The sequence below is a fragment of the Strongylocentrotus purpuratus genome, unplaced genomic scaffold, assembly GCF_000002235.5.
Source record: "Strongylocentrotus purpuratus isolate Spur 01 unplaced genomic scaffold, Spur_5.0 spur5_scaffold_17, whole genome shotgun sequence".
NCBI lineage: Eukaryota > Metazoa > Echinodermata > Echinoidea > Camarodonta > Strongylocentrotidae > Strongylocentrotus > Strongylocentrotus purpuratus.
The window spans coordinates 3,976,444-4,046,622 of NW_022145602.1; the positions used below are offsets into that span (position 1 = coordinate 3,976,444).

Genomic DNA, 70,179 nt, shown 5'->3' on the forward strand with positions numbered 1-70,179 from the left:
CATGGGCATTTGTTACATCAATAACCCACTTTTTTGTAAACTGATTGAATCTTTGCGCAGGATAAAATGTACGACCATTCGGTACAATGGTCTGAAAATCAGACTATTACTTACTGGCTCTATAGCTCTTAAGTCACTTCGACAACTAATAGTCGTTATTTTCAAACCCCCCCCCCTTTTTTTTTTGTTAGGGAAGTTCTAAATTAGTATTATCTTTCAAATGCCGTTGGAATTTAACCTTTTCATTTTTTTGGCCTGCAATTGGGACATACCTTTAAGGCCCAAGTATCAACATTTGGGAGGGTTAACCAACGGTTAAAAAATAGAAATGCACATTGTTTCTGTTAAATGAAGTAAATTTAAGGCCGGTCAATGGGCCTATACAGAATTGACTTTCGCCCCCCTTCCCCCATCAGCCCCAATTCGCCCCTGTCTTATCCTATCTCATTGAACCCGACTCGGCTATATAGTCACAGCATTGCTGTCACCCCACCCCCTCCCCCCCCCCTCCTCCTTCTCTACTCAAGGCAAATCTTGGTTAGTAATAAAAACACGAACACGCTTACTGATGATTTCTTGAGGTGTATTTTATTTAACGATTTACAATCACCTTGCCTTATTTTGCATTTTTATATATGTATTTCAAATATTTTCACAATAAAGCAAAACAAAAGAAAATAAAAGGATAGAGTTTATTTCATTTTCATTGAAATCCCCCAAATAGTGATTTTACCACCAAAAAAAATGATGATACCTTACTATTTTATAAGCCAGACTAAGTATATTGTTTTTCCAAGTTGTTCTCTTTATAGAGTGTCATCACATGACGAGCTACGAATATTGAATAAAGAGCATAGAACAGCATAAGCTTAGGAACCCTGGGCTTATGGGGGGGGGGGGGGGGGTAAATCCAAGAGCCCCCCCCAATAATTAGAAGAGAAAAGAAGATACCCCCTATATCGCGCCTCACTGAGGCCTACAACCGTGCCCCCCCCCCCCCGCCCAATCCTTAAAATCTGCCTCAAGCCTATGTATACCGTAGGTTATTCTTGTAATGGTTCGCGGCTTTGCAACATTTATTAAAACCCGCTTATAGACTGTATGCTATAACTTAAGCCTACATCTTATTCCTATTTGGTTATTGGAGATAGTAAAGGGAATTCAAATATAGTTCCAAGTTCTACTTTTTCCAAAAAGATGACAGTAGACAGTGTGCAAGCTCATATACTTTGTCCTATGAAAATCATCCACCTATATAGCGATATACTCTAATTATTATTTCTCCTCTAAACCTCATGATACAAACTATTCCCTGTTTAATTGATCGGAAAATTGAACTGGAAGAAAACATTGTAACATTACCACTAACAAACAAAATTGTAAAGCTTTTGTTATCTGGGGGGGGGGGGGGGGGGAGGTTGTAAGGGACCATTTTGCCGAAATTGAGTGGTTGATTTAAATTTTTGATCTAGACGGGGTTTGCCGGTTGGGTGTTCACTACAGTCGGTACTACAGTTCCATCAGCGTGTTGGTAGTATACAGCTGTGCTCATCGCAGCGGGGGTCGTCGTCGAGTTCCCGTCACCGCTGTGACAGCAACATCCCCGACAACATACCAGCCCTCTGCAACAATACACCGAGGCAACGATAGCGACGACGCTCTCGATGAAGAGAAGGGCAGCGCAGACGGAGTGGAGGATGACGGCGACGTCGAAAGAGTCCCAGTAGCAGAAGTAACTGAAGCAGACCAACTTGTAGGAGAACAAGCCGGCGACTAAACCCTCGTTGACTACGCCGATGAAACCGATGATGTTGGCGAAGATGGACATCACGAGATAGGCGATGATCAGGCAGGAGCGTCGGGATTGGGTCGTGATGCCGATGATTCCAGAGGGGATAACGAAGAGGATGGCGATACCGATGGGTGATCCTTGGTTGGGATATCCCGTATGACCGTAAACGAAGGAAAGGACGTTGACGAAGGTGATGGTGAAGCCGAGGAGAAGCTGGACGATGCCGGTAGCACGACCTTAGTTGAAATGGAATCCAAATCGAGAACGTGACTGTAATAACCGATTAAACTTGCTGAGGGAAACAATATTTGTGGCTGGGATTGTCATGACGTTTAGAATGATTTAAACTATAGTTGCCAAGCGCTTATTACTTTTGTATGGTGTTGTTGTTGTTGTTTTCGGTGATTTTTTGTTGTCTTCATTAGGAGGTGCCCCAATTCTACATTGTCCCAGTTAACCCTAACTCCCTCCCTAATATTTTTGACTGTGGGTTTGCTAACGTTTCATAAATGAATTAAAGACAATTGAAAGCAAATCAGTACAAGCTACGAATTGTACAAACAATCACGTATTATGTGTGGTCTTTAAAAGTAAATAAACGATTTTTAGAACTCCATCATCAGATAATCTCACCTGCTTTGATGTTATAATGTTCAGAATATCCACTACAACATCCCTGTTGCTGATGTGGTTGAGGTTGGACATATACATATTGCTGCGTTGCTTCTTGTGGTTGCCCATAATATGGTTTTGGTGGTATTTGTTGCGGTGGATATTGCTGCATTTCCATTTTTGGATGATTTTTAGTTTTTACGTAGAAAGAAAAGAAAAAAAAAGAAATATAAAGTTATTTGTTTCTAAAAACGTCCAGCTACCGGGTCAGCCTTTCAGTCGACATTCCTCTTTTTTCTTCCTTATCGTAGATTACTCATTTCAATCTTACTCTATCTTATGTACGGTATATGTTTTGTTTGAAACTTGTTATAAACCAGCAACGTCAAACTGCATTTCAGTAACGTGACGTCACAATGAATTCAGGGTCATCAAAGCGCGCTATACAATTTTTTTCGCGATTGCAAACTTTGGTGCGCAACACGTCACAATAGGCCAATTATGTGAAAAGTCTGTCCCGATAGTGCACACCATCAAACCATCTAAAACACTTTAAAACATTCGTAACGGAAGTTATTGACTTTGAAATACCCCTGCCCCCCCCCCCCCTTAAAAAAAAGGATACCAAAATTGAGTCGATTTTATCTCTGTCTGGCCCATCTGTAGGGAAGGGGCTGCCAGTGGCATCAGGATTTGATACAGAAGGAAATTGAGAAAGACAATCAAGTTACAAACATTGCAAATTCGGTATTCTTTTGCAAATTCGGTATCATTTTGCAACTTTACACACTTACATGTAATTGATGATGACAAACATATTTTCTGGTAGATAGCCTTTTAAAAATCTTTAAAAAAATAAAACATTTGACGAAATATATGTAGATATATATTTATAAAGTTATGAATGTCCAGCGACGCCCAGGTAAGCATAAATTATGTTCATCAACAACAACAACAACAAAATCATACCTGGCTATATCAGGCACCTTTTCCCGTTTTAATCTACTTTTCAAATCCACGTCTTAAATGTATTGCGGTATTGGCCTCTCTTATCTGCCGCGGATCGAGGGGTTAGCCATAATGACTGCTCCATCCATATTTCCAAACAACAACAACAACAACAACAACACAACAACTGCAATGGTGGGAAAGGCCCAAAGCCAAGGGTCATAGGAAGTTCACATTTCTTTTTTCTTTCTTTTCTTTTTCCTTCCAGGCAACAGTTCAGGACGTGCAGCGAGGGAAGCTGAATCATTCGTTCTTATTTTATATATTATGCTGTCTCCATTGTTTTGTATCTTTTGAATGCCGAATAAATAATTAATAACAGTATTAATGACAGGGGGCCTAATAATAATATTAATAATTATAATGACAGCGATGGGGGGGGGGGGTCAGAAAATAATCGGAAATAGGAAATTTGAAATGGAAGAGGAAGAGGAGAAAATAGAGCAAAAGAAAGAAAGTGAGAAAAAGGGAAATGAGGAGAAATTGGAAAGGGAGAGCTAGAGAGTCACAAGATAGAGAGAGAGAGAGAGAGAGAGAGAGAGAGAGAGAGAGAGAGAGAGAGAGAGGAGAGGGGGCAAGAACGGGAAGTAAAGGGAGAGGAAGGGAGAAGAGAGAGGGAGAGAGAGAGAGAGCTAACCCTTCTGCATGTTTGTTCTGTATTCAGCATATTCAATTTATTTTCGACAATGCTGTCATGAGGGGGGGGGGGGGGGGGGGGGGGGTAAGTGAAGAATACAAATGCAAATTGTCATCCAAGTACGATATCAATGTGTTTCGCGAACCACTGTCACTTTGCTAATAGTAATTGATTTTTATTCGACAAGCTTCCAACATACAACAATATACAATAATAACAGATAAAAAATAAGTCAGCTTGAACAGGATAACCCACGAAAGCTCGAGAGCTTTGAATGGACAGAAAAGGATTCCAAGGGCACTTCGTTCGTTTGAACAATCTTTCAAGATTATAATTATAGCAGCGGTGTTTATGTCGACTTTGATTCTTCACGGGATGGCGTTGTTCATTTTAATCGTTGAGCATATAAGTTTTGGCCCGATTGAACAGGGTAGGAAAATGCACGCACTTTTTTGTTTAGTTTAATTTTGGTTGATTTGTTTGTTTTGTTCTTGTTTTTGATATCCCTGGGGATTTATCCCGTGTACTTATCCGAATTATAGTTTCTTCTGTTCAGCTTTAATCATTAGGAGATGCTGTTCCCATTTACCCCCCCCCCCTTCTTCAATTTTTTCAAAGTTTGAATCCATCACCTCTATGACTAGAGGCGAACGGGCCATACACATGCGACTTATATATATATATATATATATATGCGGGTTATTAGGCCTTTAAAATAAAGATGTTGTGTTGCCCTTTGCGAAAGAGGCAAAATCAGCCCAAAGAGGGACTTTAAAATGTATAAAAAGTATAAAAAAAAGAAGAAAAATTAACGACCGACCGATGCATGTTTTGGCACCTAAAGGGCAATACAACATCTTTTTTTTGGGTATAGGCCTTATTATGTCTTTCCATAGGTCTATGGTCTTACGAACCAGGGATATTCCAACTCCCTGATGGAACCATATCCCTGACTGATAGGAAATTAATATTTTTCAAACTAATGACAGTTTTGATAATTATACCAATTAGTACGAGAAATGCGCTCTTGCCCCCTTTAGCGGTCGATATTTACGAAATGTCAAGGCGTGGCCATGAAAGTGAGTTGAAAATACCATTTACTCGCTCCACACCTCAACCCCACCCCCTTGAACGACATTCACCTGTCGCTGTGTCTAAACATACACGTGCTTATATGTACGTCTGGCGTTGCCACTTTGGTTACCAAGTGACAACAAGACTCGTTCATTTTAAAGTAGGGTAAACAATAAACTAATACGGAACTTTATGGCCTGTATCACCATAAGAGTATTGAAATTTTAAGTTAAAGGACATTTAGTGTAAAATTATAATTATTTTGATGATAAATCTTAATATTATTGAGAATTTATTGAAGGGGTTTTGTAAATTAGATATATTTCTATACTTGATTTCCCTTCAATGAATGGAAGAGTCCACGCTTCTTCGCGATTTTCTTTGTGGAGGAGGCCGAGCCGCTAAGCTTCGTTTATTGAACGTGCAAGCCCTATGTAAGCGGATTTATGTGTTTTACAGTAAATATTTACCACAGCGGTGAGATATATCGTTAACTTCCAATTATACACACCTCTTATCGTAGATATTTGTAATGAACGTGGAAGACAAGAATATTTGACAAATAAGGGATAGATCGGGAGATATCGTCAAATAAGAAGGCGAAGGAGAGTATAATCTCATTTTAGCGTGATTAGATGTAAAATGTTGTTTTTGTGATACGAATACCTCGGCGCGTCGGGTGTGTGGAGCGAAGGAATATCGCTTGTTTTGATTTGCAAATTTCACGGATATAGACTACTGAAGTAAATAAATATTGAGGAAATGGCGACAGGAATAGTGAGCAACCAACGGAATGCCTCTGGTTTCAAGAAACAAAATCTTCCCAACATCGAGCACCCCATGTCTCGACTTGGGGACCGAAAATCAATGAATGTTACTGGATCCAATCGTCCAGATTCCGTGATGAGCCCTCGGCCCCGTCAGAACTCCAGCGGGAGAGAGGCGAGGACTCCGCCTCTAGCTCAGGCAGGTCGAGCATCTGTCGTCGGTCTACATGCATGGGATGAGCCAGACCATAATCTACCTCCTTTGCAGAAGGATGGAGGGAAGGAAAATAAACGATCTAAGAAGCAAAAACATTCAAGAATGATGACATGGCCTCCAGGTAATGGTTATGGTAGTAGATCTACATTATTTTAAAAAAGATATTGCATGCTAATCGCTATGAATTTCTTAACCAACAAATTTTCAATTCCCTGAGCTGAGAGATTTTAACGTGAAATGAAAGTTAACATTCAAGCTGGAATGGAATATATATAGGCATAATAATGGCACATTGGCAATTCTAATTTTGTGGGGGGAGGGGGGTACAAAAGGCTAGGCCTTATATTTTGTAAATATATTACTAGTATTTTTTTAGAGCGCTAGATACAAGAGGAGAGCTGATGAATATAATAAGATTTGTTTGATTTTAGTATAGAACAAAGTGATGATATAAACAAATAAATTATACCTACCCCTTTAAATAATTCTATATTAATATATTTATAATTTATATGACATAATAATTTCATGAATATTCAGATCTCATTCTCTTATAATATTCATGTATATATATTTGCTATTATTTGAAAACCATGCTTCAAATAAATAACCTCATGTTATTCAAACTGCATTAAAAAGTAACCACCACAAAATATTCAATTTAGGCCAGTTGTCGTCCTTTCAAACACAAGGCAGAAAGGTTTATGTGAAAGAAAAAGGGATATGGGTATACCGCCCTTCCGGCTCTGATATATATGTATGTATAATGTAGAGAGAGAGAGATTGACAGAGAGAGAGAGAGAGAGATAGATAGAGGGAGAGAAAAAAGTACAAAGCATTATCATCAAAACGTTACATAAAAGTGAACAATTTTACTTATTGAACCGAAAAAATTGACTGATTACTTTTCCTTTTTTTACAGTACAAGCATCGTCAAGAAAATCAGAAATGTAATTATCAAAACGGTTAAAATATTAAGTAGTTTTGTTTTGTTTTGTTTCTGTAGCACACGAGCAGGGGCCGGGAGAAAGACGAGCTAAGTCAGCCAAGGTACCGAGCAGTGCTGAATTTCTCACGAAATACTCAAGAGATCCAGATGAGGTTAGTACCCGAAGAACACCAGAGGGGGAGGAGGAGGGGAAGGGGAGTGGGCAGGGGGAGGGGGAGGGGGACAGTCAAATATATTGCTGCATACATGCCTAACCAAAGTAAAGTGAGAACAATTTTGCTGGTTAAGGCGGTTGATGCATCTAGGGTGTTAAATAGGCTATTAAACAACAAGGAAAATGTTTAGTTTATTAACACAGGTTTAGGGTACCGTACCCTTTTTTTCCTATCCTAAGCCTGGACTTTGTGCAGCCCCTTATTGTGGTAGACCTTGTTATGTTTAGGGGGTAAATGTTTTGAGAAAAAATAAGTGCGAAAAAAGTAAGTTTGAACCGGTTGTGATTTTGAACAATACAGGTAGGTATTTTTTTTCCTTGTGGGGGGGGGGGGGGGAGGACCTCTGGTCAAGAATGTGTACATTGATAATTATGTTCTGACTACCCTGATGAGGAAAAATGATTAAGTTACAACATCTGAAGTTACAACATCTGCTTTAAATAGGGCAGTGCTGCCGTTTGTCTGAGATCATTGAAATGATCCCATGTGTTCATTTTTTTTACGTTAGTGGGGTCATGGGGTGTCACTGAATTGTCCTTTAATATGCATGACAGTTTCATTTGACTCTTCCCAAGAGCCGTTGACAATAAAATTATGTACATTGCACTTTGCTCGACCAGAACACTTGAAAACTCTCTTTAATAGCTAGTGGCTTGATATTACAAGCAGGGATAAATATTAGTTAATTGCAGTGCTTGAAAACTGCATAAACACAAAAAATTATATTTGTAGTGGGCCTAATCAAAGGAAATTAATATATTTGATACCATTGCTAAACATGCATGAGTGAGGTCAAAACTAGAGCCACAATTATCATCCAGAACATGCTATGATTGTCTGCTGAGTGAATGTAATTACATTATGCCCTTGAGCAAGAAGGGACCATCCAAGGCTACAGTATTGCAATAAAACCATGATAGAAAATCAATAAATGAATTAAAATTCCACATAAATGCAAGAAGTGATATAAAATTGTATGAATTTGCAAGATGTGACAATACAATCCATTTTACGTTTTATGTAAATCTACTGCAAGATATGAAGCAAATAAGATAGATTTTGTCTTACAATTTTGAAAGTTCTAGACATTAATTTAATCAACAGAGAGTTGCATTAAACAAAGAGTAATGAAACAATCATCTCTGATACAGTTGTAGCCACAGTAGCCAAGTGGCAAACAAAATCAAATGCCATTTTATTTTTGAGTATATGCCACCCACTGGTCAAGGAGAGACAAAAATCAATAAATGCCAAACAATTAATTGGGTCGTGCTATTCTATTCATGCGACAGAACGGTCAATAAAAGCTTTCTTCCCACTTTGAAAAGGGTGGTCATCAAATGCTTTGTGAGTCTTCTGCGCTGTCTGAACGAGAATGAATGGTATTTATACCGGTTACAAGAACAGTAGCGCGGACAATTCGGAAGAGGTGCATGCAAATACCTCCAGCAACATTGCTATGGGAATGCTCACCATGTTTTCAAGTCTCTTTTTCAACTTTAAAATTTTCCAGTCATCTAAAGTGTTGGGAGCCCCAAAAGTTTGATGGCAAATTTTCACTTAACTTGTATCACAACATGAAAGAGGGTGTCATTTGAGACACATTTCTTCAAGGATTTTAAAATGTATGTGTTTGAAGTTGAATATTGATGAAAGAATACAAAATATAGGGTTTCTGCGTAAGACAGAAAACCCAAATTGTGTATTCAATATTTGTTTTCCAACACTTTTTTTTTGGGGGGGGGGGGGGATCTTTGCAGAAGTGTGTCTTAAATGACATCCTCTTTCACACCGTGATAACATTTAAATGAAATTTTGCCATCGAATTTTTGGCATATTTGGGGCTCTCAACACTTTAGAGGGGCTTTGAATAATTCAAGTGTTAACAGGCATGTAAAAAGAAGAAACAAAAGGAAGATTAAAAAACTGAATTACGCAAGATATTTAAACGTAATATGTATCCAATGCTTTTTTAAGATGGTCCCAATGTTAATTTAAAAAAAAACTATTGCAAAACTGGTGATTGTGCAAGTATGTGTACAATACAGCAATGTAGGACTGAACTTCACACATTTTTTAGAAGCTCGATTGTTAAAAGCTGTTCAAATTGTTCAAATTTTCACCAGCCTTCTTCTCTGATCTCTCTGCTTTCTTTTAGAGTTGTTTGTTTTTATGGTTGAATTTCCCTTTAATGATGCAATATACCTCTTTGATTTCATTTGTCACAGCTGATTCAGGTTCTACGGGTCAAACTTGTCTCAGGTTTCCATGGCCTTCGTCAGATGTTCAAAGGTCACGACCCTCAGGGCAAAGGTCGCGTGTCAAAGAGTGCAATGGGTCAGATTCTCTACCCTCTTATTGGTTACATCACTCATGAAGACGTAGCACGGCTTTTGCACAGGTAAGACTTTAAAGATAAAGACCAGTTCTGGTCATGCGATTGCATTGTGAAAGAAACCTTGTGGAATCGATCAGAAAATGTTGATCATCTAGCATATAAGTATTGGTGTGTAGGTACTGCAAGGTTCTGGAATCATCAAAATGATAAGAAATTTGGCCCAGTCTTGGTAAAGTTACAAGCACTGTACACAGAAAGATGTATATGGGACTACGCGACATGTGCACGATTCGTGCATGATATCTATCAGTTCCAAATAGATAGTCAAAACATATTCTTTCACATGATTGGTAATGAGAGCTTTCATTTCATTTTTTAAGAGGGGGGCGTTTCCAAAACTGATCTTTACCTTTAAAAGAATTGATTCAATGACTAAACATGGCAGCTCATAGGCTGAATTGCATTCAGTTTCCAATAAAAATGAATTATGGTGCATAGTAATATTAGAATAAATATTACATATCAAGCCGCAGTTGCAAAACTGTACAATATCAAGGCTATTAAGTTTGTTTAAATCTTGAAAATTTGCTTGTATAATTGGGTCTATGTTTTATACAGTTTCTAAAATAAAAGTTATTTTTAGGTTATGGGTTGTGGACTTGTGGTAAATTAGAATGTATATTTGGTATGATGTACCTGCAGCGAATTGAACCCTTATATGGCTATATGCCATGCTCTGCGAGGTATTAAGACAATACAATTTGTACTGTACATTCCACCTTTCTGATGAACAAATATATAATCAAATACTTCTTTATTTACACAGACTTGGGCTGGAGAAAGATGACACTCTTACGTTTGATGATTTTATTGCCTGCTTTAGAGATACAGAGGTAAGTTTATTTTTATTTTGTTGATATTAATTGAATTAAAGAACACTAAAGATTTTTTTTATACATGTAATATGGGATACAGTTTTTGGCAGGACTTACACACACATGTAAACATGGTGTCCTAACAGTCTGATACAGTCTCAACCGAATTCTCGAAAGTGATTTTGTCTATTTGGAGCCAGAAGGGTATTAACTCTGTGTTAAAGTACAGTGTATTTGGAAAAAAATGAATTAAATAAAATATATAAAAAATATGAGTTATATGTAGCATTGACAAAAACTTCTGCAATTGTGTTTGATATTAGGTCGTTCAGCGGGAGTGGTTGAGTCCCGTTGCGAAAAAGAGAGTGGCGGCCGAGAGGCGTAAGTTACATCCCGAGGAGCACCTCAGAGATAAAGACAGGGCTCTTCCTCATCAGAAATGTACTGCAGTATACGGGAATGCATTGCTGAAAGAGAAATGCAAGCACAGGTAATAATTTGTTTAATTTAACCATTTAAAATCAAAATCAGTGTACAAATCATGCATGTATGAAAATTATTGATACATTGTAAATGGTCAGGGTGCCCCTAAAAGTCAAGGCTTGATTAATGGGGCACCCAATAGAATAAACATGAGATACAAAACAAACTTAGTTATAAAAATCATTAAAACATCAAGCACTAAACATAAAGGTAAAGGGAAATAGGAAAAGGTGAAATAAGAAAACGTTGGGAGGAGAGATGAAATAACATGTTTATTTGGCATAGGTAGTTATTATTGAACGTTCGAGTTTGACATGAAATAGATTTGGGCTGCATCATCTCTGAGCCCCATGGAGTGCATTGACAAGTCAATCACATTGTTTTTTTAGTAGTCTTTACAGGTATTCCTTTTGTCCTTGGAAAGAGTAGCAGTAATGCACTAAACACATCACCTTAGTTTTCATTTACCAGTAATTGTATTGAAGTATCAGCTTCATGTGCTATATATATATTCAAATATTTTTATTTGTCATTGGAATTTCGTTAAAACTCTTATGCTTTATTCATCTTGAATCACACTTGGTTCTTGAAGTATGGTGTTAAGGACATGTGCCAAAAAATGAATGCATTTGTACCACATCTTGATATCTTTGAATGTACATTTTACATCTGTGCATTGTAAATATAGTTGTGTGTAATATTCCCGACTTCTTGTATTCTCTTTTATTTGTCCAGTCATGGTAGCACTGTGGCAAAAGATTTAAATCATTTTTACCACATCTTGATATCTTTGAATGTACTTTTTATATTTATGCATTGTAAATATAGTTGTGTGTATTATTCCTGAGCTCTTGTAATCTCTTTTATTTTCCAGTGATTTTGACATTAGGAAGTACCTTGCACCAGCCTGCTTTGAACCAGGAGGAACAGTTCTCGGTCTTCAGCTCCAAGAATGTTTGGCTCTCTTAGGAGGGCATCTTGATGAGGAGGAGATGACAAAATTATGGTCTAGGTAGATATTCTTCTTGACATTACACTCTACTCTGTGTCATGCAACCCTCATGTGGTTTGCTATGGTATTCAGTCGCTGTCAGTTTAACTCCAAATCTTCTTTGCCATCACCTTTTTGAGTCAGTAACGCATTGAAGCCTATCTGCACTAGTTTAGCCAGGAGGGATTAGACCTCCCTGCCTGGTCACTGGCAGGTGGTTATCTCATCAAATCAGCTCTCAATTAACATAAGGAAAAGGGGACCATTGGGAATTAACGGGTACCTTTTAGGCAATGTTGGCTGTATAGAGGGCGCAAATAGCTACAAGTAGTGCAGTCCCGCTTTAAATGGACAGCTATCAATTTTGTTGGACAGATTGTCACCCCTCAATTTGTTCAGTGATGTGGGTTAGAAACCCTGAAGGGGATTAATGTTTTGGTGGCAGCAGTGGGATATGAACCCACACTTTCAGGAAAAGACTCCTGGATCCAGACGTGGATCCAGGATTTCTTAGGGGGGGGCCCCAAATTTGAAATCAATTTGAAATTTAGTGTGCTGAAATTTGAAAATCGTGCCGGCCAATATTTCGCTATATAGACCTTCTAAAACATCTAATTTGATGGCTCATCAATAATTAACCCTTTATGCATTTCATTTTAGAGGGTCTTCTCTTCATTTTCATTTGTTATATGTTTTTGTGTTTCATGTATATGGTAGTTCCCAACTGAGCCTTTAAATAGATATTCATATATTTCTTTTCTTTTTTACTATTTACTAGTTTTCTCTTCTTTTTTAGGGAGGGATGCTTTATTTCCATTCACTTAATCATTCTTTTAAATAATACTAATTATAATGATTTGAATATTGTCTCTTTTTCTTAGGTATGACATTGAGAATACAGGAGCCTTAGATAGTGCATGGTTCTTCATACAACTTGGATTAGATGGCAATGGTCGCTATAACCCACGAGCTAGAACAGCGCCCCCATCAAGACGGCAGAAGTACTCTCAGTTGCCTTTAACGGTGAGTTTAATTTGTAACAATTTAAGATGAAGTTGAGTACTGGTCATGCGATTGCATTGTGAAAGAAAAGGTGTGGAATGGATCAGAAAAAGTTGATCATGTAGCATGTACATGTAAGTATTGGTGTGTACTGCAAAGTTCTGGAGTCATCAAAATCATAATAAATTTGGTCCAGTCTTGGTAAAGTAACAAGCACTGTACACAAAAAGATGTGCATGGGACTACACAAATGGTGTCGGGGCTAGTACTACCTTATTTTCTTATCTTTCTATGCTCATTACTCAGCCAGTATACATTTTCTTCCAAAATTGTTTGGCACATGACATTTACTTGTAATCTTGAAAATTCAGTGTAACTTTCGTTTGATTCTGTGAGAATTCATTTTCTCTTTTTTTACCAGAACTCAAGTTTATCTTTAAACCTCTCATTTACATCAACTCTTTATTCTTTTCTTCCTCTGCAGCCAAGGATCCAAGAGGAAGAAGAGTTGGACTTTCCTGAATCACCAAGGATCCCAACACCGCCCTCTAATGGCAGACAGTCGAACAGTCGCATGGGTCCTGCAAGAGCACTGTCAGCTGATGTCGTCAGTTTCATCATAAGAAAAGTAGGTTGATTTTGCATTTTCAATTCCAGCATTAATTTTGTCTTTGGTTTTGAAATGTCAGTAGTAACTAGACCACAACATCAGGATTTTCCATACTTTTATAGGAATTGTGGAGTGGATTTTATTGTGCAAAGTTATTGATTCTCCCCTACACGGGGATTCCATTTAAAGTTCTGTCTGAGAAACTGAGTGTTTTCTACTGCAACAAAGCCTGCATTTAGAAATGGGAGGGGCACGTTTACACACCGTGCCGGCTTCAGTCATTTTCTTCCCATGGTTTCGGACCCACCGTTTTTGGTTCAACAAAGCAGACACCTTATGGAGTGAGACAACTTGCCTCCTCAGACACTCTCTTTTATGAACCAATCATTCAGTACACCTGTCAATGTATTATTGATTGACAATAATTCATCATATATCAATCATTAATAAAATCTTTTTCATCTGTATCTTTTCAGCTGGAGCAACCCTTCGACAAACTAATGTCTTCATTCCAGATGGCGGATAACACAGGGAATGGTCTCCTTGGTATAGAACAGTTTAAGAAGGTTCTGTGTGACTATGGCATCAAGATGCAGTACGTAGATGCAGAGATGATGATGGAAAGGTATGATACGTTCTAGATTGTAGTAATACATTGGAGTAGTGCTAGTAGAGTCAAACCTGCTTTAGTGACCACCTGTCTACAAAGACCACATTTTGTGTTTCCCTTGAAAATGGTTTCTCATTGAAACCTGTACTAAAGAAAACTGTACATTAAGACCACCTGCCTATGAAGACCACTTTTCTTGTTTCCCTTGGGTGGTCTTTATAGACAGGTTTGGTAGTGCAGTAGTATAGGAGTATAGTAGTGGGGATGGTGGTGATGGTAATGGCAGGGTTGATAACATTAGCCATTTTAATGTGGTTGGTGAGAGCAGAGGTAGCATTATTTAAAAATGCAATACAAATGAACTTGTGTTAAGCAGTCATTAAGTCAATATAAATTATAATATAAGTAATATATAATGTGAAAACTTCAATATTTGGCCTTGAGGTTCACTTTGAGAGGACATCAACAAACAACAAGTGCCAGAAAATTATATTGGTTGAGTAGTAGCATAGATATGAGGCACAGGTTGTTTAGTGGATGAGAAAGTAAAGCTGTATCATTACAAAGTGGTTACCTTCGCATGCATATCTGTATATACCCAATAAATATGTATTCTTGATAATTGCAAAGATTTCTTATTTTATGTGTAGATGTGGCTTGAGGAGAAAAGATGGTCGAGTGATGTACAGGGACTTTCTTCTCAAGTATATGATGAGATCAGCTAATGGTATTGCTCATAGAATCATTATGGACTCGAAGCACAAGTGAGTATACATTATTAAAAACAGAATTTGAGATAGAAATGGGCAAGACCAAGAGGTATTTGCAGAGTCAACCCCATCTTGGCTTTGGCTGTCACATGGTGATGATGATGAGTACTAATTGAACGAGAATGTCATTTTCCGTCTCTTTATTTGTCCTTTGAAATCAGTGATTGTGTATCATTTGTAATAAATCTAGCTGTTTTGTTAAGTGGATTTGACTTGGGACCCCAATAATGCTTTTTGACAGCATCTGTCATTCTTAATCAATGTTTATTACTGTGTAACTGGCTTCCTGGTAGGGTTGCTCCTTGAAATGCACTTTGAATTAATTTAAATTTGCTGGAGCTAAAGTTGTTATAATTTCGAAAGATTTTTATAAAGTGCAAATAAAATGGATATTTGGTTGTAATGTTATATATTAATTGTACAAAAAATGCCTATTTAGTTGTTATTTTAAATTTTATTCTTGCCACTATATAACTTCCAGGTTCAATACTCGACTGAACACCCCTCAGGGTTATCTCTGTGTGGATGAAGCAGAAGCCAAGCTGGTAGAACTCATCCATAAAGACTTCCTCAGTCTACTAGGAATGTTCAAGTAAGTATCCGTCCCTCAGATAGGATGTTAAATGGAGGCCCCATGTAGTGGAGAGTCACCACCTTTGCACGTTACGAACGCACTGCACTATTTGTATAGGGGAAACCCTGGTGTAGTGGTCCACCTGCACACCCCGGTATAGTACAACAATACTCTGTAAGAGGGATGTACTCCAATGGAAGAAGAAATACTTATCAATCGTTCTTTCAATCCTCATCCAGCTGAATAAACCTCTTTATATGTTTAACAATTACTATGGATTTTGCTCCAGATTCCCTATTCAACTTTGATTGTTCCCTTCAAATGTTGGCCTGTTTATTTTTTCAGAATCTAAAAATAGGTACTTGCACTTGAACTTGCAGGAGAACTATTTTCATGAATGATGTATTATGTAAGACTGGATAAATCAAGGAATTTTATTTCAGTATGATAATGTTATGATAATGGTAAAGGTGTTGTTATTTTATCTGACTGCAAAGAAAGAAAGTACAAGCAATCATTTGACTTCAGACTTATGTCATATTTGAGGGACTTTTTTAGTGAGGATGATTGCTGTATCCAAGGGCAATAGCCCAATAGCCCTTGGATCAACTGGATTTGTTTTTTAACTTGGACCTCTCCATTATGCGACTACTGCTTTACAATCGAGCCATCACACATTGTTCTCGCTTTTCTAGATCCCTTGATGTTTACAATCTAGGACTTCTCACCCAGCGAGATTTCAAAGACACCGTAGAGAAGGTGTTCAACATTCGCATGAGCAAAGACCAGTTCAATGAGATCCTCTATGAGTATGGCCAGGAAGATGGACTGGTTCTGTACTCACAATTTCTTACTGTCTTCAACAGGAGGAGGTATGTGAAAACTTTTGTCGTCAGATACTAAATCAACTGTTAACAAAACTCAACATTTCTTTTTTGAGTTTTGCTAAAAGATCATTTTGAGTAATATACATTAATAATTAAGCCATTCTGGGCATGAGCAGAATCAGCAGATTATGTTAATTTGTGAAGAATTATTTTGAAATCCACCCATTCAAATGCCAGCCCAGTATTGGATACATGTCATGAAAGTTCTGTAAATTTTTATTCAAAAAAGCCATGAATTGTGGTTATAGAGGAAGAAGGGCAGTACCTCACATCATTTTACGCAGAGTTAAACCCCTTCTGGATACTGATGACTGTTCCTGGCATCACCTGAGCTATGGTTGATTGTGATTTTATGTCATCAGAGATTAACTACCTTATTTACCGTTCTGTGTACCTTCCCTTGCCATCCTCTCTCTATGCTGGGGTCGATGTCAGAGGTTGGTGCAGTGGACAGTAGAAGAGGAGTTGCGCATTTTCACCCAAACTCACATTTTGACTCATGTGGAGTTGAATTCTATGTGAGAGTTGGTTTTGCATGTGTATACATTTGAAGAAAAAAACACCCCAAAAAAACACACCCTTCTGGATCCAAAGAGACAACGATTGTACATATGAGCCCTGAATATATTTAGAGATGTACAAGGAAAAATTTGCACAATGATTGACACATCAAAATAGATTTTAAAAAAAAAAAATCTTTCTATTTACATTTTGTTGTTGTTGTTGTATGTCTGTCTCTGTATGTATTCATTTGTATCTCATAACGTACATTATTTTGTATTTGCTTGTTTTTTTAAAACTGGAATGTGAAAATTGATAATTAAAACGAAATGAATTTCCATTTTTGGGTGGCAGCAGTGGGATGTGAACCCATAAAAATGAGTGATCTATTGTTACCTAAAGCCACACTGTCCTACTTGTAGCTACTTGCTCCCTCTATATAAAGACAATGACTAAGCGTTGACTATTGGTCCCCCATGATCCTCTTTTTCTTATGTTAATTGAGAGCTGAGATGATGAGATAACCACCTGTCCAGTGACCTTGCAGGGTAGTCTAATCCCTCCTATAAACTAGTACAGACAAGATTTATATGTTTCCTTTATTCCTTCCCAGGTTTATTCCATTTCAAACCCAGCCCAAAGTTCAGAACAATCAGCACGAGACCAGTCCACCTGACATCTACCGGGTCCAGGAATCACCAGATGAAGAGGACCAGGAGGACGAGATGGGGGCATGGCTTGCTCAGTCAGCAGCCAATCAGGAGGAAGCTATGGAGACATCCAAGCCTGTGAATGGTGGAGGCAAAACTAAGAAGATGGAGGGCAGATATAAACCTGTGTCTGAGGTAAATATAAGTTTTAAATGCACCATTGTATTGTATCACCCCTGTAAAAAAAAGCTTTGAAAACTTTATATCATGTAGCCTTATTCATAGTTTGATTCTTAGTGTTTGCATAACTTAAAAGGCAGCAGACAAAACAGATCCCATCGCATGTTGTATAAGCATCACAGTTGAATATCTTCACAATCAATTAGCATTTAATTTGAATATCATTTGGGTTTGTACTATGAATTTTCATAAGCATATTCTTAAAAGATGCTTTTTTGTATTCGGTATGTTTGAAGAGGGATACTCCTCTCACAATCTGTAAACTTGACAATCTAAAAAATGCTCTTTCTCTGTTACATTCCTGGGCATTTTTGTACGTTTGAGTTTTATTTGAGATATTATAGAAAAGTCTATGACTAATTTGTAAAAGTTTAACATCTTATGAATGTGCTATCCATTGCAAGACGTGCTATAAAAAAGGACTTGTAGTTAATTGTGTATTGTGAAAAGCCTTGACCAATAGCTTTTCAGATATCCTTGCAAGACGAAAATGAAAAATATTCTTGTAATCGATCGTGCTACAGATTGCAGCAGAGGTTGAGGTCCAGCTGAAGAAGAAAGGGTACACGGTTCAAGACTCGTACAACAGACTAGATCCCAAGTACACCGGTCGACTCTCAAAGACACAATTCTATAAATGGTTATCAGAGTAAGTCCAGAATGTACTGCAACTAGGCCTAAAAAAAAAGATGTTGTATTTCCTTTTGAGACTGACCCCAAAATCTTGAAATCTACGGTCTGCTTTTAAAACAAATTTTTGAAAGCATTTAAAACTGAGAAATATCAGCCCAAAGAGGGAGAAACAAAAGTTAAGAAAAAAAAAAGATTTCCGACCGATGACCCATGTTTTGGCACCTAGAGGGCAATACAACATCTTTTTTTTAGGCCTTATAGATCAATCATATTTTATCATCATGGCCACTGCTTAGTTTCTAAAACAAACTTCACAGACCTGTAGGATAATTTTCACATTGAACTTTCGTTTCTGAGTAATGACGTAGTAGTAATAATGTATAATTTGTAGAGGTGTTGTGGTCTAGTGGATACGTTACCGGAATGTGGATCATATGGTTCGCGGTTCGAGTCTCGCCGTGGCACTAATGTCCTCTGGCAAGACATTAATGTACATTTGTCACTCTCCACCCAGGTTAGGTCAATGGGTACCTGGCAGGAAGAAATTCCTTCACATACTTGAGCGCCACAATGGCAGCAATGCTAAAGCCAGGGTACTAATTGTGGAGCGCTAAGAGTACCAAGTCAGACAGAAATGAGCACTATATAAGAACGCACTATTATCATTTATTATCATTATTACTACACATATAAACTAATGAGTAATAATGTATTTGTTTCTATAAATATTACAAACATCAATACATTCAGATCATATTAGGCCTACACAGTAAAATATCATAAATTTTTTTTTCATCACGCTAGTGGAAAATAGACAATCAAAGTAAAAATTTGAATAACAGGTATGGCTCAGGATGTCTCATGCAAGGCCTAACAGATAAACATGCAGTTATATTGATATCGTACATATGGTAAATACAGAGAGATTGTTTTGAGAAACTCATCGATGTTCTCCAATTTGGTTTTGTTCTCTTTACAGTATGGGAATTTATAAGCGCCAAAGCGCCAATATCTAGTTGCCTAATCAAAGGCCTTGATGAGACTGAAAAACTACCAAAAATTTCTGTTCATGATTCTAACTGGGAAAGACAAAAAAGCAGTGATTAAGCATAAGCAATATGATATAGGTATGTCTTTAGTTTAGTTCTGAAAGTGGATAACTGATAATGATCCATTTAATTTTGTTCTCTTTACAGTATGGGAATAGCTCTTCATCCTTCTGAGCTCCAGGAGCTATGGAAAGCCATGGATATCGCTCGGGATGGTCTAGTCCATTATGCTGAGCTCTTTGATTTCTTCCTGCATCGAACAAAGAGACAACCAATTGCAGGTAAATTTTTTTATCTTCTATTTTTCCACCGGTCAATAGTTTTTTAAAAGATGCCTGCATGCCCGCCTACTGGTCGACAGTTTTTTCAAAGATGCCCGTTGCCTCGGGTAACGGGCCACATAAATAAATATTGCTGAGATCCCCATTGGTTTACATGTAAAAAGTTTCTTTGTGCGAGCGCGGATACCATACAGTGCTTTTTGTCTGCGATTCCCTAATGATTGTAACATTCAGGCAATTTTCCAGCAAAGATTAACAGACAGTGTCTCAGATATGCTGTTATGTTTTAACCAGTATTTACTCAAGAAAAGGATAAGGTAAAAATTCTTTGTAGATTTTTTAGTGAATTTGGTATATAAAAGATATATCGACTGCTTTAATATTCTAGGCATAGCTGTTTCTATACTGGCTCTCGGGGACGTTACATCCCCTTGAGCCTATAGAAACAGCAATGCCTCTCATAGCAGTCCAATATATCTATACCATCTCCCTTAGATAAGGACACATGATGATTACCTGACATGCTTTTGACCCATAATATTCTTAACTACCTCCCTCAGATAAGGAAGCATCTCTAAGAAGAGCCAAGGCCGGTAACCAACCTCCGCCAGTCAGGAATAGCTCTGAGATGAAGGAGATGATGGAACTCTACAAGATACCCGTCTCAACGGTGGTAGAGAAAATCAGACCAGATGTAAGTCAAAATAAATTCATGCTCAAGTTTATAAAAGGTATTACATCATATGAAAGAATGTGAAGGTGTTGTAGTCGAGTGGATAATAATGTCACTGGATTGATGATCACAAGGTCTGTGGTTCGAGTCCCCCTGCAGCATTCATGTCCTTTGGCAAGACATTGATCTACATTTGCCACTCTCGACCCAGGTGATGAAAAAGGGTACCTGGCAGGAATTAATTCTTTGAAATGCTAGAGTGCCAAGATGGCAGCCAAGCTAAGCCGGGGTAATAATTGTTGAGCGCCAGGAGTGTCAAGTCTGACAGACATGAACGCTATACAAGAACTCACTATTATTATGATTATTATTATATTTTATTGTATTTTAGCCTTTATATCCTGCTAACAAGGTCTTTCGAAACAATTCGGCCTTATCAGGATTTGGAGTATGTTCCTGTGTTTAATAGGAAGGAAGAGGATGAAATAAATAGAAAATACATTAATGGGTGGAGGGAGGCAAACAATTGAAATAACCATATTGGGAAAAGAAGAATTGAACGTGCTTTGTCATGAAAGAGAGTGTATTGATGGTTGAGCTTTTTCTATGAAACCTTTTTTTTACCAGGTTGTCAGTAACTGGAATGGTCTAAAGGAAAGGCTGAAATCTCTGGATCCACAGGGCTATGCTACTATCTCCACTCCAGATTTTCAGGTAACAGAGAAATTTTGATCTACATGTATCATATAGAAATGATAAAGATATACCGGTAGTTATTGAATGGCTGAATTGTACAATGTTTTGAACAAAAAAAAGGTGTATGAAACACATAAGGAGAATAACATAAAGTTTGTAAATCAATAGAAGCAATAACAGAGATATGTACTGTAGAGGAATCCAGGGCATCTACCCCCTGAACTATCATCCTAAACTCTACCCCTCAGGACAACAACCTTCTTTGGACAATACTCCTCTAAAAAAAACTACCACATTGTTATCTCCTCTCCCACCCCCTCCCCTGCCTTCAGCAACTACCCCTATGAAATAAATAAATAAATAAAATAATTAATTTTAACCCTAAAGACATCTAATGGGGCAGGGGTACAATTCTAAAAGGGCAGCTGTTTTGGGTTAGTTGAGGGGGTAATGGAGGGATGCATAGTTTTGTAAGGATACCTCTGTATCATTATTAATATTAACTTGTTAAGAGGGATGAATGGATAAGAAAGGAAAAGAAGAGGAAATAAGGAACAGTATCAGTCGATACCTTTACATTTCTGTCAGCACTTTCACGAAAATTTCCTGCACTCATTTTAAAATATTTAATTATAAAAACTATTGAACAGCATTTTTCTCTTTTCAAATATGATTTGCAGAGACTGGCACAAAGGTTTCAGTTCCGATTAACGCCAAGAGAGCTTGAGAGATTAACTATGAGTTTTGATCATCATCAAACAGGAAAGTAAGTATTCATTATGAGATATGACAGTCCTATCCTCTGGTTACATGTATAGGCCAAGAGCATTAGTTTTAACATGGAAATTGCTCATAACAAGCTGATTTTGTTCAGGATAGGTCCAGGAATATGTCTAGAATAACATACTAAAAGTCCTCATAAATCCTCCATGAGCGTTTTCCGCAATCCAAGATAGCGTCCAAAATGGCCGCCATTTCCTGAATTTCTTATAACTTTGCAACTAGATAACCCAAATACAAAATTTAAGTCTAAATATATGTTTTTCAGCATTAGGAACTCATTAAAATTCCTTCCCAAATCCAAAATAGATTTACTACAGTTAAATATATTTTTTTATTGTTTATCATTTTCTTGGTTATTTCCTATTCATAAACATACATTCCGGAAGTTTTTATGAATTTATTATCTATTTTTCCATTTCAGCTTCCATTACATAGACTTTCTGTGTCTTTTTATTATTTTCTTGGGGATTTCCTACCGGTATTCGTAAACATACATTTTCTGGATGTTTTCATGAATTTCTTATAATCTTTCCATTTCAGCTTCCATTACATAGACTTCCTGCGTCTGTTTTCTGAGAGCAAGAAGCCAGCGCAGCAGGGTGGGCAGGCATACCATAGAAACTTCCATAAGATAACGGTGAGTCAATTTAGTCAGTTTATTTAGATCGGTGAAAGAAATTCATGTTAGATGTAGATCTTAGAGGTGTTGTGGTCTGGTGGATAAGTCACCCAACTGCAGATCACAGGGTACGGGGTTCGAGTCCTGCCACAGCACTATAATGTCCTTTGGCAAGACGTGAATCTGCATTTTGCCACCCGGTTGGGTACCGGTAGGATGGGAAGTTAATGTAGTATGCTCAGCATTGTGAGCGTCTGTTAAATGACACCTAGCTGAAATGCTCCCCAGGGAGTGAAGAATGTGCATGCATTGTGTGCGAGCAAGCCTGAATCCAATGACCGGGGTAATAATATATCTGTAAAGCGCTTAGAGACACCAAGGATATATTAAGCGTTGTATAAAGCAGAATATTATTAGAAATTTTGAAAAAGGTGGCTTAAATATGGTACAAATTAAGCCACTAGGAAATGCAGAATGTATGAAATGATAAGTTTATACATTCATGAAGACATATGTTCCTTATCATTTCTTGTAATGAACAAAATGAGATAATCATTTTCTTTGCTTGAAACTACCTGCTACTCTTCATGGTAAACTCTGGCAGTTCAGAGAGTTTTATTTTTGTGTTGAGAATTATAGCCTGAAATGCATGACCAGATATTCAATGGAATAAAATTAAGCAGTTTTGAATTAAAAATGTTTAACCTGAATTACAATATTGACATAATCCAAGATGGTTTGCCTTTGCATGTTATGAGTAAGGATGGCAGACAAGAAAGGCTAAAGAAAGATTTATGACAGTTAATTTGTAAGACCCAAAGTGATGAGTATACATTTATATGTCATTGAAAACATTCCTACAGATCTGTAAAGGGAATATATTATCTGTGGAATTCTTTCTTCACAAATGAAATAAAACCTTGATTTGAATATGCTCAGAAAAGTTTCTTACCGTTATCTCTTAAATCACGTTTCCTAATAATTCATCTCCTCTGTCCCATCCCTCTTACAGCACCAGACATTGAAGGGCCCAGAAGAAGTGACAGTGACAGACACATTTGATAAGATTAGCAGAAAGGTAAAAGAAATAATGAGTAATTTCTTTTTTCAATTGTGCAGTAAGCTTCAAAGATTGACGATAATGATATTAGCTTTCAAATGTTCTTATTCTCCTCTTGTAAGTAAGAAAATATAAACTTGAAAGTTAGAAAAGGCTGCCTTTCAGATTCTGTACTGGAAAATCCTCAATGTATTTTGTACTTTCATTAAAGTGGCATTTTGAGAGAGCAAACGTGACTGTACAGAATTTGTTTTTTAAATGTTAAGTGTAATGGAAATGGGGTTCTGCATATGCATTGTAGTTTATTTGGTCCAGTAACATATTAACTTTGAAATGTCGCAATGCATACGTTGTTCCATAAGTCAATAGAGAAAGGCATGTACAAACTTTCATGATATTGAACACAAATGTAAAGCATGGGTCTATGTGACTACTTCATAAAAATTAACATACAAGTTGCAAAAGTTAATATTTATTGAATAGGAGAGTTTTAAGAGCCTCTTAAAAATATTATCTAATTAACGAGACATTGTAAGTTTGTAAATTCCTCCCGTATAAAAGCATGATTACATAAAAAACTTATGTAGCATACAGGACTAAATTGTCTGTCTTGTCTTCTTAAATGCCGATAGATCCTCGGTGATTGGCGAAGCATACGACGTGCCTTCAAGAAAGCTGACCTTAACGGGGATGGTCACCTGAGCATACCAGAGTTCAGACGTATCCTGGCCAACATGAAGGTCAACATAGCAGAGGAAGATTTCTACCACATTGTCAGTGAGGTGGACGAAAACATGGATGGGAATATATCATATGAGGAGTTTCTTGCACAGCTTATGCCGAGATGAAAATACTTTTATGTAATGTAGGAAACGATCAAAGAGAGAGAGGTAACAGTGCTTCCTTGTTTAAAGCCTGTCTGCACTAGTTTGACCAGGAGGGATTAGATGTCCCTGCATGGTCACTGACAGGTGTTTATCTTGATCAAATCAGCTCTCAATTAACATAAGAAAAAGGGAATATGGGGGACCAACAGGTACCTCTTAGGCGTTGTGTGCCTATATAGAGGGCGCAAGTACTGCAGACAGGCTTTAAAGCAGAATGCCTGATTTTGAGGAATATCCCGAGGCTAGCGCATATAAAATAAAAATTTTTAAATACATGTTTTTGTAAGACAGTACGGTAATTGGTCATGAATGTGTAAGATTTTAAGAATATCTGTAATCAATTTCATAAATTGCTACCTTTCATTTTTAGCGAGAGATATCTTGAGTGTCATAACAAATCTACATTATGAGGGTTTATTGTTGATTAAGGCAGAGGAATATAATCCTGGCAGCTGTCAGAATCATGTATAAAAATCAGAATATAATGAGTGACAATCAAATTGCTTCATTTTCATCATGAGTATATTTTCTCTTCATTTTCTTTGAAAGAGAGAGAGAGTTTGGGCTTTGTTTTAGTGAACGGATAAACCTGATGTTCATGTATTTGTATAAGATTTGGAAACTTAATATAGTAAGCCAATTTAATGTAAATTCAAAAGCAGCTTATTTTTATACTACAGATTTTTTATTCTTGTGAGGCGATGTTTTTTTTTAGTATGGTAAAGTATTTTAGTCGTCTTAGCCTAAATCTGTCACATGTAATATGCTGTTTTTTTTCTTCAAAGGAACACCTCTTGGTAATCAGTAAGTGTCCATTTGCTATCAGGGGTTTAGCAAGCCTGATTCAGGTTTAAACCAGAAATAGGCTAGCTATCTACTGAATAAACACAAGACCAGTTTTGATTAGGCAGACATGTTCCTATGTTAATACGTTTGTTAAAATATGCACCATATGTATTCAAGGCCAAATTTGTTATATGATGAATACGAATTTTTGTTTTTAATTGTTATTGATAGATATATATTAATGACTGGTAAAGTGGTTAATGATTATAATGAGAAAGAGAGAGAAAGAGAAGTGGAATAGAATATTTGTAAATTGAAAGAGAAATAGTGGGACTTAAAAATTGTATATTAAAAAAATAAGAATTGATTAGGAGGACTGATTTACACTACGTTCAAGTGTCTCACTTTGTTACATCATATATGATCAAACAACTATGTATTTTTACTTCAAGATCAGTCTCATCAAATATAATAATATTATATAATTATTTATTGTACAGTTGTATATTAAATATAATGAATTAATCGTCCATTCTTATGAATTTCATACAGTTATTTAATTAAATTTTTAATTTTTTTATTACAAAAAGTAACAAATAATGGTAGGTTGTCCTTTCTATTAAAGGAAATTAACTTTTTTTTCAAAAGGATATACATGTATATTCAATGGTGTATCTGGTAATTAACTATTCTGAAATAGCCTGGCTGAAGAACAAATTGTGATCAAAAAATTACAATTTATCATAATTTATGTAATTGTCAAGAGCATGAGAGATAGCAACAAAGTTTCACCATTTCGTGGGGAAATACTGTCATTGAAATATATTTCTCCAGTAATACATTTAATGTATATATATATATATATATGCAAAGTGGTGAAAATGTTAATTTTTACCAAAAATTGTATTGATGTCTTTGTAAGATATTTTGTTAGCCTATGTACACAGAGAATTGTATTTGTATATATGTTGCCGTTTTGTGGTGAGGTCTTAGATTATACTGATTTTATTTTCGTCCAAGAAACTATATATATAAAAGTACTTATCATCTCATTTGTATATATTTCATATGGTAAGTAAATATTAAAAATACACGTTTCCATGAATCACTACTACCGTTTGTTTCAAATCATTGGCTCAGTCAGTAGAGTGTCCGCCTCACAACCGGGAGGTCGTGGGTTCGAACCCCGGCCGCGTCATACGAACAGACGTTAAAAGATGGGAGTTGTTGCTACCTTGTTTGGCGTTCAACAATAAGGGATAGAGCAACGTCGATCTGGCGCTGCTCAGTGGCTGCCGGGCTCACGATCAATTGGGCAAAAAGAATTTCCGTTTTGATTTGATAAAATTTGGAGTGGACTATTAGGCTATTATTATTATATTATTATTATTATTTATGTAGAAATGTGTCCTCAATGTAGTTTACCCTAAAAGTAAATTAAGTCCTGAAAAATGTCGTGATTTCTACAGTATTTTTCCATGTGTATCATGTGAACACACTTTCCAGTAATTAATGTATAATTTTGTTATTCATATCTAATCTACTGGTTGGTTTATAATCTTCATGAGAATCAATTTTTAAATATGAATGATTATTAAGGAGGCTGGCATTAAACTCTCAGTTGGTATTACCATGAAGAAGAAAAAACAAAAACTTTTCTGGGTTTTACATACTCCATATTTCTTTGGGGTATGTGGTGAGAAGTTTGGGGAAGTAGAAAGAGAGATTACAAGAATGGAAGTGGTGACGATGTGTGCAGGCCTGCCGTGTGATGGGTGAAAGAAATTGAATGGAAGACGAATAATGGATATGTGCTAAGTTAACACGTGCTTAAAATTTACAACCAAAGACCAGCTTTGATACTTTCTCTAAAGCTGATACTGGTTTGTGTTGCACTGAAGGAGGAGAAGGAGAAATATTAGAAGATGAAGTAGGAGAAGAAAAATGGGAAGAATTAGACAAGAAGGAGAAGCAGAATGAGAAGGAGATGGAGGAGTAGGAGAAGAAAAAGAAAGAATTAGGAGAATAAGGAGAAGAAGAAGTAGAACTTAGAAGGAGATGGAGAAGAAGAACACTTTCGCTCCTGGTGCTCAACACCTGTGCAAAAAAAAAAGTCACTTCATTTCAAATCAGATCTTCTCTCCTCTCATTTCATTTCCTCTTTCCTGTCCTCTGCTTTTAAATTTATCTTCATCACCTCATCTCCCCCCCTCCTCTCTCTCTCTTTCTCTCCTTACTTTTTGTTACTCTTTGGCTGTATACATATTCATTCCATCAATATTTCTCTCTGATTGGATAGATTATATTCTTTCTTTTTCCTCCTCAAGTTTCATTAAATTCCATATCTGTACTACTCCCGTCCAAAGCTTCAACATTCTTTTTCCACACTCATGGCAAGGGGTACCACATCTCACTTCAATTGAACTGCGTTTCTTTCTAGATCTTTCTCATATGTCTCAATCATTTCTCCAATACTACTTTCTCAACAAAAAAATAAATATAATATATTTGTATAACCAGGAAAGCCTCATCACAGTAGTGCTGTTCTTCCCAAGGCCCCTGCAATAGTTTTAACCCCAGCAATTACCAGGTACCCATCTACACCCAGGTGGAGAGCGGCTTATGTAGATTCATGTCTTGCCAAAGGATGTTTAATAGTGTAGGCTGGGATTCGACCCTTCAACCCTTAGATTGCAAGTCAAGGGAAGTACTATACCATAACGCATCCTATCAAAATAATTTAAGCATAAATGAACCTACTACTGAATACGTCCCCATGAATAAATGTTGCATTAATTCATTAAGTCTCATACTGAACACTCACAAAATCATTACATGTAGCAAAGGAAACATCTTTCTTTGTGTACAAAATTCAAAAATGGTTTTATTGTGTACAACAGAAAATTGTCATCAATTTTCACACTGAATAAGATGGTGTCATGTCAAGTGTACAGCGTTCAATTGGGAAATGAAATGTTTCAAAAGAATATAACTTGGTATATCTTCCACACCTTGTTTTTGTATCAGAGGGAAAGAGACAAACAATGGGTAAATAGAAACTTGTTTTCACTCTGATTTTCAGATAAATTTATTCGAAAATGATTGAGCTCTACTATAACATACTACTAAAAAGTCTATAAACCTTTCAAAATAATGGTTCAGGCCGTACAGAATACAAATATCAACCAGGGCCCCGTCTTACAAAGAGATGATATCAATCGCAACTTATTTGAGATCGATATCAATCGCAACTATGTACGTAAGAGATAGGAGACTGCAAACTTGCGATTGATTGGAGGACTTGCGATTGATTTGGATCAATCGCAAGTCTTCGTAAGACGTGGCCCAGGATTTAAGAAATGTTCCAGTAGTGCACTTATCTGCTTACGTGTGATTTTTAAGGAATGCTTACAACTAAGAAAATAATTAAAAGAAAAACAAGATCAACGTTTACACCAACATTAAATATTTACAGAATACAAACATGATCTTTCAATTTTAACATAATGAGTGACTTATCTTTGTTGTGTTGTAGGAAAGCTGTATAATATTGAAAAGTTGATTACTTTTTAATATTGAAAATACACATCGGGACATGTTTTGTACTACAAAACACCCCCTCGCTTTGATATGAAATAGATGTACAAATTAAAGACGAAACGCTGTTTGGTCTACACCCAGCCCATCCTATCCATATGGTCTAATAATCACTTGGTCTACTTGTTATTTGGTCTAATGACCAGTTAGGCTAATAGTCATTTAGTCTAATTTCAATTTGGTCTAATCTCCAATAAGTATACATCCCATTTGGTCTATTGTTCATTTAGTCTAATTCCCAGTTTGTCTAATGCACATTTCAACTACCATCCATAAGGGCTAATAATCATTGATGATTGTTATTTATGATTGAATGATTTTTAGACCATGTAGATAGTAGACGGGCTAGGTGTAGACCATATGGGGATAGACCAATCGGGTAGTAGACGAACTGGTTGTAGACCAAACGGCAATATACCAAAATGATTATTAAACCATGTGGATAGTAGACAGGCTGGGTGTAGACCATATGGGAATAGACCAATTGGGTAGTAGACAATCTGATTGTAGACCAAACAGCAATAAACCCACATTAGAAGGTACATTCTGAACTAAGAAGGGCTGTTGCATCAGGTCTAGCTCATTCCAGTTGAAGCATCAAGTGATAAATAAGACTAAATGAAGCAGGTAGGTGCCATCTATGTTGACAATTTTAGTTTTGATACCCTGAGAAGCAGTTAAATATAGCTGGCTCCCCCCAAAAAGAAGGATTCCTGATCAACTACATCTTCTCCAACATTATTTGCTGTTCACGGACAAGGAAATACGATTCTCTGGGAGAGACAATTCAAGCGTCAATATTTCTAATCCGTTTCACGATTATGTGCACAGTGACTGAAAATTTGAAGCTATAACATTTGCTATTTTTTGCTATTTCGTAGAACGATTCCTTTCTCATTATTCTTCCCCTTATTCGTGATGACAAGAGATCGATAATATCGGAAGCTCGAAATCAAGTAAATCTCACAATGAATGATCCCTCCTCCCAAAGATTCATGATTACAATAAAACAATAAAAAGAATCTGACCGATCACTTTGAGCTCATACACAAGAAAACAATATGACAGACGGGGAAACAAACAGATGCAATGTTATTCTAAGATGTATGATGTACAGGTATTATATACAAGGTGAAACAATAGAAAGCCGAGCGTGAGGCCACTGCTAATGAGCCGGCTCTGCAGCCCCGGCGGCTTCTTGGACGTTCTGAATCAGCGTGATGTTGTCTCCTTTCAGCAATATCCGTCCTGCAATGAAGAAGAAATGACAAAAAATGGGGGATTATTTAAAACCTGTCTGTACAAGTTTGACCAGGAGCAATTAGACCACCCACGTGGTCACTGACAGATGGCTATCTCATCAACTCAGCTTTTAATTAACATAAGAAAAAGGGGAATCATGGGGGACGGACAGGCACCGATTAGGCATTGTTTGCTTTATAGAGGGCGCAAGTAGCTATAAGTAGTGCAGTGGGGCTTAAACACGTCATTACACCATACAGAACAATTGAAACTGAAACAAATCCATTTATATCATCACAAGGTGTGTTGACCAAATACATGTAATCTTGTATAGCAACTGAAATCTGCTTGATGCCCTATAATTAATATAGGGCTTCACACTATTCTCATTTGAAATGGGGTCCGTATTTAAATTTCTTGAGTCTGTTTGCATGAGCACTATGTAAAGCTGATGTAAATCAATTAAACCTCAGGGAACTGGTCAAATATATGCAAATAAAGGACATTTGCTATTTGCTGACTCTCGAAAAAATACCTTTTTTAGTATTTTTTAGGGAAACACAAACAAAAACCACATTAAGATGTAGACTCACCTAATGGTTTCCTCGTCTTATTTTTCTTGTGGTACTCCTCAGCATCATCTAGTACTACATTCATGTACTCGTCAAATCCCTGAAGAAAAAAAAAGATTCAGAATAAGAATAGCTCAGTCACATTTATAATGCGCCTAATCCTTTGTTTCTAGGCGCAATACATATTATTACCCGTCATCGGATTCAGACTCACCAGCACACAATGTATGCACATTCTCCACTCCCTGGGGAGTATTCATGCCAGTCGCCATTTTACGAGGGCCACTTGCTCATCCAACCACATTAACTTTCGCATCCTATTGGGTACCCATCAGGGGTGATAGTGAGCACTACAAAAAAAAATAGATTTTTTTTTTTCCCTTCGACAACGCCCCCCTTGAGTAAAAAAAAAAGGTCATTGTGCATGAAATATTTGTAAATTTCAGGAGTGGTTCAGATTTACAAAAGTTTTATGCTAAAAAATAATCACACCTGTCTCTGTTGTCAAAGAATTTCGTCAACATTTTTGGCAGCCAATCTTGGACAGTCTCCCATTACAGAGGCTGTTCACACCGGCAGAGATGCGGTGTGGGAGGTACAACGTCGTTTTGGTCCGCCCAACAGCGAGCCACGGTGAGCCAAAACGGCGTGCCACTGGAGCACCTCTTGGGGGTGGTCCACGAGAGATAGCGCGGTCTAGCGGGCGCTAGAAAAAAGGGGGTGCTACGATAGACCGCGCTATCTCATTGCGGTGTGAACAGCCTCTAGGATACCACATTTCTTGGGTTTGCATTTGAGACAAGGGGATTAAAAATCACAATTGTCACAACACTTTTGTGATTCATGCAAAATTTGTGAGGTGTAAAAATGGCTGTCCTTAGAGATTTGCAAAAGTTTCTGGAGAACAGAGATTACTTGGCCATTCAAGAACCTTAAAGGTAAAGACCAGTATTGGAAACGCCCTAATTTCAAAAAATGAAATGGAAGCTCTCATTACCAATCATGTGAAAGAATGTTTTGACTAATACATGATGATAAAAAATTTGCCAGAAAACCGCCTACTAATTCATACATGTATATTTGGTAAACTTGTTTCTCTCATTGACTGTGAGAGATATAGGGTAGTCCCATATACATCTTTCTGTGTATAGTGCTTGTAACTTTACGAAGAATGGGCCAAATTTCTTATCATGTTGATGATTCCAGAACCTTGCAGATGCTAGATGCTAGATGATCAAACTTTTCTGATCGATTCCACAACATTTCTTAAACAATGCAATCGCATGACCATAACTCGTCTTTACCTTTAAAATGCAGATTTATGCAATGCATATCTTGGTAATATGCATGTATTTCCAATGGATCCTTAACCCTTTTTTAAAAATCCTCCATCTTCTTTTTCTTTTCCTTCAGGCTTCAACTACTCCACCTTGTCAATTCTCTTTCTTTGTTCTTCTGCCATCTTCTTTCTTCCTATTTTTCGAGTGATCTGTCTTTTCTCCTATTCCCCCCCCCCCCCCTTCTTCTTTTTTCACATATTCCTTCGTACTCCTCACCCCAATAAACTTTGTACATTACAGCTTCAATACACAATCAAACCTGTCTACAGCAACCGCCCAAGGGAAACACAAAAAGTGGTCTATGTAGACAGGTTCCTTTAGTACATGTTTCAATGAGAAACCATTTTCAAGGGAAACAAAACATGTTCTTGTTGTAGATAGGTGGTCTTTGTAGACAGGTTCCTTAAGTACATGTTTCAATGAGAAACTATTTTCAAGGGAAACAAAAAATGTGCATGTTGTAGACAGGTGGTCTTTGTAGACAGGTTCCTTTAGTACATGTTTCAATGAGAAACCATTTTCAAGGGAAACAATAAATGTGCTTGTTGTAGACAGGTGGTCACTCACTAAAGCATGTTTGACTATACTTACAATGATATGTCCTTCAATCCTGAGATTTGATTGGTCGTACAGCCAGATCTGAACTCTTGACCTCTGGAAAAGGAAGAAAAAAAAGAAAGGAAAGATGAATACAAAACCTCTGGTATTAAAAAAAGGTACACTTAGCGTAGAGTAATCATGATGATAATAATAATAATTAAAAGCACTGTTAAAATCTAAAGGACAGTTCAGGCATTTTATAAGGAAAATATTATTCATATTTAAAGCTGAACTGATAAGGCTTTAAATGTTTTTTTTTAATATGTATGGAAGAAAACAGATTACAGATAATCTACTGATATATATTACATTCCACAAAAAGTAAAACAAAAATGATTTAAAAAAAGAAAAATTAAAAGATTAGATTAACCATGACATTGACAATTTGGTGACAAGCAGGGAGGCAGTAAGAATGGATTATTTCTTTAAAATATCTTAGGATTTCAAAGTCTTTAAAGATAAACTCCAGTACTGGTAAAAAAAAATAATAATTCTCACAGAATCTAACGAAACTTACACTGAATGTTCAAGATTACAAATAAATGACATGTGCCAAACAATTTTGGAAGAAAATGTATACTGGCTGAGTAATGAGCATAGAAAGACAAGGAAATCAAGGTAGTACTAGCCCCGACACCATGTGTGTTGTCCCATATATAGCTTTCTATGCGAGTGCTTGTTACTTTACCAAGACTCGGTCAAATTTATTATGATTTTGATGACTCCAGAACCTTGCAGTGCACACCAATACTTACAAGCTACATGATCAACTGTTTCTGATCCTTTCACACCTTTTCTTTCACAATGCAATCGCATTACCAGTACTAAAGTTTATCTTTAAGTATACTTACATTCTGAAGATATCTGAAAATCAAGTTCTGTCAGGATAAACAAATTTGAGAAGAATAATCTGTCAAGGAAATTAATCACCTGGGAAAACAAATAAGTCACCAAATTATAACTATATAAGGTGAATGAATGGTAACATGTCTAAATCTTGTATGTACTAATACTATGTATCATGTGATAGATAGCATATGTGCGTGCAACATGACTTGATTGGCTATTGCCATTTTGCAATTCATGGATTGCAAACCTTAGTGTTACTAACAATAGACATTATCAGGGAGTCAGGGGCGATGGTCCGATAATGAGGATCGTCCGCATAAAAACGAGGATATCCTTTCTTTTTTTTGTGTGCTCTGTGGGTGTAGGGTTCCTGATACGCGCGCTAGCAATGCGAAAAACAGATTCGTTTATGCAGACGATCCTTATTCTCGGACCAGCGCGGCAGCGCCCCTTGCAGAAGCACAATATTTTAAGTCAATAAACTGTTGATGAGCAATTGCGCACACGAATAGTCAATACACACACAACACACAAATGCACGCAATGAACACGATGTGGCTGATCGGCAAGTTTGACAGTACAGTCAGTAGTGTCAGTAGACTCACGATTTGAATTTTTAAATTATTCTTTCTAACATTAGGGTGTCTGAACGATTTTTCAATTTTCAATTTGAGATCGTTTTTCACCATTTTTGTTTGATATTTGAATAAAAAATGTTATCAGAATAGAGTAAAGGAGCCCGTTTTCAGCCACTTAAGACAAAATCCTATTTTTAGGACTCTTTACTTCCTATTTATTATCATTTCTTGTTCAAATCATGAAGCAAATATTATTATTATTTAAACAAAAAAAGAATCCCAGAAAAAAATCACGAATTGCCATGACAATATTCATTTCAATTTTCACTGTTTTGAAGCCGGTTATCGGCCGAGCGTTTCAGTTTACGGCCGCATGTACAAAGTCAATAGGAAGCGCTCGCGCGCGCCGTGCGTTTCCGCGCTGATGTACAGCACAAGCGGGCGGAGCAGGTATCCCACGCCTGAGCTCCCTGGTGCTCGCCTGGCCGAAGACAGGCACAGCGGTGATCGGAAGTTGGAATCTGAATTAGACAGAGATATCATGTGTGCGTTGCGGTGTGCGGCTGCATTGATTTAATACATGCGATGAGATACTTTTGAGCTTGCGACTAGCACAAAATCGGGCTCTAAATCTGAAAAATACTTGAAATAAAGCTCATTTTATGGTACCCATATTTCTTACAGACATGCGTAAGATACTTGATTTTTCAGATTCGGGTAGCAGGACCGGCGATTACTTCGCTAAAATGTGATATTTTAGGATATATTTTTCATTGCAAATGTGGTTCTTCAGTGACACTGGCATGGTATGTTATGTGTGGGATATGTGTTACGCTATTATGCGATGTATTTTAGAGTGATTTTACCTTGTATCCAACCAATCGGCCGAAAACGGGAGCTGGCCGATTACGGGCTCCTTTACTCTAATAGATCTACATTTCAAATTTCATGTCTCACCGATGTTTCTATCAAAAGTTACAGCCCCTCCAAAACGCTGGTATATTCATATCATTTTGGTCAAAATCGACGAAAAAGACGTCCACTTAAGTACTGATTGTGAGTGAAATTAGTTGAGTTTTGTACAGTGGTGTTTGAAATGTTGAGAATCAATAGCACAGCTTTTATTTTTAATACACAGCCAGGATAGTAATGCAGGTATGTGTGCATACAAAGGCCATAGTCCCACACATTGAACAAAAATCAAAAATTTACACAGAAACGTCTCAGAAATAAAAGTCATTATTATGAAAAGGATACGATTGGTTGAACCATCACTTTCTGCACCTTCTGCCCTTTATACGCCATGTTCACAATATGGTGTTGACAGCTTCAATATGAAGGTTTGGTTAATAATTTGGAGAATAAACAAAGCAAAATCGTTCCCGCTTCGTTTATCATCCGATGGCGTCCCAGTCAATTTTCCACATGTTACCAATCGCATGGAGTAAACTTGTCACTAGAGGGCGACATTTCACAGCTTTTTCGAGTAGCGCTTTCACCGAAATAGACATGGAAAAACTTGAGGGCTCCACTTATATTTTTCGTGGTCCATATTTTCGCCCCACCTGAAAATTTGTGAGCTAAGGGAGTTCCATTCCAACTTTCAAATTGGGATGGTAGGGATGGGGAACTCGTTCTTAAACCATCCAGGATGTGCTCTTTTTTTTATTTCTTGCAAAAACTTATGATGAAGGAGGGCATGCAACTGCTCATACCCAAATTTCCTGACTCGGAAAAATCACAAAGTATATTAGAAATACTTATCAATTGCACCATAGACCTACCACACGCTCCTTATCCTTTGGACTGTCTGCATTTCTTAATGTCCAATCACTATCGTCCAGTTAATATACCGAGAAAAAGCACATTTTAGGCTCATAATTTAGATTTTACACACTACATATCTCAATGAAATTAATACTAACTTGAAAGTGCTTTAATTAGCCATCAGTTGAAACCAAGTATACTTATAGTATATGGCACCTGGCTACTCAAATACATCTCGCTGCCGTAATATGAGATGTATAATGGTTGCCCAAATAGTCAAACTATAACAAATCTCGAACTTTATTTCATAATGGTTTATTTATTTTTTAAAATCACATTGTAGCCTATTAGCTTAATGGTACGATTTTTTAAACAATAATTCTTTGACATAAAAAAAATGAGAATATAATAAACATTGTAAAAACAATTACACAAAATAATAACTGCATACAATATTAACATAATATATTCAACAAATAATATTTTACATTTTGAACCGAAATAGCTCGAATTATCAGATGGTATAAAGGCACATACATTAACAGATGATCAGATCGAGAGAGAGAGAGAGAGAGAGAATCAAGAAGGGAGAGAGAAAAAGGTGGGAGTCAGAGAAGGAGAACTAGTGTTGGCCCGGCCCCTACTCAGGGGTCGGAATGCCCGCATGCGTGTTGCCAAAATGTCCGGTAAAGGGGTACCGGTACTTTTCGTGCGAAAAAGTCCGGCCCGAGAATTGAAGAAAAAGGGGTGTACTTGACTTTTCACCCGGAAATTTCTTTAAAAAGGGGGCGTTTTTCCTTTTTTTTCCTCTCATCTCTTTGGACTCCTGAGAAGTTATTCCGAATTTAGGGGGTACATTGAGCATTTTTCCTAATTTAGGGGGGTCTCCAAGGCAGGAAAGCCCGCGAAAAGCCCGCGAAAGGGGGGTTCGGAAATGCTTGCAGTCCTCAGATAGGGGGTGCTTTCAAAAAGAGGGAACGAGCATATGCGTACCCTAAATAACTCTGAGTGGGGGGGGGGGGGGGCGGGAGTGTTGGAAGAAAAAATACCATAAGGGAAAAACTGAGAATGAGTGACAAAAACCAGAAATAAGGCTTTAGATATGCGTGTTTTTGAATGCTTCATCGTCAGATGAGAGAGCAAACCAGGTACAACGATTACATGATATATATTGATATGGGAAAATTGTAAAATAAAATACAATTCATCATTTAAAAGTTTATATGCTTAAAATACTACTTAAAAGGTGAAATTAGATAAATTATACACTATACAGATTCCACAAATAAATAAAAATTGGATATTATTTACATTTAAAACATCATGTACGTAGATCGTGGGATGCAAGGAAGTAGGCAATAAAAAGGCTAAGGCAGATGCAGGCGCGTACGCAGGATTTTTTCAAGGGGGGGGGGGGGGTTAACATTTTTAAATCGGGCCGAAAAATTTCGCAACGACTCTGCAGCCAGCCGCTGAATAAGCAGGGGGAAGGGGGTGGGGGAAGAGGACCCCTTTTTTTTTTGGTCTCGAAATTTGAAAATTTGACATTTTGCTCCGTTGGGGGGAGGGGGGGGGATGTTTAAAAAAAAATCCCAAGGGGGGGGGGGGGGTTCCTCCAAAATACACACATAAACAATACCAAAGGAGGGGGGTTAACCCCCCCCCCCCCCTCCCCTGCGTACGCGCCTGGGCAGATGTATATATCAAAATATGTTGATGAAGTGAGAGAGAGAGAGAGAGAGGAATAAGAGAAGGAGGTGATAAATTATGTTATCTTGCAAAACTGGAAATGTTATACTTCGTTATACGTGTATCATACCAGGGTTTTGTTTCATATAAAACTTATAATCAATAACAAGCTACTGAAATTGTGGTATATGATTGGCTGAGAGCAGATTCATCATAGAAATTAAGCATCGATTATTAATAACAAGTTTTATGAAACAGGGTTTGGAATTAAGCTCTTGGACTTTGGAGGGGGAACAATCGGCTGTGCCCCCTTTATGAAACCCAGTGGCATAATGTTAGTGCACAACCACAAAATAAAAACGCCATACAAGTTTCGATTCGAAAGCAAGCTGAAAATGAAATAACTTTTCTTTTGCTTATCGGAGATTAAAAAAAGGATATTTGGCAAGAAATCAGTCCCTGATATTTTGGTCTTGGTATTAAAGGTATAGACCAGTTCTGGTCATGCGATTGCATTGTGAAAGAAACAGTGTGGAATCGATCAGAAAAGGTTGATCAACTATATTGGTGTGTACTGCAAGGTTCTGGAATCATCAACATGATAAGAAATTTGGCCCTGTCTTGGTAAAGTTACAAGCACTGTACACACAAAGATGTATGGGACTACACGATATCTTTCCAGTCCGGATAAATATGATAATGTACCAAATATATCGATTAGTATAGGCGGTTTCCCGGCAAAATTTGTATCATCATGTATTTAGTCAAAACATATTTTTTCACATGATTGGTAATAAGAGCTTTCATTTCATTTTTGAGAGGGAGGCGTTTCCAAAACTGGTTTATACCTTTAAAGAGACGCTTCTATCTTTCTACCTTCTAACGCACCATGTATGACAGTGCTCCTGTTTTATAAACCCTATATTTAGGGATATTGACGAAAGTGCAATGACCACAATGCAAATATGCTTACGGATACGACACAAATCTCGACAAAAGCAGCAGCGGTTCCTTAAATCCCCCTACAATTTTGAGAGTGCATAAATGCATAAACTACCGAACCCCTGAACAGGCGCGTACGCAGGATTTTTTTCGAGGGGTGGGGTGGGGGGGGGGGGGGGGGGGGGGGGGAGGTTAAAATTACAAAATCACGCCGAAAATTTCGTAACGACTCAGCCAGCCGCTTACAACTAAACTGACCAAAATATATCCATTCCTTCTTGACTTTTAAATATACTTTGGGATATATATTAGGTCAGGAAGAAGGGAGTGAAAGGGTGGGGTGATGGGGACAGGGTCATCATTCATAATTATGGAGAACTAGGTATAACGAAACATATTATTTGTATGTGTGGACTGTGTGAAAAGGCATATGAAGGGGACATTATTAAAACACGCAAGAATGGCCACATCGGTTTGAAAACATTTGATCTCTTAGAACACGACGCAGCTTCAATTTATTTGCAGCTGAAATAATGAATAAATAACAGAAAACAATACAAAATAATGCATTATCAAATTAGGACTAAAGCGATAAGCGATATGAAACAAAATTTATTTGACAACAAATGTATTATCTTGGTTGATATTGATATTTGCAAAGAGTTGCGATTCTAAAGTTCAATTGTTTTATCGCTTTAACACCAAGCTTTATGATTAACTTTTTATTTGCTTAGTCGTAAGCAGTTTTGATCTACATGTAGTTCGCTTTCCTGTGCATAGTTCACACAGATCGAGCTTCAATGAAACATTAAAGGAATATAATGTTACTCTAAGCATTCTCCGAATACACAGCGATGTCAGGTAATGGCAGTTTAACAGATGATCGCAAGGAAGGAATATAGGACATAATTCTCTGCAACCAGAGAACGTATTGATCCAGCAATGCTGCGAGACTTTAACACAGTATATGTATGATGTGAATCAAGAGATCCATTATGCAGTTTTGCGGGGTAATCGGGGTTTGTTAAAACTTGTTTTAAACACAAATCAAACAAACCGAAATGGAAAACCCACTCTTATACATGTCGGTCCAATATGGGCAGGAGAGTGTCAAGGATCTCAAATATCATGGAGCTTATGTGGAGAGTCTAGATAATCAAACATCTTTACATCTTGCTGCTTCACTCGGACCTCTTAAAGCAGCGAAATATGTACCCAGCTACTCTGCATTATACGGTACTGCTCAGAATCTGAATCATCTTGGTATCGCCAAATACCTTTCCAGTCAAGGAGCTGAGGTGAAAAGGGGATGTGAGGACGGTTGGACAGCATTACATAGTGCTGCTTTCAATGGTCATCTTGATGTCATGAAAAACCTCACCAGTCAGGGATCTGAGCTGAATAAGGGAGATATTGACGGTAGGACTGCATTAAACGTTGCTGTTGGGGAGGGTCATCTTGATGTCACCAAATATCTCATCAGCCAAGGAGCTGAGGTGAATAGGAAAGATAATGACGGTTGGACTGCTTTAAGCCTTGCTGTTCAGCAGGGTAATCTTGATGTCACCCAATACCTCATCAGTCAAGGAGCTGAGGTGAATGGGAGCGAGAAAGAAGGTAAGACTGCATTACACCTTGCTGCTTTCAATGGTCATCTTGGTGTCACCAAACATCTCATCAGTCAAGGAGCTGAGGTGAATAAGGGAGATAATTACGGTGGGACTGCATTACACGCTGCTGTTTGGAAGGGTCATCTTGATGTCACCAAATATATCACCAACCTAGGAGCAAATGTGAATAGGAGAGATAATTACGGTGGGACTGCATTACACGCTGCTGTTCAGCAGGGTCATCTTGATGTCACCAAATACCTCATCAGTCAAGGAGCTGAGGTGAAAGGGAGCGAGAAAGAAGGTAAGACTGCATTACACCTTGCTGCTTTCAATGGTTATCTTGGTGTCACCAACCATCTCATCAGTCAAGGAGCTGAGGTGAATAAGGGAGATAATTACGGTCGGACTGCATTAAACGTTGCTGTTCAGGAGGGTCATCTTGATGTCACCAAATATCTCATCAGCCAAGGAGCTGTGGTGAATAGGGGAGATATTGACGGTTGGACTGCTTTAAGCCTTGCTGTTGGGAAGGGTCATCTTGATGTCACCAAATACCTCATCAGTCAAGGAGCTGAGGTGAATGGGAGCGAGAAAGAAGGTAAGACTGCATTACACCTTGCTGCTTTCAATGGTCATCTTGATTTCACCAAACATCTCATCAGTCGAGGAGCTGAGGTGAATAAGGGAGACATTTACGATCGGACTGCATTAAACGTTGCTGCTGGGAAGGGTCATCTTGATGTCACCAAATATCTCATCAGCCAAGGAGCTGTGGTGAATATGGGAGATATTGACGGTTGGACTGCTTTAAGCCTTGCTGTTCAGCAGGGTCATCTTGATGTCACCAAATACCTCATCAGTCAAGGAGCTGAGGTGAATGAGAGCGATGATAACGGTAGGACTGCATTACACGTTGCTGCTTTTAATGGTCATCTTGTGGGAACCAAATATCTCATCATTCAAGGAGCTGAGGTGAATAAGGAAGATAATTACGGCTGGACTGCATTATGCGATGCTGCTTTGAAGGGTCATCTTGATGTCACCAAATACCTCATCAGTCAAGGAGCTGAGGTAAATGAGAGCGATAATAAAGGTGGGACTCCATTACACGTTGCTGCTGGGAAGGGTCATCTTGATGTCACCAAATATCTCATCAGCCAAGGAGCAGATGTGAAGCGGGGAGATAATTACGGTCGGACTGCATTAAAGCTTGCTGCTAGGAATGGTCATCTTGATGTCATCAAATACCTCATCAGTCGAGGAGCTGAGGTGAATAAGGGAAATAATATGATTGCATTTCACAGTGCTGCTTTCAATGGTCACCTTGATCTCTCCAAATATCTCATCAGTCAAGGAGCTGAGGTGAATGGGGGAGATAATAACGGATTGACTGCATTACATGCTGCTGCTTATCAGGGTCATCTTGATGTCACCAAATATCTCATCAGTCAAGGAGCCGAAGTGAATAGGGGAGATAATTACGATTTGAGTGCATTAAAGCTTGCTGCTATGAATGGTCATCTTGATGTCACCAAATATCTCATCAGTCAAGGAGCCGAGGTAAATAGGGGAGATAATAACGGAGTGACTGCATTACATGCTGCTGCTCATCAGGGTCATCTTGATGTCACCAAATATCTCATCAGTCAAGGAGCTGAGGTGAATAGGGGAGATAATAACGGATTGACTGCATTACATGCTGCTGCTCTTCAGGGTCATCTTGATGTCACCAAATATCTCATCAGCCAAGGAGCTGAGGTGAATAAGAGAGGAGATAATGTGGGTGTGACTGCATTACACAATGCTGCTTTCAATGGTCGTATTGAAGTCACCAAATATCTCATCAGCCAAGGAGCAGAGGTGAATGGGGGTGATAATGGCGGTCGGACTGCATTAAACCGTGCTGTTCAGGAGGGTCATCTTCAAGTCATCAAATACCTCATCAGTCAAGGAGCTGAGCTGAATGAGAGCGATAATAAAGATGGGACTGCATTACACGTTGCTGCTGGGAAGGGTCATCTTGATGTCACCAAATATCTCATCAGCCAAGGAGCAGAGGTGAATACGGGAGAAAATAAAGGTCGGACTGCATTACACGTTGCTGTTTGGAAGGGTCATCGTGATGTCACCAAATATCTCATCAGCCAAGGAGCTAATGTGAATAGGGGAGATAATGACGGTTGGACTGTGTTAAACCTTGCTGCTCAGGAGGGTCATCTTGATGTCACCAAATACCTCATCAGTCAAGGAGCTGAGGTGAATAAGAGCGATAGTAAAGGTGGGACGGCATTACACGCTGCTGCTGGGAAGGGTAATCTTGATGTCACCAAATATCTCATCAGCCAAGGAGCAGATGTGAAGAGTGGAGATAATAAAGGTCGGACTGCATTATGTGATGCTGCTGTGGAGGGTCATCTTGATGTCACCAAATATCTCATCAGTCAAGGAGGTGAGGTGAATAGGGAAGATAATGTGGGAAGGACTGTATTTCTGAATGCTGCCTTTAATGGTCATCTTGATGTCACCAAATATCTTATCAGTCAAGGAGTTGAGGTGAATAGGGGAGATAATATGGGAAGGACTGCATTTCTGAATGCTGCTTTAAATGGTCATCTTGATGTCATCAAATACCTCGTCAGTCAAGGAGCTGAGGTGAATACGGGAGATAATGTGGGTAGCACTGCATTGTACTATGCTGCTTTCAATGGTCATCTGGATATCGTCAAATATCTCATCAGCCAAGGAGCTGAGGTGAATAGGGGAGATAATAACGGATTGACTGCATTACATGCTGCTGCTCTTCAGGGTCATCTTGATGTCACCAAATATCTCATCAGTCAAGGAGGCGAGGTGAATAGGGGAAATAATATGGGAAGGACTGCATTTCTGAATGCTGCTTTAAATGGTCATCTTGATGTCATCAAATACCTCGTCAGTCAAGGAGCTGAGGTGAATACGGGAGATAATGTGGGTAGCACTGCATTGTACTATGCTGCTTTCAATGGTCATCTGGATATCGTCAAATATTTCATCAGCCAAGGAGCTGAGGTGAATAGGGGAGATAATAATGGATTGACTGCATTACATGCTGCTGCTCTTCAGGGTCATCTTGATGTCACCAAATATCTCAGCAGCCAAGGAGCTGAGGTGAATAAGGAGAATAACGACGGTAGGACAGCGTTTCAGCTTGCTGCCAGAAAGGGGCATCATAATGTCACGACATATCTCATCAGTCAAGGAGCTGAGGTGAATGAGAAATATAATGATGGTTGGACTGCATTACACAGTGCTGTTTTGAATGGTAACCTTGATATTGCTAGAGTCCTTATGGCAGAAGGAGCACATTATGACGTAAAAGACATTTATGGCCAGACACCTCTAAATCTGTCCTTAGTCCTCGGGTACCAAAGCATTGCTGATCTATTCATGGACCACTCCAATGCTAAGGTAAACATTTAAAAAAGAAATCTTTACATCAAAGTCATCTACCTTGATGTTTTTAATAACAAGTACTGAAATTCAATTTAGAGCATATAAGGCATTGCTACCTATCATTATTTTATATGACTAGACCAGCTCGAGGCTGACTTTGTATCACCAATAATAATCATACGTAATTATAACTCCAGTTATACCTCACTACTGTTTCATAGACTTCATAGACAAGTTACACTTTCTTTAATCATTGGATTTACTTGATCACCTGTCAAATTGTCAATAATTGATATTTCTTTTTTATTTTCAAGTTTTCATGCTGCGTATTTTCTTATGTCTAGCTCGACCAGAATACGGATATCCATCTTGCCATCCAACACGGTCACATCTCAACCATTGAGAAGTTAGTTTCCGAGGGAGCTGATCTCAATATCCAGTCTCCTGACGGACAGACCTGTCTCCATAAAGCCATTAAACTCTGCAATAGCAGCGAGAAAATCGTGCAAGACAGTGAAACGCTGAGAAAGGTAAGTCATATACCCCAGAAACGCAAACGAGACCGACACAAGACCGACGAGAGTTTGGACAACAAGTTTAATTACGACAAAATAATGGTCAGTTTTGGAGTCTGCATATGGAGTCGTTACGGCAGTGTGACTGACATATACCGCTCCTATAGGTCATTAGTGAATCCTAGAATCTCAAACCCGTGGTTGGTCCAAGAAAGTTGTGTACGTCGATGTGTGTTTCTGAGTTTGTGTGTATGGGGAAGTTTACAACATAAATCGGTATTTCCACTACTGTGAATCCAAGAGGCAGCGTAAAACCATGCCTAAGATGCTCATCCATCCTGACTATTGATGGACGATAATGTACTAAGAAAAACAAATATATATATTTTTGTTTTGTTTTAGATCTCCGAAGAGCATTACGGGGGCGAACTATCTCCTGAGAAGGCCTTGGTGTTTTATCTCCTAGAGAATGGAGCTAAGTTAGATGTGAAGGATGAGAGAGGCAATCTACCAATCCAATATGCCGAGGATGAAGTGGTCAAACAGATGATTTTGTCGAGGTGATACTTTCATATCATAAGGAATATCAATTTCCCCGACAATTTTCCGGCATAAGATTGATGAAAGATCTTACTTTTTTTGCGATTCGGTAAAGGAATAACTTCTTTCTGACTTGTTTTCAAGTACAGATCGATCAATCAATCTTTATTTACTGGGTGTAAGCCACAAAGATTTTTAAACAATTGAAATTTCTCCCAGGAAGCATTATATTTATTAAAAAGGAATTACACTGTGAAACATTTAAACGTTCATACCTGGTAATGAGATTCATAACTTGCACCCCCCTTCCGTGTGACACGCCAATCCAATTTCCCCTAATTTATAACAAGAGAAACGTTGTCAAGTATAATATAATTTTGAAAAAAAAGACTCTGACTCAATTATGCCTAAATGGTTGTGAGCTAACAATCATGTCTCCAAATATCATAGCCTTATTGCCCCTTCCCCTCTTTCTCAAAAGTTGATTTCCATAAACATTCATCTTACTTTGGCATGATTGATAGATTGATTTGTTGGGGGATAGGAAACCAATTAAAGTTAAGAGTGAAATTATATGAAATTCTGATTCATAAGACAGGCAGCATCTAAACAATTTAAGGAGATTTTTGATAATCAGGGGCTAATAAAGGGAAAAGGGCTAATGTGCATGATACGCACAAAAACAGTTAACACAAATTCAAATGAGTAAATAGGGACTTTTAGATTGAGTGGACGAGAACACGACGAACGCCGACTGATCATGCGTGTCAACGTACTCAACTGCCCATGTTGACTACAATTAGAAATCTTTTAGATTGCACTCGGCGATAAACATGCATGCAGGAAGTAACACTATGAATATGACGGACAAAGAAAGAGGACAAAATATACAGTTCCTCATTCTACCCTCAACAATAGGCCATTTTCGTAATGTAACCAAATTTAATGCATAAGTGTTTGTGAAGTGCCTTAATACCAATGATTTCATTCACCTGATAAGAATAATAGTATTTCAATAGTCAGAATGCAAACTGGATATATTACGTGTTTCTAGGTAGGTCAAGCCATAATGTTTGTCCTACCTGGCAACAACTAATATATGCAGTTCGAATTCTGTTTATTGAAATACTATTATTCTTATCAGGTGAATGAAATAATTTGTATTGAGGCACTTCACAAAGACTTATGCATTAAATTTGGCTACATTACGAAAATGACCTATTGCTGTGGTAGAACATCCCTTCACTGCTATTATGTAAAAATGTATAGAACAGGTGAATATGCATGTGACACCTGTTCTACACATTTTTACATAATAGCAGGGAAGGGATGGTCCTTTGTCTACCTGAGGAACTGTATATTTTATGCGCACGCGGCATATACTAGTACCGTACTTGATTTAGGAAAATCAAGGTTGACGCATTCTCGATCGCCGACTGAGACGACGTGACGCATGCGCAGTGCCTCAAAATGACGTCACACGTGGCAGTCAAAGCTGTCGACGTGCAAATCTAAAAGTCTCTAATAGCGAGTAAGCTCAGCAGGGATTGCATTTTATTCAGACTAATTTTGTAAGGTTACAATAAGTAGCTATTGATGTAACATAGCATACGCATCCTTTTATGATAACTTCAACTCAGTGTGAATAGTATATTTGTAAAGCGCTTAGAGACATTTGTATTATGCGCTATATACAAATTAAATATTATTATTATTATTATTAATTCCTTTTGATTTATTGAAATTGAACCTTTATGATCACAATGATGTCACATTCAGCCAACTTAAAACGGAGTTGCAAGCTCCTTTCTTTTATGAAAGCTGGGATTGCTACTGGAGCTGGAATCACTTAGTGACATGTACCAAGAAGTAATATTAAAGAAATTGGTGTAGAAATGACAGATCTTCTTCTTATCGAGTCACTACACAAGCAGGGGCGTCGCCAAGGGGGGGGGGGGGTGTGGGGGGTGCGACACCCCCACCTGTCAGGATATTGTCGGTAAAATTGCGCTGCCGTCGGGAAAAAAGAGAAAAGGGGGAGGGGAAAAAAGAGAGGGAAAGGGAAAGAAAAGAAAAAAAAAAGAAGAAATGAATAGAAAGGAAAGAAAGGAAAAGAAAGGAAAAAAGGAGAGGAAAGGAAAAAAGGAGAGGAAAAAAAAGAGGGAGGAGAGAGGAAAGAAAATAAAAGAGAAAAGAAAGAAAAGGAGAAAAGGAAGAAAAAAGAGAAAAGGAAACAAGGGGAGCTAAGAGCCGGAGAGAGGGTGGGTGGGAGTAAAAGAGAGGGGGGTTGTTGGGTGGAGTCGTCTCGTCGATGGAGCAAGAAAGACACGCATAAATATATTGCTGTGTCGGGTCAGCTGTGTCGGTATTCTTGCTCGATCCTCGGGTACTATATAAATGCAGGAATTTGAAGTTGGTGAGATGTATAATGTCGGTTTGCCGACAAGCTTTTTTACCCTTACTAACTGTGACTTTTATCCGCTGTGACGACATCGAGAGAGACTACAACTATAATACTTGTATTTTCTAGAAGTTTGACTTTCCTATAATATCAGCTAAAGAAATCAGAGGTTTAACATTTCGGGTAAACTAAATTCAAACAAGGATTAAGAGTCAAGAACGGTACAACGAATCGTCCTTTTTCTCTAATATTTTAATGAAACGCCAAAGCTTTCGCGCTTCGCGCGGGAGAGGGGAACTTCATTTAGAAAAGGAATAAGAGTCGCGAACGGTACGACGAATCGTCTTCTTTCTCTAATAATTTAATAAAACGTCAAAACTTCCGCGCTTCGCGCGGGAGGGGGTAAACTGAATTCAGAAAAGGATTAAGAGTCGAGAACAGTAGAACAGATCGTCTGCTTTTTCTAATAATTTAAGGAAACGTCGAAGCTTCCGCGCTTCGCGCGATTGGGGGAAACTGAATTCAGGCAATTAAGGATTTAGAGTCGAGAATACTACACCGAATCGTCTGCTTTTTTTATAATAATTTAATGAAACGTCAAAGCTTCTGCGCTTTGCGCGGAAGTGTGGAATCTTTATTCAGATAAGGATTAAAAGACGAGAACAGTACAACGAATCGTCTGCTGTTTCTCATTATTTAATGAAACGTCAGAGCTTCCGCGCTTTGCGCGATTGGGGGAAACTGAATTCATACAAGGGTTTAGAGTCGAGAGCAGTACAACAAATCGTCTTCATTGTCTAATAATTTAATGAAAAGTCCAAGCTTCCGAGCTTCGCGCGGTAGGGGGAAACTTCATTCAGACAAGAATTAAGAGTCGCGAACAGTACGTCGAATCGTCTTCTCTCTCTAATAAATTAATAAAACGTCTAAGCTTCCGTGCTTTGCGCGGGAGGGGGAAAACTGAATTCAGACAAGGATTAAGAGTCGAGAATGGTACTATACGGATCGTCTTCCTTTCCTAATTATTTTAAAAAACGTCTGAGCTTCCGCGCTTCGCGCGGGAGGGTGAAATCCATAAAGTCAGATAAGGATTAAGAGTCGAGAACACTACAACGAATCGTCTGCTTTCTCTCATAATTCAATGAAACGTCAAAGCCTCGCGCGGGAGGCCCTTCGCGCGCTCTTTAAGTGATTCGCTTCTCACTACCCCCCCCCCCATAGGATTCAAGCTACGCACCTGCATTTAAATATATAGCTATGATACTGACTAAGTTAACGAAATAATTCGTATATTTATGTCGAGGAAAATGACCATTTGCGCATACGCAAGTACTATAGATAGTTCATAGAAAAAAACAATTCGCCTTCGGCCCCGGGTTGATAGGGTTAAATTTGTAGACACGGGGACATTAAATTTTGTCGGTAATTGGTGGTTAGTTTTGTCGATAATCGGTGGTCTCTACACCCCCCCCCCCCCCTCCACTGAAAAAGGTCTAGCGACGCCCCTGTACACAAGTCCCGTCCAGTGGTCCACACAGGCTTTGGCACGGCAATTCACGGCTTCCAGGTCATCTTGGGTGCATGACTCTGGCAGGAGTGGGCAGACTAGCAGGTGTTCCATTGTCTGTTCCTGGCCGCATTCACATGCTGTTTGTTCGTCTCCTAGACCCCACCTCTGCATTAGGACTCTGCATCGACCGTAGCCAGTTCTTAGGTGGTTGAGGCTTAGCCAGGTAGGCCAAGTCTCACTGGAGCCGGGATTCCTTCGGGCTGAGGGAGAGTTTATGTGGAGTGTTCTGAAGGTGGTTAGACCACAAAGTCATCCTTTGGTTGTGAGGGCTGGTATTAAGGGGCTCTACAGTGTGCAGAAAGCTGCGTCTGGATTTGAGCCGCTTGCCCACCGGCTGTTGTTCGAAGAGTCGGTGGAGTGGATTGTTCTCTTGTTTGTCCTTTTCAAGACCAACCTTCTGACGTGTGGAGGGGCAAAACCGCAGAACAGGTAGATATCTTCTACTTTAGTTGGCCTAAGGCAGCCAGTGATCGCTCTGCAAGATGAGTTTAGAGCAGGGTCGATCTTGGGTGCATGGGCCGACCTACTCCATACTGGTGGCGCATACTCTGGCATCAGTCTCCCAGTTGGCGTTGGCTAGCTTCTTGAGGATGCTGTTAAGGGCTCCAACTTTTGCCTTTGTGTTGGCAATGTGGTTCTTGTAGGTAAGGGAGCGATCCAGTGTGACGCCTAGGTGGACTGGGTTGGGAGTGTGCTTAAGCCTTTTCCATACCAGCTGATCCTTAGTTGATGGTTGGCATCCCTGTTCTTGAGGTGAAATGCGCTTATCTGAGTTTTATCAGGGTTAGCTCTCAGGTGGTTGATCGCATAGTATGGGACGAGACCGGCCAGGGCGTCACTGAGGAACTCCTCCAACTTCACAAAAGACTGGTTCTGGGTGGCGATGCAGAGATCATCGGCGTAGAGCAAGCTTCTGGTGTTTGGGTGGATCGGTTGGCAGCAACGTCTGGATGAGTCCATTCAGTCTCACGTCTTTTGTCAACTCAAAGATCTTCCTGGTAAAAGACTGTGGTTCACTGTGTCGTAGGCAGCAAAGAGATCAACGAAAGCAGCTCCGGTGATTAGCTTACTCTCATACCCGTCCTCAGTGAACTGAGTGAGGTTGAGGAGTTGGCCAGTGCATGATTTCCCTGGCCTAAACCCTGCTTGTTCTGGAATGAGACGTTCATCCACGAATGGGGCGATGCAGTTGACGATAAGCCGCTCGAACAGCTTATGGCACAATAGGGAGATAGGCCTGTAGCTCTTTGGACTGGCTTCGTCTTTGCCAGGCTTCAACAGGGCAATAACTTTGGATTTCCTCCAGAGCTTTGGGATGTTGTTGGTGCCCAAACATTCGTTGAACATTTTGAGAAGCCAGTTGAGGGCACCTAGTCTAAGTTGTTTGATCTGCTCGCAGAGGATGTCATCAAGTCCAGCAGCTTTGTTGTTTTTCATTGCTTTGATGGCAGCAAGCAAGTCGTTCATGGTGAACGGTCTAGTGAAGCCTGGGACAACTTGAGAGCTTGGAGCGTTTGGGACCTTAGGGAGTCTGGCTCTTCTGGGGTGATGGTCAGGGTTTCCCCGGCCATTCACTAGGAGTTGGTGGGCAACTTGGTTGGCAGTGACTTGAGATCTTGGTTGGGCCTTTGTATAGTCGTTGCCCAGTATCCGGATCGTTTTCCATGCCTTCCTGCTGCTATGTGTCATGTCAATGGATTGTATGAATTCCTGCCACTTCATCCTTCTAGATTCACCAATTTCCTTGGTCAGATTTTCTCCAGATTCCAGTGTCTCCTCACTAAAGGGGTCCATCTGGAAGTTTTCGATGTAGTCTTCATACATCACCTTGGAATTGTCCGTCAAGTCTTGAATGTAGCTTGTGCGACATCCTCGGGGGATGTTACGCCTTGAGGATTTCTTCATCAACTCTACAAAGGTGTCGTAGTTTTGGGGGGTGGCAGGTAGGTCCTGGATGTAGGAGTCAAAGTCCTTAGCGAACTTTTCCTAGTTTGCCTTCCTCAGGTTGAAACGACATCGGAAGGGTACTGCTCGTGGAGTAATGACTGCATTAACCTTAAGCCCTAGCGGTCGATGCTGAGAGTGAGGGATTGGGTCGAGAACGACTTTCTCGCACTGGTTAGCAATCCTAGTAGATGTAAATATCAGGTCAGGGTTGTAGCCACGTCTCCACCTTGCACTGTTGAAAGAGGCAGGAAGCTTAGCGTCATGGATGAGGGACAGCTGGTGAGAATCTGCCCATGTCTCAACGAGTTTACCATCTTCATTCATTTCTCTATATCTCCAGGTAGTGCTGTGGCTGTTGAAATCACCAATGACCACATCCATCCTGCCGTCAGTAGCTCTGCCGGGCAGGTCGAAAGGCTCTTGAGGTGGCTTGTACACGGAGCTTATGGTGATTCCCATGAGGCCAATAGAAAGGACTTCAATGTTATTGCTGTCTGATAGGTAAGATTTGTCCACAGCAAGACCATTACGGGCAAATATTGCACTTCCGTATTGGTCATGTGGTCTCTCTGCAATTAGGGTCATTCCGGAGATACGAGGGCGAACTCGTGTAGGCCCGCGATGAGTCTCCTGGAGGCAGAGAATGTCAGTTGGTTGTTATGCATAGGCCAGCCAAGAGTTCTTGTTTGGCGCCTGAAAGACCTTCAATGTTTGATGGGATGATACTCAGGGCCGGTCCTGACAAGATCCCCATAAGTTCGACCCTGAGCTTCAGCAACAAATTGGTCATCATTGTCATTGGTAGCCATGGTTTTTGGTTGTGGTAGTTACTAAAAGAAGTCGAGTAGTGTGGTTGAAGGATTCGCAGATTTTCATCTGACAGGGACCGCGACGTGAACGCTCCTTCAATGGCCCCCATGACAGATCAATATAGACCCAATCATATCATAATCGTCATCATCATCTTTATTATTATCATAATTATAATTATTATTTCCATTTATTATTATTATTTTATCAGAAAGTAGCAGCTACGTGTTAGCAACAATTGAATTGAATTGAATTTGATTCATGGTAATGTATTTATCTGGGACGGAGTCATGGGTTTCCTCTAATGGAAAGATAATTCGCTACACGTCAATGGGTACATGACCTTCAACGTAATTTAATGTACAGTTAACAACTAATACATATCTTTGCCAGGTTTTGTCATCATTGAAGTATATGTTAAAAATCAATTTATGTTTCTTGAGAATATGAAATATTAAAACTTACATCTAAATGAATTGGACAAACGCCCTAATTCAACCAGTCCACCTTTTATTCTTGAGTTACGAAAAAGACACCAAATACATCAACTTTACTAGGGATAGGTGGTTAACTGTATTTCATTTCATTTTCATTTTTATTTTTTCATTTCCAACAAAATACAATACATAATAACGAATACAATGTGAAATATCTACAAAATATAGTTACATTAGAAATAAACTAATCTTAATAGTAATTTATACATTTGAGGAAGAAAAAAGTTATTGTTAGATTTAACTGCATTTAAATTTTGAGGAAATGGAGAGGTTCACTGAAAAGTAGAGTTTGTAAATTGTAGACCCCTCAGATAATAAAGAGTGTAAAAAGAGTATGGAATACATAATTAATCATGTATAATGTTTGTTTATTTGTATTTTTTCAACAGAGGAACTACGGAGGCCGAGAAGAATGATTATGACAATCTTCCGAAAAAGGCGCAAAGTGATGGAACAGACACTGTAGAGCCAATAGACCACGCCTTAGGTAAGATACGTTTTATGCAGATGAGGCAGGTGAATATCTTTATGCCAGAACACATAGGTATATTCACCTCTAAAGTAAGAATTTGTTGATCTGAGGTTCGTAGTTATAGATGTTATAATTATCAAAGATCTTTGCAGTCTTCCGTTATGAGAATGTGCTTAAAACCTCATCAGGATTGGGTTTTTACTCTTTATAAGATGTAATTTTTCGCACTGCGACCTCACAAATCTTAAAAATTGTCCTCGCTCGCAAATGAATTTTTAGACCATCACACCTAACTGCAAAGTATGAAACTTAAGCAATATTTTATATGATGTATAAAGAGAAACAATATTGAAATCATCCCCGATAATGTAATCACAATATAGGGGTATATACCAATGTCTAAAAAATTGTACATTTTCCCTTTGAGATTTCCCATTGAAGGTGCCCTTTTTTGCCAGAAAGTGCCCTTTTTTGTTGGTGCCCCCCCCCACTTTGGCAGTCGCTCCGCCGCCTCTGGTGGGGATGATGTTGACGGGTGTTGGTGGTGAAGATGATGATAATGATGATGTGGCAATGAGTGACGGTGGTGATGATTTTTGTGATGATGGTGAAGGTGATAATCGTACAAATTTTGAAAACATGTTGGTCAAGTAGTTAACACAATCTTTTACAGGTGAGACAATTAACAAAGTCGTACATCCTACCAACCTTTATTTTTCAGTTGGCAAGAAAGTCCACTGGGATTTTTTGACAGACAGCCCTCAAGAACTTACTCTTCAAGATAATGAAGTAGTAATATCATGCGGCATTAGATTCTCGCCTTCTGGAGTTAAGCTCAACGAAACTATCAAGGTCACGTTGGACCATAATGCACATTTCACCAATCCAAGACGAGCAGAGATCGTCTTCTACACCCGCAACAAAGGTCTGGGGCAACTATCGTGAAAAAAGCTCCTGCGACAAACATTGTTCCGATCTTTATTTCTTCAAAGTTATAGGCATATGGTTAGTGCATCTATTGAGTTCCAGGTTAGATCTAGGGTTGGGGATGATGTTAGGGTCAGGTGTTGTGTTAACTCCATTGTTAAAGTTAAGGATTCGTGTATTGAAGGAAATTGAAGCGGAGCAATTGTCGCAGGAGCTAGTATCATATCCAATTTACCGCAGCTCAAATGCCTTTTTCATGTAACAAACAAACAATTTTGACATACAAATATAACAATAGATATAAGTAAAATTATCGTTATTTTTTTTTTTATTTGATTTTAATTTAATTCAGTTAACTTAGTAATAGCTTATTCATGGACCAGAAGATGATCTTATGGGAACATGGGGCATATGCCCCTATCCTCGCCCCTCTCCTTCCCCCAAAAACAATAGTAGGGGGAAAAGGAACAAGAAAAGTAATTGGCTGATGACTTTTGTTCAACTCCATAGTGAAAGTTGATGCATACTTATCTATATGCTGTCTCTCAATAATTTGTTGGATTATATATACTTAATGTAAATAGCTTCACCATTAATATAGCATTTGTCCCCCAAAATCCACTTATGTACAAGTCTCTTGTAGACCGAATATTTGTTATAATTCTCGTTGTTATAGACTCAACAACTTTCGTGAGAATTCCCGCTTCCACTGACGGTTGTCCACGTTGTGACGTCAGATCAAAGGACTTGGATTTCTATGTGGATCATTTCAGTGATTGGTGGATTGTGGCCTTAATCAAATGGTACTTTGTCGGAAAGAGGGTCGAGTGCACGCCATATATACGACCACCTGTCACGAAAGGCTTCACGCACTTAGTGCTACTCTGCATATGTGACGACCTCATGGATGTGATTAAGGTGAGACAGAGATGAGGGCGATGGGCCGTTGTAAATCATTTTGGATGGGAGTTAGATGTAATAAAGTATCAAATTAAATGCATCATTGTGTTTTAGTTTCAATATCGAGGGTAGAAAAGAGTAGGAGCCAGTGTTACGGACACTACAGATCTGTGTTACGGACACTACAGGAGGAGTAATATCAAGGCCTGGAAGCCAAACTATACCTCCTTTTCTGGATAACAGTGTTCTAAAATAAATTTTAACAATGTAAAAGCTGTCTATGACATCAAATATGTATGATGCATGAGAAAATACAATATTTTAATCATTGAATTGCCTACCTACAGAATGTATAAGTCACTACATTGTAGGTTATGTCCACACACACATAAACACTTTGGCACACAGTTGTATGAGTTGTATGACTAGTATCTGCTGAGGACTATGGAAACATACCTTCTTTTGAGGACACCCTCTTTAAGGGGATTTACATATAAATTATGAAATATATCATCGTCTACGTTTTTGCTCACAATTTCTCTTGATAAAGTAAGTTAACTATTTGATAGAGGGAGACAGAAAAAAAATAGACTGAGGTCGCTTTTGACTTGTTTACAGACATTTTTATATATATCTGAGGATTTTATGAATACTGGTTTAATTGCCACCACCAATAACGATCACCGAACATCTGAGGATTATCGAATAAACGTATCAGAAATGATTATTGCGTACACCATAATTTTGCGTATAGATTAATTATAACTGTTTTTCGGCGTACACTGTCTAAGGTTTTACAAGTATACCACTTAGTTGGTTGAAATACTCTTCATAAAGTACACACTGTGCTCTTTTTATGACCCCAATTTTTCCAACGCTATTTTAAGGAGCTCCTAAAATGGGTTCTAAACATACTGAATATATCCTGCAGCACGGACGATAAAAGGACACAGTAGGAACTTTCTTTTCCAAACATATTGTTTTTCGGCCTCACTGAACAAATCTTGTAAGGTCCTATGAGTTACTTCTCAAAATAATGAAGTACATCGTATTTTTGCATTTTCAAGGGTTTCCATGCTAATGTCTAATAAGAGGCTCACCTTAATTATGCTACATGATGTACAGTACTATCCTCTTTTTCTGTTCTTCCTTATTTTATTGTATTGTTCTTCCTTTTCCTTATTTCTGATTCTTATCCTTTTCTTTATTTTTCTTTTTCTTTTGTTAAGTATTTATCTTTTTTTATTCTCTTCCTTCTTTCAATCTTTCCTCATGCTTTCCTTCCTTATATCATTTTTTAAATGTCTTCTTTCATCTTCCTTAAAGGTACTATGTCCCTTTTGCAGCCAACCTCAAATTCTGTAGAACTTTGCAGGAATTATGAATATGTCATGTATGTCCTATCTGTGAAATTTAAACGTTAGAAGTGTCCTCATATTCAAATTATGCAAGGAAACCCGTTTACTTGCTAGAATTCACTGTCAGACACTATTGAGTGACTGACTGGCCTAGTGCAGCGGCTTAGCAAGAAAATTGTGCACTTTTTGAGAAAAGCATGAAACTTCTAGCATAGTTTGCTTTCACCATAAGATTTATTTTCAGATGTGGAGGGAAGTCAGATTTGACCTCTGATGACCCTGAGAGGTCAAATTCAAAATGGCCGCCAGTCCACATGGTCTAATGTACAAACACGCTTAACTTTTGAACCAAATAGTCCAGAAAAAACGTTTAAGGTGTCATTTCCAACTAACTTGGGGATGCCAATTCATTTGGTAATACTTTTGAGATCGCCAGAATTCAGGGTGTTGCATTTAGGTCAAGGTCAAGGTCAAAATTGACTAAGAATAGCAAGTTTTGAATGGTTAAAAAAGGTTAAATCTCATTTATTTGTCATTTATTCTCCCCTATGTTCTCAAATTTCTTTAGGAATGGTTCCCCGGCATAGTTCCCCACCTTAATCCCTTTCAGTTAGTTTATTTCACTGTGTGATTTGACCTCTGATGACCCTCAGAGGTCAAATCCAAAGTGGCCGTCAGCCTGCAAGGTCTAATGTACAAACGCGGTAACTTTTGAACCAAATAGTCCAGAAAAACTTTTAAGGTGTCATTTCCAACTAACCTGGGGATGCCAATTCATTAAGTAATACTTTTGAGATCGCCAGAACTCAGGGTGTTGCATTTAGGTCAAGGTCAATGTCAAAATTGACTAAGAATAGCAAGTTTTGAATGGTTAAAAAAAGGTTAAATCTCACTTATTTGTCATTTGTTCTCCCCCTATGTTCTCAAATTTCTTTAGGAATGGTTCCCCTGTATAGTCTTCCACCTTAATCCCTTTCAGTTAGTATATTTCACAGTTTGATTTGACCTCTGATGACCCTGAGAGGTCAAATCCAAAATGGCCGCCAGTCCGCATAGTATAATGTACAAACGCGGTAACTTTTGAACCAAATAGTCCAGAACAACGTTTAAGGTGTCATATCCAACTAACTTGGGGATGCCAATTCATTTGGTAATACTTTTGAGATCGCCAGAACTCAGGGCTTTGCATTTAGGTCAAGGTCAAAATTGACTAAAAATAGCATGTTTTTAATGTTTACAAAACGTTTTCCCATTTATTTGTCATTTGTTTTCCCCCTATGTCCCCTAATTTCTTTAGGAGTGGTTCCCTGCATAGTCCCCAATCTTTATCCCTTGCAGGTGTCATTTTCAACTAACTTGGGGATGCCAATTCATTAAATAAAACTTTTGAGATCGCCAGAACTTTGGGATTTGCAATAAGTTCAAGGTCAAGGTCATATTAGGCAAAAAAAGTGTTGTAGTTTTTTTGTTGTCATTTTTTACCACAGCTATAAATATCCACATGAATTTAGCACTGTCCACAACTTATGAATATCTTTATGGTAACGATCAAAATCTAACAGTCTCCAGAACAAGAGCACAGTTCAGTGTACGGGAGAGTGGTCCAAAGAGGCAGCCACCCAGTTGTCCAGCCCAAGTCAGATGGCTCTGGCATCTCTTGATTCTTGGCCAATATTTGGTTCCATTAACAGTTGGCCTGGTAGCAAGTGCGCTTGATGTGCTGCTTGAGTGCTGCCGGGTTGGAGGAAAGTTCTCCAGGTTTCTAAACTTCTGTGCGAAGAGCTGTTTCCTGGCATCATTCACTATCATACTCTCACTGGTTCGGTCGTATCAGCACCACAAATCGCTCTGGCAGTAACATTGATCCTTCACTGAGGCTCACTAGGCAAGGAGTCCGCTGAAGGAACCATTCACCTCTGGGAAAGACTTCTAAGTTTCTCAGGCGGTCTTCTTTCCTCTGAATGCAGAAACAGTGTCACACCCGGTGAACGCATGAAAGAATGAGAGAGTCATACATTGTGTCGGAATCATGGTGGCAACTATTTTGTTCAAAGCTATGTACCGAAAGCTTGATCTGACACCAAAAGCGATCCACAGCATCAGGAGCTGTCTTGCTGAATGAAGCCACGGCCAGTACAACCACATCAGTACCAACAGTACGTGTGGTTACCCTTTTACACCTTTTTTGCACAGCATCTGCCACATGCAGAAGTAGACGAGTGTCAGCCTATCCCCGTGCGAGCATGGAGCAAGGCCTGCCAAGTGTGACTCGGCAGGAGAGCAGAGTACTCCACTTCCATCTGTTGCATACTGTTCCTTGCGCTGTGGTATAGAGGAAGATGAACTTCTTCGCGTGACAGGAAAGCAAACAATTATGTTTTGTTCTCATTGACTCGAAGGAAGTCCTTCCAGCTTTTTGGCAACACAGTAGAAGGAGCCACCCTTTTCCTGGTGCCCTTTCCCCTATCCGGCCTTATTGAGGCTTTCAGGCTAGCAGGTAAGTATACACCCTAGCCAAGGTCGATGCGGATGCTTTTCCCGAGCTGGGCAAAGATGTATGGGGCAAACACTCTTTCTCCATACTCTTGAAGTGTTCTTGATGTTCTAGGATTGAGCATTATTGAACCACAGCTTCACCATCAATAATTATTGCTTGGGCCACAGGTGACCTATTGTTTTCGAGCAGATTTGATACCAGGCAGCGAAGTAGATCTGCTTTAAATCCAAACCGCATTTTCCTCCAGTTAACAAAGCTGGCGGGGCTGCCTGGTTTTCATGGGAGAAGAAATTGTACATATCTCCATCCCGTGTCTGACACGAGATGTACGTCCTCGAAATGATAACTTTGGCCGGCTGCCGACTAAAAAGTGGCAACTTGTTCGTATGAAGTGTTTGTGTGACAGGTGTCGTACACTGCTCTAGCCTTTCTGTCACAAACTTTGTGTACTGCTCCTCACCTAGGGTCTCAATCCTTCTCCCCGTTTCAGCCACTTGGGTGTCCATGATATGTCGCTTGTGCCAATGACTAGTAGGTCTTGACTTGGATTCTAGAAATGGATTCCCCATCTCTTTCAGTACTGTCAGAAGTTCCTTAACATCCCTCAGGAATGCTTTCTGCACTCCAGGCTGCTGGTCATGGTGATGTTGTCTAGTGTTAGCAGAACCGTTATTTTGCTTTATGGCCTGTTCCTCAAACTATGTAGTGATCCTTTACATTACTTAGAACCAAATAAAAACACAAAATAACTTAAAGAACAACTTACCAGTATTATTGAGGAGTAATGGAAAGGGGCAAGTTTTCCCGACTTGAATTGGGTTTTTTTTTTTTTTGTTTAGCTGCCCACTGATTATGCTATGCATATGGTCAGTTACAAGACAAATAATGGTGTGGTGCTATAATTAGTGAGATAAACTAACTGCAAGGGATAAAGATTGGGGACTATGCAGGGAACCACTCCTAAAGAAATTTGGGGACATAGGGGGAAAACAAATGACAAATAAATGGGAAAACGTTTTGTAAACATTAAAAACATGTTATTTTTAGTCAATTTTTACCTTGACCTAAATGCAAAGCCCTGAGTTTTGGCGATCTCAAAAGTATTACCAAATGAATTGACATCCCCAAGTTAGTTGGATATGACACCTTAAACGTTTTTCTTGACTATTTGGTTCATAAGTTAAGCGTGTTTGTACAATTAGACCATCGGACTAGCGGCCATTTTGGATTTGACCTCTCAGGGTCATCAGAGGTCAAATCAAATTGTGAAATAAACTATCTGAAAGGGATTAAGGTAAGAGACTATCCAGGGGAACCATTCCTTAAGAAATTTGAGAACATAGGGGAGAATAAATGACAAATGAATGGGATTTTTTTTTGTAACCATTCAAAACTTGCTATTTTTAGTCAATTTTGACCTTGACCTTGACCTAAATGCAAAACCCTGAGTTCTGGCGATCTCAAAAGTTTTACCAAATGAATTGGCATCCCCAAGTTAGTTGGAAATGACACCTTAAACGTTTTTCTTGACTATTTGGTTCAAAAGTTAAGCGTGTTTGTACATAATACACCATGCGGACTGGCGGCCATTTTGGATTTGACCTCTCAGGGTCATCAGAGGTCAAATCTGACTTCCCTCCACATCTGAAAATAAATCTTATGGTCTAAACTAACTATGCTAGAAGTTTCATGCTTTTCTCAAAAAGTGCACAATTTTCATTATATGGGGAGCTTATCCGCTGTACTAGCCTTTTTTCTTCTATGGTAATAACATACATGAAAAGAGTTGTAAAGGGTACATGAGCATTTGTCTACATCAATAACCCACTTCTTGTGATGGCCAAGATTAACCTGATTGAATCTTTGCGCAGCATATAACGTATGACCATTCGGTACAATTGTCTGAAAATCAAAACTATTACTTTTGGGCTCTATAGCCCTAAAGTCGATTTGACAACTAATAGTCATTATTTTCCCACTTGAAGACATTTTCAAGCCCCACCTTTTTAAGGGAAGTTCTAAATTAGTATTATCTTTCAAATGCAGTTGGAATTTAACTTTTTCATTTTTTTGGCCTGCAAATGGGACATAGTACCTTTAATTGTCTAAATAGTTATGCTTCTTTCTTGTTCTTATGACTAAATTAGGCTTCTTTCAATTTTTTAAAGTGAGCAAAGAAGATGGAGAAGAAGAAAAAAAACACTACAATTGGGCCACCCCTGGAACTACATAGAACAACTTGTGTTTTCTGTTTGTCAGATTTTTCTGCTTCTATTGAAAGGGTGGACTTCCTAAGTCCTATCCAAGAGACTTGGTAATGAGGATTTGAAAATATACTCTCTGTTGGCCTCAAGATATTATGCAGCAACAACAATGACGGCAGAAGAAAAAGCAAATGGATTACTTATATATTGCATCAAAGAATAGCATGTATATGTATAAAATGTAGTGTCCATAACAATGGGTAACATCCTATAGGACTTTGTACATAAGTAATTTTGGACCACTTATGATATGAAACGAGCCTTCCTAGCAACTTGATTTGTTTTTATATTGTATACAGATGGGACTAAAGTTTGTAATTTGTCTCATTTATCAATGTTTTGTTGGCTGTTTAAAAAGCTTCAGGTTTTGAAAAAAATGTCATTTTTCAGATTTAACCTTGTGTTACCTCTAAAGTGTATACTGCGTCTAATTCATGGACTGAAGTGAGTGTGAATTGTTTTATTTTTCACAAATTGCCAAAAAAAATCCCCAAAGAAGTGCAAAATATTTGACTGTTAAGATAAATAATGCTTGAAAATTCCATTTCGGTAGTTTTGTGTAGTGTCCGTAACATCCTATAGGATTTTGTACATAAGTTATTTGGACAACTTATGATATGAAACGAGCCTTCCTAGCAATTCGATTTGTTTTTATATGTATACAGATGGGACTAAACTTTGTAATTTGTCTCATTTATCAATGTTTGGTTGGCTATTTAAAAAGTTTCAGGTTTTGAAAAAATGGCATTTATCAAATTTGACCTTGTGTTACCTCTGAAGTGTATACTGCGTTTAATTTATGGACTGAAGTGAGTGTGAATTGTTTTATTTTTCACAAATGGCCAAGAAATTCCCCAAAGAAGTGCAAAATATTTGAGTGATAAGATAAATAATGCTTGAAAATTCAATTTCTGTAGCTTTGTGTAGTGTCCGTAACATCCTATAGGATTTTTTACATCAGTTATTTTGGACAACTTATGATATGAAACGAGCCTTCCTTGCAATTTGATTTATTTTTATATGTATACAGATGGGACTAAATTTGTCTCATTTATCAATGTTTGGTTGGCTTTTTAAAAAGTTTCAGGTTTTGAAAAAATGTCATTTATCAGATTTGACCTTGTGTTACCTTTGATGTGTATACTGCGTCTATTTCATGGACTGAAGTGAGTGTGAATTGTTTTATTTTTCACAAATGGCCAAGAAGTTCCCCAAAGAAGTGCAAAATATTTGAGTGTTAAGGTAAATAATGCTGAAGAATTCCATTTCTGTAGCTTTGTGTAGTGTCCGTAACACCTACCACCCCCTGTGGTGTTGATGCTCATAAAATGATAACCAAGATAGTTTCCTCAAGGATATTGCAGGGTATTAACCAAAGGGTATGGATGAACAATTTGGGGTTGATGAAACTGCTGTATGGCATACTTTATTTTTGGACCCAAGTGCAAATGGTTTTGCACCCTGATTGTGGCTATACCGATTCTCTCTTTCTTTATATATATATATATATATATATATATATATTCATAAAGAGAGGGGAGAGAGAGAGAGAGAGAGATATTGAGAGGTAGGTCTTCTTTACCAGACATTATGTTTTGCTTCAACAGAGAACTAACGAAAAAATGAAGGAGTACATATCGCTCCATCCGCCCCAGCAAATGTTCGTAGAATGGAGGTGCGGCGATATCAACATCGAGTTGTTCGATTGGTCAAAGGAAAATGAAGAGAAGATTGGCCAAACGGTATGTTCTGTATTTCAAAGCTAGGGGTAGGCGGATGCAATTCGCATTCTGACTACTAAAATATAATCATTTGTAACAGGTGGATGAAATAATTTATAACGAGGCATTTAACAAATATTCGCGCGTCGAATTTAATAAATTACAAAAATGGTCAATTGTAAGGATTTTGGGGGATTTAGATACTACAAGAAATCACTATGCATTATATAACGACCGGTTTAATGCTTGCAGTACTTTGAACGCACACAAAAATGGTGTCCAAATGACCGCAATAAAATACCCCACCGAATGATACCAAACACGGTAAATGTTCACAGTAAATTTAAGTAAATTGCATTTGACATATGTCACAATATAACATCTGCTTGGTTTCCATCCAATCATAACACGTATCGGCTTTGACTTTATTTTTTTCAGAACTTTTTTGTCCCCTTTCCAATCTTGTTTCTCCTTTGAATTTCGCAAACCTATTCTGGATGGCCAAACAAAGGGCATTTCGAAGTAGGATTTCGAAAAACATGTCAAAGAACCATTTTGGACGCCATTTGAAACCCTGCATGATTATGTTAGTATGGAGGCCAATTGGCAATAGCCCGCGTCGTGGCCTTTTTCTTTTTTCACCTAAAAAAAAAACCATCGTAGACATAATCTCCGGCATCTAATCAAGGTCACATGAACCTTCGTTCCTCGAAATCCCTCAAGCGTAACCGTCCAGGCGCCATTTTGTCTATATATCTCCACCATCCGTAATGCTACAGACTTCTTACAAATTGCTTTAGATAGTCCAAGAGATGCTCTTTCGTCTGTCACGTAGAATCCAGGGCGTCAATGCATGCATATAGTTCTAATACGATTGGAGTCCTAGTTTAATTTAATATCATCCCCATCTCTCTCTGTTTGTATTATATACACAAGTTAATACATGCACATACTCAGCAGCCAACCACACACGCACCCACAACAACTACAGTCCAATCACAGTTGTACTTGGCAAAAACTCAATGCTCATATATTTTTGTAATGTTATTGTCAAATTTATTTGAAATATTTACTAACCCTTTCGCCTATTTTCGTTCTTTTGATACGAACAACTATTGAGTGAAATCTTATAATATTTGATATCGTTTTGTTTAAATAAAAAGGGTATGTTACTTATTTCCTACACCTAATTTAATTCAAAGAACAAAGAAAATGCATTGCAACGAAAGTACGCACATTTTCCCTCTCTATCTCTTTCTCGCCTTCTTCTTTTCATTTCTGATATACATGTACCTAGACATGATTATACGATTTATATAAACCATTTAAAAATATTCTTGTTACATTTAGAGTGTGTGGGGATGTTTTAACTTCAGGTTATGCTTTACAAGTTGTTTTTTAATGAGAAAATGAACTTAAATTTCCTTGAATTCCCCTTTCTTTTAAAATAGATACTAGGTAAAAGGGATATGAACCTCGTTGAAGTTAAACAATTTTCCTTCAAAGTGAAGCCACTCGAGTCAGAGCCAAGCCAAAGGTTTCTCAAATTCACCTTGGATCAAACAGAGTCTCCCTCTTACCCTACCCTGATTCAATTCGACTTGTCATATGATGGTACGTATGATGGAGGGACCACAAGCTACATTCTCTGATCCGAAAGTCTAAAAGTCTTTAATATAATACCTTGATTTTAAAACAATGTCTTGTGGAGGTTGGTTGACTTCTGAAAAAAAATTATGACTGACAAAATATAATAAAGAACCCGTCTCAATTGAAGTAACTTTCGATCCCCGTTTAAAATTTGTTTAACCAAATTAAAGAGTTCATAAGCTACCCACATGTAATAACATGAATTAAATTTCACCTCGATTTCAAACTATTGAAGTTCAAAATGTTTAAGAAAGGAAATATATAATTTGACAGGATAATCTTTTAACGCTGTTGATGAGCTTATTTTAAACGGGGTTCTGTGAGTAATATATATGTATAAATGATAATTGTTTGGGGTCATATGATGAAGAAAAAAAGGAAGATTTTTTTTGTTTTAATTATGATAACCAAAACATAATAGTTACAGACATTTTGTTTAAGCACAAATAATCTTTATAAGCATATAACGAGACAAATTTCGCATCAGCCTTCGCGTAAAGCTCGTGATAAATGTCTGAATACCGACTATGATGAATAAGGCATTTACAGTATACAAAAGTATATATATATCAGTGAGGTTCGAGTATTTCAAACATAATCATAAAATTATAAATGTATTTAAAGCTCAAGATGTACGTGTTGTGTGACACATTTCTACTTCTTCTACAGTTAATACTTTCCTATTTGATATCATTTCACAAGTGAGAAGTAATCTAAACATGAATGTTTCTTTAAAGGAATATTGCCAGTTTAAAGGGAGTTTAGTTTTTCACATATTTCTACAGTAGATCAGGCATTGGGAAGAGTGCAATGTCTCAATTTTTCAAATAGTAGAAAGAAAAAAAATCTGTAAAAGAGTAACAATTACAAATAGCATTTTAAGTTATATGTAACAATTGCTTTAAGACCAGCATAAAAAATTTACCACAATGAACCTAACTTTTAATTAATTTACATATTGATATACAGTTTTCTTTCTTTTTGTATATAAATGTATGACAGCAACAAAATTAACAAGAGCGCCAGCAACACCAACAGTGGAAACAATAGCAGCAGCAGGAGTAGCATCCCTTCCCATGCATGCCAGTTTACAAGCAGCAGAGGTGTCAACGCAATCGGGGTATGTAACCGATCTATAATATATTCGAAAGAGTAGGCTGAGTTCTGGTGAAAATAAAAAGCACTTTGTGCTTTAAAGGGATCTGGTAACTTTGTCTCAGATTCTGAAACAAAATTCTGGATTAAGCTCATGCTGCAATGATAATTATAAACCTTAAGGTCAGTCAGGAACCCCATGACTTTTACAAGCCGATCGCCTGTCTGATTATAAAGATATTTATGATCAAATATTTGAATTTTGAAAACCGTTTGCCAAACGGTTTTCATAACTCTGCAGTCTATTATGGAAAACTAGTATGGTAAAACCGGTCACTCAAAGATTTTTACTTTTTTGAGGCACTTCTTGATCCTTTAGAAGCGCAATTTGTTTAGGGCTTCAATATTACACCATATCACAGACACTGATAACACATAGGGCCGTGTACTTCTACTTCTACTTCTACGACGATACTCAGCAGGATCCATCAGTCAGGATATGTATAGTGCTGAGGAATAAACTATCTAGTTCTATCTAGTGTATCTCATATTTAACATTGTTAAACGATCCCTTTAATATGTGTACGTCAGTTTGGAGGAACTGCGTAGTAGAAATGTCGCCTGAAATGGATTTCTCTTCAAATGCCCTTTCATTTGAAATATTACCAGAAGTAACAGAAAGTTTTGGATCTGTTGTCTTGAGTGCATGATAATCCAAGAATTCCTCAATTTCGTTAGATGTGTATCATTCTTAAACCCAAAGTATGCACCAATTGGTATATACCAGGCGCGGATCCAGGATTTCTTAGGGGGGGGGCCCAAATTTGAAATTATGCGAGCCAAATATTGGTACGTAATGGCGACCAACAGTGACGTAATGCGGGGGGGGGGCGAGTTTCCCCCTCCCAGGCTTTGAAGTTTCATTATATTATTAGGGAAAGAAGACGATTCGTTGTACCGTTCTCGAAAATAATTCTCGTCTGAATTTAGTTTTTTCCGTCCCGCGCGAAGCGCGGAAAATTTTACGATTTATTATAAAATTAATAGAAAAAGAAGACGATTCGTTGTAGAGTTCTCGACTCTTAATCCTTGTCTGATATCAGTTCCCCCCTTCCCGCGCGAAGCGCGGAAGCTTTTACGTTTCATTAAATCATTAGAGAAAGAAAACGATTCGTTGTACAGTTTTCGACTCTTAATCCCCGTCTAAATTCAGTTCCTCCCCCTCCCCCTCCTGCGCGAAGCGCGGAAGCTTTGACGTTTTATTAAACTATTAAAGAAAGAAGACGATTCGTTGTACCGTTCTCGACCCTTTATCCTCGTCTGATTTCAGTTCCCCCCCCCCCCCTCCCGCGCTAAGCGCGGAAGCTTTTACGTTTCATTATATCATTAGAGAAAGAAAACGATTCGTTGTACAGTTCTCGACTCTTAATCCTTGTCTTAATTCAGTTCCCTCCCCTCCCCCTCCTGCGCGAAGCGCGGAAGCTTTGACGTTTTATTAAACTATTAAAGAAAGAAGACGATTCGTTGTACCGTTCTCGACCCTTTATCCTCGTCTGATATCAGTTCCCCCCTTCCCGCGCGAAGCGCGGAAGCTTTTACGTTTCATTAAATCATTAGAGAAAGAAAACGATTCGTTGTACAGTTTTCGACTCTTAATCCTCGTCTTAATTCAGTTCCCCCCCTCCTGCGCGAAGCGCGGAAGCTTCTACGTTGCATTAAACTATTAAAGAAAGAAGACGATTCGTTGTACCTTTCTCGACCCTTTATCCTCGTCTGATTTCAGTTTCCCCCCCCCTCCCGCGCGAAGCGCGGAAGCTTTTACGTTTCATTAAATCGTTAGAGAAAGAAAACGATTCGTTGTACAGTTCTCGACTCTTAATCCTTGTCTAAATTAAGTCCCCCTCCCCCTCCCCCTCCTGCGCGAAACGCGGAAGCTTTGACGTTTAATTAAACTATTAAAGAAAGAAGACGATTCGTTGTACCGTTCTCGACTCTTAATCCTCGTCTGAATTCAGTCTCTCCCCTCCCGCGCGAAGTGCGGAAGCTCTTACGTTTCATTAAATCATTAGAGGAAGAAAACGATTCGTTGTACAGTTCTCGACTCTTAATCCTTGTCTATTATTAGTCCCCATCCCCCTCCCCCTCCTGCGCGAAGCGCGGAAGCTTCTACGTTTCATTAAATCATTAGAGAAAAAAGACGATTCGTTGTACCGTTCTCGCCTCTGAATCCTCGTCTGAATTCAGTCCACCCCCCTCCCCTCCAGCGCGAGGCTTTGACGTACTTTAAGAAATTTATTTATAAAGAAAACGATGCGTTGTACCGTTCTCTATACTCTTAATCCTTGTCTGAATTTCAAAGATGTTCTTTGTCTGCTCCTTTTTCTTCCTACGTCCTCTTCCGATTGGAGGGGGACCGCCCCCCCCCCCCCCCTGGTTACGCGCCTGCGGTCAGATAAACACATCTTGATACCTTGTCCGACCCCGCAAGCTCAGGGGTTTAAGGCAATAAATTACGATCAGATAAGCATTCAGGGGCCCGCCGTAGGGCCCTAGATGGAATCCAGGGGGCAAAGCCCTCGGAAGCTTAAGGGTTTTAGGCATTTAATCACGGTCAGATGAGCATATTTTGATGCCTCATTATTTGTTAACACTGGCAGTTAACTATTCTCACTTTCTTGCTCTCATTCTATTTTATCTCTCTTAAATATACTTTTTCAAGAAAAGTGGGGGGGGGGGGAGCTCGAGGCTCTCGATCCCCGCCGTACCTCGGGCCCTGACATGTACGAATCTCAAGAATCATATATTTTGCCTGGTTGTAAATTTAGGAATTTGTCATTTTTCAACAAACACATACAAACGTATAATTTACTAAAAAAGTGAGGAAAAATTTCGGAAATGATGTCATTTCAGCATTATTTGTAATCCACCGTTGTGGAATTAGAAATAAACCACGTTTGAATTTGATTTCCCCCAAGCCCCCCCCCCCTCCCCTATCAGTACGCCAGTATATCTCCTCTTTTCCTTTCCATCCTTCTCTCTTATTTTTTTTTTGATGGGGGGGGGGGGGGGGGGGTAAACAGCCTGGGAGGCAAGGCCCTTTCGGCCCCCGATCTCCTTCTTCCCCCTTTTCTTTTCTTCTTCCTCTTCTTTCTTTCCCTTTTTCTCCTTTTTCCCTTTCCCTTCTTTTCCTTTTCTTCTTTTTTTTTTTTTTTTTTTTTTTGCGGGGGGGGGGGGGGCCAAGGCCCGCTCGGCCCCCCCTGGATCCGCGCCTGGTATATACTACATGATCAACCTTTCCCAATTGCTTTCACATACTTTCTTTCACATTGCAATATCAAGACTCAATTTAAATGATACATAAAATGGGTTATGAACAAGGTCTTCTTTTAACTTTAATGCTAATAGAGATGTATTTCTCTCGCCAGGTGCGTACGCAGGGGGGTGGTTTTGGGGTTAACCCCCCCCCCTCGAGTTTTTTTTATAAGTATGTTTTATGTATGTTTTTTTGGAACCCCCCCCCCCCCCCCTTGAAAAAAAATCCTGCGTACGCCACTGTCTCTCGCTATATATGGCGGAGTTTTTCAAGTTATCAACATTTCCAGAAGTGATCCCAAAATTACATACTTCAAATCAAATACAGGAAAAGGTTAATTTCCAGGGAAGTTCACGAACAAAAGAGTATTATATTTACCTTTAATTTCCAATAGCAAGTAAGTGCTAAAAGGGTTAACCTGTTCACGATTAAAACACAGAAGTGAATTCGTACGTATCTGCTTTTGTGAAAGCAGGATACCTTTTGTAGATGTGTACTTATGTGTATTTTTTACGCAAGAAGGCATATTTTGTGGATACCATTCCTTAAAGTGTGCAAAATAGGCGGTTATGGTCGCCTCCGAGTCCACTAACAATCAGGAGGTTTCGTGGTACACTTATTCATTAACTTGCCTCTTAATCCAGGGATTGAGGGTTGGAATCCTACCACGTCACAAAGGTCCTTTGACAAGCCATTTATTCACATTTGACACTCTCCACCCAGGTGCAAATGGGTACCTGGTAATTGCTAGGTAATAATAAAAGCAGGGCCCCGCGAAGTGTTAATAGTATTGCAGCTGATGAGCTAACCCTAAGTGAACATTCTTTAACATTATTATTATGAGCATATTATTATTATCATTAATATCATCATCATCATCTTGCGACATATCTTTGACTATGAAGTTACACCACCGACTTGCAAAGATCGTATTAATCGTTTCATTCCTCAGGTTTGATCTCCAATCAGATGCAAAATTAGACAGGCTGTCGAAACGCATGCCTGCTGAGAAATACACATCGCTATGCACACATCTTGGCATCGGATACTACGAAGCTGACAAGATCCTAGTTCGAGTTTCCGATGACTACCAGAGAGCTACTAGGTCTTGCTTGGCACAGTGGAAAACAAGGACTGGTGGTGATATGGCCCAACTGAAGACTATTCTTCAGGAGACAGATGTTGGAGATCTAGCAAAATATATTGAATAGTCGTAATAGCTCCAGCAACTCACTTAAAGTAGTGGAAGAAATTAAAACAGAGGCTTAGGTGCAATATGATATAAATACATGCCAACCTTCCACAGCTAAATATAAAGAAATCTCTGCATGTGAAAAAAAAATCCATTATGCTTCTACACGGAATCTGTCAGAACAGATGGTGTGTCTAATAGATTTGAGAACTAATGCGGTTTTTGGATTTCTTAAATGGAATTTTTAGATGAAAGGTTTTTCACGAAACCTGTGGCTTCCACCACCTTTTTGTCTACGTTACACAATCCACGGACCAAGGGTACTACGGAAATAAGTCAGAGTAAATTGTCTTGACACAGTAGACAGGTTAACTGACATATTTATTCAAATGTATGGATATTTCTTTCCTGGGCACCTAGGTACGAGTTATTCTATTAACATGTTATTAATGAATGGACTACAATACTTAGAATCCATGGTGCAAACAGGCCTGGGTGCATACATAACTTGGTGCTATGTTGGGCAAGTCTCGGGCAAGGTTTCGGGTGCCAACAACAACCTTGTTTTATATAAAGTATGCAAAACGTTTGAAATTAATTCAAATGGATTTTTTTTCTGTTAATAACTTTAGTCGTAAATTTCGTGGAGTTGGATTCTTTCGACTTGCATACAATGGTAACAATGTGGTTAGGTACGTGTTTGCTTGACAAAACGAGGTGTTCCATCATTGGCTGCTCTGTGAATCGTTCACTGAAAGAGAGAGAGAGAGAGAGAGAGAGAGACAGCAAGACTTGCTGTCTATCCCACTCTCTGTCTGTCTTTATGTATCCGTCCCATCATTCCCTCTCTGTCTCTCTATTTATTCTCTTCACCTCTTTGTGTACAATATTTTAATTTGTTCCCCTCACGGCCCCCTCACTCTCGTTAATCTCCCTCTTTCTCCTTTGTCTCCCCCTCTTTCTCTCTCCCTCTCCCTCTCCTGTTAATTCGACAAATTTCTCGATAATAGTTTCATTACT

The 70,179-nt window shown here is 38.5% G+C and overlaps 4 protein-coding genes across 4 annotated transcripts; 2 read left to right on the forward strand and 2 right to left on the reverse strand.

The window, feature by feature from the left end:
- Positions 1–1,413: 1,413 nt before the first annotated feature.
- Positions 1,414–2,696, reverse strand: LOC105447186. Its single transcript, XM_011684946.2, has 2 exons — positions 2,426–2,696; positions 1,414–2,028 (listed from the first exon to the last, which is right to left on the reverse strand). Exons 1-2 carry the CDS (start codon positions 2,580–2,582, stop codon positions 1,469–1,471), a joined length of 717 nt encoding a protein of 238 aa, XP_011683248.2. The 5' UTR covers positions 2,583–2,696; the 3' UTR covers positions 1,414–1,468.
- A 2,974-nt stretch (positions 2,697–5,670) lies between these two features.
- Positions 5,671–24,564, forward strand: LOC585322 (EF-hand calcium-binding domain-containing protein 6). Its single transcript, XM_030988473.1, has 21 exons — positions 5,671–6,228; positions 7,114–7,208; positions 9,500–9,672; positions 10,436–10,502; positions 10,808–10,974; positions 11,842–11,979; positions 12,840–12,981; positions 13,445–13,588; positions 14,047–14,195; positions 14,831–14,944; positions 15,432–15,542; positions 16,220–16,396; positions 17,526–17,757; positions 18,327–18,451; positions 19,632–19,765; positions 20,326–20,459; positions 21,066–21,152; positions 21,815–21,900; positions 22,458–22,554; positions 23,549–23,614; positions 24,229–24,564. The coding sequence occupies exons 1-21, from the start codon at positions 5,886–5,888 to the stop codon at positions 24,442–24,444; spliced, it is 2,997 nt and encodes a 998-aa protein (XP_030844333.1). The 5' UTR covers positions 5,671–5,885; the 3' UTR covers positions 24,445–24,564.
- Positions 24,565–30,031: 5,467 nt separating this feature from the next.
- Positions 30,032–35,352, reverse strand: LOC580958 (small nuclear ribonucleoprotein polypeptide E-like). The gene is made up of 5 exons (NM_001242666.1): positions 35,305–35,352; positions 33,472–33,498; positions 32,612–32,674; positions 30,702–30,780; positions 30,032–30,114 (listed from the first exon to the last, which is right to left on the reverse strand). Exons 1-5 carry the CDS (start codon positions 35,350–35,352, stop codon positions 30,032–30,034), a joined length of 300 nt encoding a protein of 99 aa, NP_001229595.1.
- Positions 35,353–39,527: 4,175 nt separating this feature from the next.
- On the forward strand, positions 39,528–44,569 carry LOC585350 (putative ankyrin repeat protein RF_0381). The gene is made up of 5 exons (XM_030988121.1): positions 39,528–39,864; positions 41,812–42,138; positions 42,706–42,908; positions 43,835–44,020; positions 44,408–44,569. Exons 1-5 carry the CDS (start codon positions 39,528–39,530, stop codon positions 44,567–44,569), a joined length of 1,215 nt encoding a protein of 404 aa, XP_030843981.1.
- The last annotated feature ends 25,610 nt before the right edge of the window (positions 44,570–70,179 follow it).

Coding starts and splice junctions, on each gene's coding strand:
- LOC585350 (XM_030988121.1), top strand. CDS start 39,528: ATGTCGGTCCAATATGGGCAGGAGAGTGTCAAGGATCTCAAATATCAT. Junction 42,139..42,705: donor GAATACGGGAGAAAATAAAG/GTCGGACTGCAT, acceptor TCAGTCAAGGAG/CTGAGGTGAATACGGGAGAT. Junction 42,909..43,834: donor TCATCAGTCAAGGAGGCGAG/GTGAATAGGGGA, acceptor TCTTATGTCTAG/CTCGACCAGAATACGGATAT.
- LOC105447186 (XM_011684946.2), bottom strand. CDS start 2,582: ATGGAAATGCAGCAATATCCACCGCAACAAATACCACCAAAACCATAT. Junction 2,029..2,425: donor ACATTATAACATCAAAGCAG/GTGAGATTATCT, acceptor ATTTCAACTAAG/GTCGTGCTACCGGCATCGTC.
- LOC580958 (NM_001242666.1), bottom strand. CDS start 35,352: ATGGCGTATAAAGGGCAGAAGGTGCAGAAAGTGATGGTTCAACCAATC. Junction 32,675..33,471: donor TTTTCAGATATCTTCAGAAT/GTAAGTATACTT, acceptor TTCCTTTTCCAG/AGGTCAAGAGTTCAGATCTG. Junction 30,781..32,611: donor GGATTGAAGGACATATCATT/GTAAGTATAGTC, acceptor TTTTTTCTTCAG/GGATTTGACGAGTACATGAA.
- LOC585322 (XM_030988473.1), top strand. CDS start 5,886: ATGGCGACAGGAATAGTGAGCAACCAACGGAATGCCTCTGGTTTCAAG. Junction 15,543..16,219: donor AGTCTACTAGGAATGTTCAA/GTAAGTATCCGT, acceptor TCGCTTTTCTAG/ATCCCTTGATGTTTACAATC. Junction 21,901..22,457: donor GATCATCATCAAACAGGAAA/GTAAGTATTCAT, acceptor TTTCCATTTCAG/CTTCCATTACATAGACTTCC.